Source organism: Ictidomys tridecemlineatus, chromosome 10 (assembly GCF_052094955.1).
Source record: "Ictidomys tridecemlineatus isolate mIctTri1 chromosome 10, mIctTri1.hap1, whole genome shotgun sequence".
In the NCBI taxonomy this organism is placed as follows: domain Eukaryota; kingdom Metazoa; phylum Chordata; class Mammalia; order Rodentia; family Sciuridae; genus Ictidomys; species Ictidomys tridecemlineatus.
The window spans coordinates 33,650,707-33,711,480 of NC_135486.1; the positions used below are offsets into that span (position 1 = coordinate 33,650,707).

Consider the following 60,774-nt stretch of genomic DNA (forward strand, 5'->3'; position numbering starts at 1 on the left):
CGTGGCCGCGCGACACCCCCTCAACCCTCAGGCCTTCCGATTGGCCGGATGCGGTTGTCACTCGCTCCTCGCCTCGCCTTCCAGCTCGCGGGCGGAGGCCGCAGGGCGGGGTAGGTTGCGCGCTCGCGGCGGGCTCTGGCCGCGGCCGCGGCTTTGCAGCAGGCTGCACGGCGGGCGGGGAGCGGGGCGCGCGGGCAGGGGAGGAGGCCGGGCGCGCTGCGGGCTCCGCGGCCGGCCCATGCGGGGCGAGGGCCGGCGGCAGGGCCGGGGGCCGCAGCCGGCGCAGGGGGAGGCCAAGGAGGACCTGCCCCGCCGGCTGCCCCGTGCCCTGCCTCGCCCAGCAGCCCCGCCAATGGTGAGGGGTGCGCTTTGCCGCCCGGATCCCCTGCGCCCTGCCCATGCCCTGAAGCAGAAAGTTTGGGGGTCGGGGACTGCCTTCCTCTTCCCCTGCAATGACTGCCCAAGGACTCCTGCTGCCCAGCTTGGACTGTGACCTGCCTTCGTTCCTCAGGTCGGAATGAACTCTTCCAAGGCTCCCCCCTCCTCGCCCCTCCCTCATCCTCCTTAAAAATTTTTTTATTTTCTAAATTCAAAAAAATCGTGATCTGCTGACTCCCCTCCATAATTTAGACCCCAGATCTTCATTTCTGAATGTAAGAGGGGGTGCGGTCTCCCCCAAGACGGCGCGCTGGAAGGACAGGTTCCCCTTGCCGACCCACATACACCATGAAGAGGTGCAAATCGGACGAGCTGCAGCAACAACCGGGTGAGGAGGATGGAGCTGGGCTGGAAGATGCAGCTTGCCACCTGCCAGGCGCGGAACTCCGGCCTGGGGAGGCCACGGGTGCTAACTCCGCTGGCGGGCCAACTTCAGATGCGGGCGCTGCGGCGGCGGCACCCAACCCGGGTCCCCGAACTAAGCCTCCTGATTTAAAGGTGAGCGCAGACCATCCCTTGGCAAGCCCAGCCCGCGACGTAGCTTTCCCCTCCCCTATCGAAGTGCTTTAACTGTACAAAAGTGATGGGGAAGCCAGGCAAAGGTCAACGAGGATGAGAGGATGTTCCGCTAGAATCCTAGAGGGGACATCAGGTACCATTTGAGCCTCAGTCTGTCAGCTCCATTTCAGGCCTATGTGTTTGTTCCCTTTTATTCAGCAGACGTTCTAGTGACTCACCCATCTGAGATTGCTTGAATAACGTGTGTGAAGTGCTATTCGCAGACAAAGGGCTGGAGAAATTCAAGATGCTACCTAAAAAGTTGATATCACTTTTCTCCTGTAGGATGGCAGGGGAAGAAGATTGCTGGGTGGGAGGCCAAGTAGGTGACCCTTAGTCTCTTTTGCCAGTTGCTCCTTGGGAATTTTTGAGCCCCTTCCCTGGGTGAAGCTCAGTTTGTCCATCTGTGAAAGGGGGGTGTGGATTTCTTGCCGTTAGGTGGAGCCAGAGGTTAAGCGAGTGCTTGGAGATCCCTGCCTGCCGAACCAACCCCCAGGGTGGAGAACTGACAGGTGGCGGAGCAGTGCTGGGGCTGGCTGGGGCCTCGGTTCAAGTTGCACACACGCTGAGCCGGCAGCTAGAACCAGAATCCACAAGAGCCTTTCACATGGAGCTGTTTATTTTCCAGCCTGAGGTTGTCTAGACAATTGGCGAGCTGCATTGAATCTATCTCTTTATCAATTAAAACAGCAGCAGAGATAAATAATGTACCTTTGCTGGAGCCGCCACAGAAACCGTGGGCTTAGGCTCTTCCAGCCAGTTCAGGAAGGAGCTGAGCGAGATGTCAGCCCCAGGAAGGAACTTAGATGCCTTGGAGATTGATGCCTCAGGGGATTTTCTGCAGAGACCGTGCAGGGTCTGGGCTAGGGGAGCGGAAAGGACTCCCATTAGGTAAATAGAGCCTGTGTCCTATGGCAGCGGGCACTAAGGAACTCACCAGAATAAGCCAATGACATTCCTCATTTGGCCTGAGCGGCTTGGAGTCAGGAAGTCAGAGCACAGGTGAGTGTCTGCTTTTACCTGGGTATGTTTGTGGTCTGTGTTCCTCTATTCCTTGGGGAGGGGGACAGCCAGCTCCTCATTGTGTGTCCTTTTAAAAATTTGTGGTAGTTATTCCCATGGGACTTCTGGTTCTGCCACTGCCCTTTTCAGAGGTCTGTGGCTAGCCTGGGGTCTGTAGATGGGCTCTGTTGGATAGGTTTTGTGCATGAAGCTTGCCCAAGTCCTTGGTGTCTGTCCCAGCTGTCACCTCTGAGTCTACCTTGTGTGATCAGCAGTTGTTTCCTGTTTTATGTGAGACGATGAAAGGAAAGGGGTGCCCTGGATGCCGTGGGGCGGGGGAGGCAAGTCAGAGGAGCTGCACTGGCCCAGATGGGACCCTCACTGTGAGGCCAAGAGAGGCAACCTTGGAGACACCCCCACTCTCCATTCTGTCCCCCTGATGCCTTCTTGAGAAGAGGGGCTGGCCTCAGTGTGGGGGCTGCAGCATCTTTCTCTGTCAACAGGCTGCCTTAACCTCGCTCCTTCCTACTGTCCTTTATCATCCCTTTTCTCTTTCTTTCTTTCTTCTTTTTTTTTCTTTCTTTCTTTCTGTGGCACCCTCCTTCTGGTTAGGGGCAGATACAACAATTCTGTACTTGATATTAACTACTGAAACTACTAAACTGCCCTGAACCAGAATTAAGATCAGGTATGAGAAGAGGACCCCCCTCCAAAAAATAAAAAAAAAACACCCCACAATGTGAGCCGAGCTGCCGCCTGCTCGTGGGAGCAGGGGAAACACAGGAGCTTTTCCTGTTTATCTCTGTCTGCATGTTTACTATAGCATAGCATGTTTACTATAGGAAGGAGGCTTCCCAACCAAAAATTGAGGGCCACCATAATTTGATTGGTTGTGTGATCTCAGGCGAATCACTCAACTTTTCTGAGGGAAGGGAGTAGACATATGCTCACATGTCCAAACTTGTTTTTCAGTGCTGGAAAAGTTGTTTTCTATGGCTAACAGTTTTCTAGTGATGGAAAAATTCCACCATTGGCGCTGGAACTGGGTAGAAGCTGACTTGTTCTGGATGAGATATTGATGCCCAAAAGGGGCAATTTTCATTTTTAACCCGTGTTTGGTTGAGGCTCATCAGCAGTTCTAGTTTGCTTTTGTTTTAAATTTGAACTTTGTATGAAATGGGAACTTTTAGTCCCTTAATCTTGCTTCTGTTTTCTTATGACAACCGAGGCTCAGAATAGATTAAGTGCATTAGAGAAAATCATCTTGAAAAAGGGACAAATAATCATAAGAGGCTATGTCTAAAATATCTCCATGGTAGGGGAGGAAGAAGAGAGAATTTTAGTCTTTGCCAAAGAGATGTGACTGACACTTCACTAACCAATGGTATCATAGACCTTTGGTCTCCCTCTGGTCCTTAGCACTGTAGAGTTTTGAACTGTGCACTGTACATTTCTCTTTTTTTTTCTCCCCCTGTAGTGCTGGGGATGGAACCCAGGGCTTCCTCCATGCTAAGCAAGCCACTGAGCCACACCTCCAGCCTGTAGGTTTCTTTTATGATGTCTGGGATCTGTGATTAAATGACAATCTTAAAACTGTAACTATAACAGAAAAATAACCTGAAAATGGGCATTTTGTCCCCCTGCCCCCAAAGCTTGTAAATACTTTGGGAGCCATCTCTACCACTCAAAACCTTGTGTGTCCTTGGGGGTAGTCTTAGAAGATAGTCATTCACTGGGAGCCTAACACATCAGTCATACTCCCCAGCTACTTGGTTGGAGTCCTGTTAAACCCCTTGAGCTGATATCTCTACTCACTTATTCTCATTATCCAGTCCTTTGCTGCCACCAGATTCCCTGCTGGTTGGGAGCAGATGCTGGGATATCTGGCCACAGAGTGTGCTCATGAAAAGCACAGCAGAATTCTCCAGCAAGGAGACCCAGCTCCAGTGAGAATGGGAGTAGAGAAGAATTTAGGGGAACCCTGCAGAAAGAGATCCTGTTAAAAATACAACTTGTAGCTTGGTGAGGTGGTGTACACCTGTAATCCCCAGTATTTTGGAGGCTGAAGCAGGAGGATCACAAGTTTGAGGCCAACTGGGGCAACTTTGTGAAAGTCTGTCTCAAAAATCAAAACAAAACAAAAAAAAAAGGGCTGGGGATGTAGGGCAGTGGTAGAGCACCTCTAGATTCGATCCCCAGTATCAAAAGCAAAACAACAACACCAAAAAACCCAGCATATAGAGATATCGAGGCCTGGGATGAGTGACTGAGCATAAGATTGTGCTGGTTCTGTCCTGAGAGACTGGAGAAGGCTGAAGTCAGGGGAGGACATTGCTCTCCTCACTTCTCCCTACCCAGAGGAATTGAGCCTTTCCTGAAAGGAAGGGTCAGGGGTGCTGGCTATGGGCCTTCCTGGATTCTCCTGAGGTTCTCTTTTCCCTCACAAAAGCCCCAGGAATAATTTCCCTGGGAATTTCTGAGCAGTATTAATGTCTTTCCCTGAGGACAAAAGGGTGCTGGAAATCCCATTGTTCCCCTTTGACTCAAGACTGATTGGAGTTCCAGCTCCTGTTCTTCTATTCATGTGCTACTCTGGTCTTCCTGCCTGCTGAGAAAGAGCAGGAAAAACAATTAGAAGCCAAATAGCTGTGGGGAAGAGGCAGATGTTCTATCCCTTCTCTCCCTGCTGGCCCAACCTTCGCTGGTGACCACAGGTGCTCAGTCCCATGACCAGCCCAAGTTCTTTCAACGTGCCTGTGAAGAGCTCACTGGAGAAGGCTTGGTTCTGTCAAAGCATATTGGACACCTTCAGCAGAAAAAGCACAGTTCTATTTTCATTTTCCTGTTTTTTACTTGTTTATTAATTTTAGCCGGGCTGGGAATAGAACCCAGGGCTTCGGCCCACTGCTCATCCCTGTGCTTCACCTCCAGCCCAAGGCACTGTTTAAAATAGTGAAGTAGGACATGCATATAAAAGTGCCTGAAAACAGATGTGCAGTTTAAGTGACAAAAGCAGAAGGGACACCTCATCTGCTCATTGTTCAAGTCAAGAAAAAGAGCATTGATGTCCCCAAGAAGCCACTGCTTGTTTTTCTTTGTTTCTTTGTTTCTTTTTTTTTTTCTGTTGTTGTTGTTTGCTTTACTTTTTTTTTTAAGCCCAGTGCTTTGTTAAAGTTTGTGGGACTCAGTTTCTCCCCTCCTCCTTTTTTTTAATATTTATTTTTTAGTTGTAGTTGAACACAATACCTTTATTTTATTTATTTATTTTTATGTGGTGCTAAGGATTGAACCCAGGGCCTCACACATACTAGGCAAGAGTTATACTGCTGAGCTACAATCCCAGCCGCCGCCCCCCACCCCCCCCCCCCGTTTTTTTAATGAGAAGGAAGACAAGCTACTTCATAGGAATACGGATGGGATAAAGGCATGTGTATCCTGGAGTTCCGGGAGTCCCCGGATGGTGGGGTCTGTCTGACCTTGCTGCAATTGAGGCTCCTAGTTCTGCTTTGCAAGTGACAGGTTCAGTTTTGAAAATTCCTGTAGTCCTGTGGCAGCTGGACCCCTGGGGGTGGATTTCATGGGTTGAATTCAGTAGATCTAAAAACAAGGAAGTGGGAAAGATGTTCTTTTGCAATGGGCACTGCCTTTGTCTCCAGGTGAGCTCCCAGGCCAAACAGGATAAAATACTTGCAGGAAAAAGTCGCCTTAGTTTAAGGGTGCTTCAAGCATCAGGCTGTGAATCAGAAACATAGGTTTAATCAGGAAAGGTAGAGAGGGGGAGGTGGGTTTAGAGCAAGCCATTAAAGAAAGGGCAAAACATTAATTACCAAATACGAAGAGAAAGGCTTTCTAACTGGAGAACGTGACATGGCAAGTGCCATTGGCCCCTTTGTGGGTCCATTGCTCTGTCCCCTCAGCTCTTGAAATAGTCTGGAACAGCAGAGGGTAGTGGGGAATGTGAAGGTGGCCAGTGCCCCCCTTCTTACACCTGCTGTGAGGTGGGCAGAGGGCCCTGAGGCCCAGGATTGCCCCATGCTGTCCCCTCCAGCCTTCCATGATATTCAGAGCAGCTCTTAGGCGGGCTCTGGAGGAACTGGTGACTGATGGGAACGCATGTGGCAAGGGAAGCTCTCTGTTCTCCTGCCACATGTTGGGTTCTAGATTCATTCCCAGCTGCCCTATTTGCAGATCAGTGTTTACAGAATGTGCTGCTTTTTTGAGTCTCAGCTGCCAATCCCATTAGCAAGAATGTAACCCTCAAGAAGGACTTGAAACATCTGATAGGACCCGGATTGGGGGCTTAGAAGAAAGCCCCGGGTGTCAGGGGCTGGGGAAACTCAGGCAGTTGGTCCCTGGTAGTCTTTGAGCCAACTCAGAACTCGGCTCAACTCTCAACTTTCCTCTGAGCAATGGCATCTCCCTTGGAAATCCCCGGGGACTAGGATGGTGCATTTTTGGAACGAGGCCATGGCTGGACAATGTCCACCTTTGTCAGCCAAACACTGAAGTCACTGTCCATGTTAAGGAGTTAGAACAGAACTGTTGGGGGAGAGAATAGCAGGTATGTTTTGTGATTATGTTAGAAAAATAATATTTGACTCTTCAAACCAAACCACGAAAGGCTTCCTTCTTCCAGCCAAGTTCACTGAAGGATGAACACCCCGTGTGTTAAGGGTGCAAGTTCACCGAACTCTTTGTGAAGACAGCGAACACATTCTGGCCCTTTGGTCTGTATTCATTTCCCCCCAAGCCAGCTCAATCTTGACACAAGGATGATAGTCTGAGTCAAGGGTGCAAGTGACAGCAGGAGGGATCTCAGACACAAGAAAAAGGTGCCATGGGCTAGAACTTGCCTCGCATGCGTGAAACACTGGGTTTGATCCTTAGCATCACACAAAAATAAATAAATAAAGATATTGTGTCCATCTACAACTAAAAAAAAAAAATATGTTAAAAAAAGAAAAAGCTGTTTGGGCATTCTTAATTTGGGGGAAAAATCAAGTCTATGGAAAAGGTATTTGCTTAAGATTTAAAAAATGGTTTTGTGGACTTGGAACAAATAGTTAAATAGCAGTCACCATGTTTGCATTGAGGTCTCTACAATGCAAAAGGACACAGAGATGTAGACACTAAGCCCCTGACCTCCACTCCCTGGAATTCTCATCAAGGATTCTGTCCATCAGTAGGTGAGAAGTTGGATCAGGTTAGAAAGAGCCCTGGAAGCCATGTCACATAGCGGGCTCACGATTAATTGCAAAATAGGTGGCACAGATAAAGAGCACGCAAGAGTTCAGAGCAGAAGATGATGGAAGCCGACTGGTGTGATCACAGAAAGCTTTATGGAGCGGGGAGATGGCAAAGGACAAGGAGGACTGGAAGAAGCAGAGAGGGTGCACCGTGGCGGTAACTAATAAAAATCTACTACAGGGCTGGGCGCTGTGGCGCACACTTATAATCCCAGTGGCTCGGGAGGTTGAGGCAGGAGGATCAAGAGTTCAAAGCCAGCCTCAGCAGTTTAGCGAGGCCTTAAGCATCTCAGTGAGACCCTATCTCTAAATAAAATATGAAAAAGGGCTGGGGATGTGGCTCAGTGGTTAAGTGCCCCGGGTTCAATCCCTGCTATATATATATATATATATATATATATATGTACTATGTTATGTTGGTGTATGTTGAATCAGTTCCATCCAAAGTCCTTGTGGTCGGGGTGACCTTTCTTGGCTTGCATGGGCTCCAGGCAGACCTCTCTAAGCAATAATAGAACAGGGAATGAAAATCATTTTGGGATGAGAAATCATTTGTCCTTGAGTTGAGATCCACTTTTTAATGTCAACTGTGATGCTGGGGAAGAGAAAATGATTTCAAAAATCTCTCATTGCTGTGTTTCTAATAGAAACCCCAAACAAGCCTGAGCCAGGCAGCTGCTCCCTCTCCTTCCTCACCTTGGTCACCAGCGGTTCCTGTCCTGCACCCCCACTCCCACCCCAGGCTGCCCATCCAGAGCTTCTCAAGGGCAACTGGAGACTTTCACAATCCACTCTGGATCCTGACAGTAGAACTCTGTGGGTTTTTACATGATTAGCTCTGTAATGCTGGCCCTGTTTCCATAGAGACCCTATAAATAGAGGGAACGTTGGCGACCTAGGCTTGCAAAGGCTCAGGGTGACCCAGTCACCCCGCCAAACCCTGGCAGCCATACCTTTGGTGGGGAAGAGGGAGCTTCAGACCCAGGTGGGAGGAAGGGCCATGCAGTCATCTGCCAGGCAGGATAATTATCTGTAGGTTAGTGTGACTTTCTAAGATCCTTTCAGCTTTTCTGGGATTTGTTGAGAACAAATTGGAAACTGCTTATGGCCATTTTTAACCAGATGGTGCCAAAGTCATTGTACCTCCAGGCATTTTCCTTTGGGCTTCAGGAAGCTGTGTTTGCAGAATTTGGAGCAAACTTCCCCTTTAGGGACCCACACCCAGGGAGGAAAACGGATGAAGCCTAACTGTTCAGAAACCACAGGCTTCTCTGGAAGGATCTCTCCAAAACGATCTAGTCCACCCAAAGACAGTTGAGGGAGGAGACATTGCACTTCCCTCACTGTCCTCCCGGGTGTCCACAGCTCAACCTGGGAAGCGCCCTTTTCTGGCTCCCTGCTGGGGACACTCTTCTTGCTCCCTTCCCAGGGCTGGTGAGAGCTCTGTTTGTGTTCCACTTCTAACTCGACAGCTCAGCTCTTTTCCTAATGCATGGCTTCGTTGGCCACCAAAATGGTTTTTTGGCAGCTGGAGAAAAGCAAAAGTCAGTGTGGAAAAGCAAGTGACATTTAGTAGCTGGAACCTGTTAGTCAGAGCAGGTGGTGCTTTCTGCTGCGTTGGCGGCTAAGTTCCCTCAAGCTAGTCACCATGGTTTTCCTCACTTTTGAAACTTGTGGCTGGTTATGTGTATGTGCTGAGTTTTTTCTTTCTTTTTTTTTTAAACACTTACCGTATTATGTCAAAACTCCTTAACCATCTCCTCCCTGACACCCACGTGCAGAGGCAGCCCAGCCCGTGTGTCGCCCTGCTGTTCTTGCCTCACACCTTGAACACGGGGGACCTCCCCCCGCCCATAACGTTCTTGGACTTTTTGTTGTGGTTGTTCTTTTCTCTCTTGCCTTCTGTGGACCTTAATATGAGTCCTCAGTGCTGCTGGAACAAGAGTCCTGTGGTCACCTGGTCACCATCCCTGGCTTGTTTTCACCTGCAGAATAGCTGAGGTGATGGGAGCTGGAGCCCTCGTGGTTGGAGGTCTCACCCAGGTCCTATAATGTGTCCACAAGTACAGTTCAGGGACGTGGAGCCTTCTGACCCAGGCGTTTTCATTCATTGTGGACCCTGCCTTGGACACTGTTCTGGGACACATGCAAACACTGTATCTGGTTTTGCCTTGCAGTCAGTAAGTGGGGCCAGCAAAGCTAAATTAAACTGGAAGTTGGGGGCTCGTCAGCGTGGCTTGGATGAACTGCTCAGCTGTGTTGTGCCTCAGTTTCTTTGCTTGCAAAATGGAGACACTGGTAGTATTACAGGCTTGGAGGGTTCTTGTACTCTCCATCACAAGGATCCGATTAAGGCTCAAATACCACCAGAAGACAACTCTTGTTTTTTTTTTTTTTTTTTTTTTTTTTGGTACCGGGATTGAACCACTGAGCCACTTCCCAGTCCTATTTTGTATTTTATTTAGAGATAGGGTCTCACTGAGTTGCTTAGTGCCTCGATTTGGCTGAGGCTGGCTTTGAACTCAAGAGCCTCCTGCCTCAGCCTCTGGAGCCACTGGGATTACAGGTGTGTGCCAATGAGCCCAGTGGGAACACAACTAACTTTTTTTTCTTTAATATTTTTTTAGGTGACAATGGACCTTTATTTTAATTATTTATATGTGGTGAGAATCGAATCCAGTGCCTCACACATGCTAGGCAAAGCACCCTACCACTGAGCCACACCCTCAGCCCCCAGGGAACACAACCCTTTATTGAGCTTTCTTGTTTGAGCTGAAGGGTGAGGCAGCACTGACCAAGAGGGAGTCACACTGGCTCTCTGGACAAAGGAAAGAGCTATTATTCTCTCTCAAAGGAGAGAGTTAGTTGCATTTGTGTGAAAGGGTGGTGGGCTAGAGTTTAGGAATCTAAGTTGGCATTGGGTGCCTTTTTTAAAAAACTTTTTTTTATGTGTTCTAATTAGTTATACATGAGAGCAGAATTCATTTTGATTCATTGTACACAAATGGAGCACAACTTTTCATTCTCTGGTTGTAACGATATAGAGTTGCACCACACACACGTGCAGTCATACATGCAGGGTAATGATGTTCATCTCATTCCACCATCTTCCTATCCCCCATGCCCCCATGCCCCCCTTCCTCCCTCCCCTTTGCCCAATCAGAGTTCCTCCATTCTCCTCATGCCCCGCCCCCATTATGGGTCAGCATCCACTTATCAGAAAGAACATTCGTCTTTTGGTTTGGGGGGATTGGCTGACTTTGCTTAGTATGATATTGGCATTGGTTGCATTTTAAAAGGTGTTTTTCTTTACTTGGATGAGAACTTAAATCTTGAGGGAGGGATAGTCAGCCAGTCATCTCTAACACCAAAGTGTTCCATCTCCCATATTGATGTCGTGTCCTGCATAAACATCTTTATCCTGTGATAAAATGATTTGCTGCAGCTGTTAAGAGAACATATAGAACTGGGCTCAGTGGTGCACGCCTATAACTCCAGGTACTAGGGAGGCTGAGGCAGGAGTTTGAGGCTAGCTTCAGCAATTTAGTGAGACCCTGTCTCAAAATTTTAAAAAAAGGGGCCAGGGATGAAGCTCAATGATGGAGCATTCTTGGGTTCAATCACTAGTATCGAGAGAGAGAGAGAGAGAGAGAGAGAGAGAGAGAGAGAGAGAGAGAGAGAACGAGAACACAGACAGGAAATGGAAGAGAACATACATGGCAAATAAAACGTTAAGGATCCTGGGAATTTGCTGTTTTGGTGACACAAGTAGTTTTATCCTTTGTGTTGTTTGTCCTGGGAGAGTCCTGGCGATAACACCCTAATGATGCACTTGGTCTCTGAAGCTGATAAGGTCCAGTGTGGATAAGGAAGCCACACACCTCGCTCTTAATAGCTGATAAGCTATGAGTTGGGTCCCTGGAGCCCATCTGCCCTTTTAGAGGGCAGGAGGGCTAACTGTCTGGTTCCTCCCTCAGAGGTTTTGCTCTCTTAAGGGGAGCTGTTTTTCATGGAGGTCTCAATACCAAGGTCTGTAACATTTCCAGCTCCTGAGATGAGGTCAGTGTCAGGCTAGAAGGGCAGCACAAGTTGGAAAACACTTTTGATAATTTATTTTATTTTTATTGGGCGAGTACTGGGGATTGAACTCAGGGGCACTCAACTACTAAGCCACATCCCCAGCCCTATTTTTTGTATTTTTATTTAGAGACAGGGCCTCACTGAGTTGCTTAGAGCCTCACTTTTGCTGAGCTGGCTTTGAACTCGTGATCCTCCTGCCTCAGCCTCCCAAGTCACTGGGATTACAGGTGTGCGCCACCATGCCCAAATGAAAATTTATTTATTTTTTATTGTATTTTATTTTTTTGGTACCTGAGATTGAACCCAGGGTGCTTAACCACTGAGCCACATCCCCAGTCTTAAAAAAATATATATATATATTAGTAGTTGAATGGACCTTTATTTTATTTAATATGTGGTGCTGAGAATTGAACCCCGTGCCTCACACATGCTAGGCAAGTGCTCTTCCACTCAGCCATAACCCCAGCCCCTCCCCAGACTTTTTTGTGTTTTATTTAGAGACAGGGTCTCACTGAATTGCTTAGGACCTCAATAAGTTGCTGAGGCTGACTTTGAACTCGAGATCCTCCTGCATCAGCCTCCCAAACTGTTGGGATTACAAGTGTGTACCACCACACCTGACTCTGATAATTTGTTTTAAAAATAAATTGGCCAAGGATTATAGGGTCGAAGGCAAATGGCAAACAGGGATGGCCCCAGCATTTCTCCCTGGGACCTCCACCAGATTCCCAGGATGAGGAAAAGGATGTGCCTGGGGGCCTTGCTTGTGAAGGGAAATGCTCTCCCTGAGAGAGAGAGCACAGCAGCCTCGGTGTTGGAGAAGCCAGTTTTGGAATGAGGACAGGAGAAAGGGATCGGCAATGAAATGCTAGAAAGACAGTTTGTAATATGTAATGTGACCATTTGGCAGAAGCAACTGGGCAAAGGCCAGAGCCAGCTGGCCCCATCTGGGATGCCTGGAGGGCGGCCTTGCATCAGCGTGGGCCTGAGAACCAGAGTGGTGCGCTAGCTCATCCCGGTCTGGACAGCACAGGATCTGGCCTATCCGAGCTCCTGGCAGTGTGTGCTCCACTGTCCACTCTACCTTGGGTGCCATGGTTCTGCCCAGACCAGATTCAGGCTGGCTGTGAGGGGATGGTGACTCCTATGGGAAACCTGGTACCATGCCACCTTCCATCTCCAGGACTGCCCCCAAACAGAGGTCTTCGAGAAGTAATAATGTTTCCATCTGTAGGTGGAAATGCTGCAGTTCGTTGCTTTTATTGGCATGTGGGGAAATCAAATGAAATCATGCTGGAGAAAAGGTACCTGGGACACAGCAGACCCTCAGCTCGTGGTGAGGTGGTGAGGTGGGAAGGGCGTAGCTGGCCTGTGAAATGGTGATGTCAGGGCCTCACCCACTTTGAAGATTGCAGGGAGATGCAATGAGAAGAAAAATGAAAACCGGACCCAGTTATTTGAATGAGAAGTAGGTGTGCTACTTCCACAAACTCAGCACTAAGGTGTAAAGTAATGAAAGAGTACCATCAGCTAATTCAGAAAACAGATAATTTTTTTTCTTTTGTAGTACTGAGGATTGATCTACCACTGAGCCACATCCTCAGCCCTTTCTGTTTTTTATTTTGAGATAGGTTCTTGTTAAATTGCTAAGGCTGTCCTCAAATGTGCGATCCTCCTGCCTCAACCTCCCTAGTAAATGGGATTACAGGTGTGTACCATTTTGCTCAGCATAAAATGACTTTTTTTCCTTGATTTCTGCATCATCTAAGTTTTCTGCTCTCTGAGTTTGTTTCTGGGAGCGGGGATAAGGGGAGAAGAAAAGAATAAAGGAAAGCTAATTTGTGTAATTTGGGGGGAATTTTTTATGAAGGATCGTGGCCTTGAGATGATGGTAGTTCCTCCAAGGTGAAAACCTACTCTGACTTAGTAAGCCCACGTGGCTGGTTCTGGGGTTCCCTCTTAGGAGTTAGGAGTGTGGGATCTCATCTCATCTCCTGAGTCCCACTCTTCTTCCTGCAGCTCTGAAGCTTTTGCAGAGGGCTTGGCCTTGCCTGGCCAGATAGGCAAGGAGTTGCTTAGGACCTCAATAAGTTGCTGAGGCTGATGACAATAATCAGCTGTCTGGAATTATACCACAGCTGCTGCACCCTGGGTCCATCCAGTGGCCCATCTCCCAGCAGTGCGGCCTGAGGGGCAGCTGGGGAATCTCAGCAGAACACTAGAATGGAGGGCTGGGCCAGGGCAGCACTGGACCCCAGGGCATCTTTGCTTTCCTCCAGTCTACAGGAAAAATCCTCATTTATTTGTCTAGCAGGTTTCTATGTGTATACTGAAGAATTGCTCACATTACTGGCTATGCTATATGATAGGCTCATAAAAGTAAAGTTTATTTCATTGCCAACTACATCAGGAATTAAATTGGCCACATATAGCAGAAACTGGAGCTAAAGACAAGTAGGAAAAGGTAAGTTTGTTTATTTCATATAAAAAGAATTTCAGGGTAGGCATTCATGACCCGTTTGGTGGCTCCACAGGCCACCAAGTCCCCAGATCCGTCTTTTGGGCTTCACCATTTGTGTATTAACCTTCATCACTAACTGTGTCACTTTGTGGTTGCAATATGATTGCTGCATCCCCAGATATTACCCCCCACATTCCAGATAGAACAAAGTAGGAAGGGCCCGTGCCTTTATCAGGAAAGCGGAAGTGTTTCCAGGAAACTTCACTCTGCTTTTCATTGGCCCAAACTGTGCCAGCTGCAAGGGAGTCAGATGAAGCAGAGGTTTTTAGTGAGGCACAGTAAGGCCTTGAAGTTTAGCTGGTAAGAAAGAAAGGGAAATTGGGTGGACAGTTAGCTCTGCCTGCTACAGCAGTATAACCTGCTTATATGACTCTGATTTTTCCAAGGAGTGTCACAATGAGACATCTTTGGAAATGGATGCTTGGTGATCTGAAAGAACCTCCTGCACTTGAAGCAGGATCTAACTTGGAAGGAGGGAGGCACTGGGGGGGGGGGGGATCGGCCTGGAGGAATGCAACTCTGGAGCCAAGTGCTACTTGTGTGTACCCATAAGCCTCAGAATGCAGCCCTAGAGCATCATTCATAAAAACCCTGAACCTATCCTGTGGGGCTGTTTCTTTGGGAATGAAAAAGTGGTTCAAGATTGCAACTTTGTGCAGGTGGCTTTTTAGGCAACTCCTGTAGGAGATACGCGGGTCTTCCAAGGGCAGAGCCTCCACCTTCATCGCCCACCGAATAGGCATTCAGGAGCTTTCCACTCACCAGGCTTCTTCATCTCTTTCCCCTTAAGAAAATCCAGCAGCTCTCCGAGGGCTCCATGTTTGGCCACGGACTGAAGCACTTGTTCCACAGCCGCCGCCGGTCGCGGGAGAGGGAGCATCAGGCGTCTCAGGATTCCCAGCAGCAGCCGCCACAGCAGGGCATGTCTGACCATGACTCCCCGGACGAGAAGGAGCGCTCCCCAGAGATGCACCGCGTCTCCTACGCCATGTCCCTGCACGACCTGCCCGCGCGGCCCACCGCCTTCAACCGCGTGCTGCAGCAGATCCGCTCGCGGCCCTCCATCAAGCGCGGTGCCAGCCTGCACAGCAGCGGAGGGGGCAGCAGCGGCGGGGGCAGCAGCCGGCGCACCAAGAGCAGCTCCCTGGAGCCCCAGCGGGGCAGCCCCCACCTGCTGCGCAAAGCCCCCCAGGACAGCAGCCTGGCCGCCATCCTGCACCAGCACCAGTGCCGTCCCCGCTCCTCCTCCACCACCGACACCGCCCTGCTGCTGGCAGATGGCAGCAATGTGTACCTCCTGGCGGAGGAAGCCGAGGGCATAGGGGACAAGGTAAGGTGGGGCAAGAGGAGCACCTCAGGGTGCGACTTAGGGACAAGAGCCACCTGCTGAGTGGCCTTGGGACCTGGGGGAGCCAGACGGGGCCATGCCTAGTGGTACTCACACAGGCTGCCATGCGTGCAGTTATCTGCCTTGATTGCAGGAGTCACAGGTATGCCAAAAGGAAGAGAGGATTCTCCAAGTGGCTAATTTTCGTTCGTTTGGGATTTGTTTTCAGAATGATATTTTGCCCAGGCTGATATTAATTTTGTTTTATTTTCCTTAAACATGCTCTCAAGAGGCAGTGATTGCTGTAGTTAAAAGCTCAGAGGCGTGCTGGGGTTGTGGCTCAGTGGTAGAGGGCTTGCCTTGCATGTATGAGGCACTGGGTTTGATACTCAGAACCACATTTAAAAAAAGAAAAATGAAGTTATTTAAAAAACAAAACAGAGGAGCCCTTGGATGTACACCTGTAATCCCTGCGGCTTGGGAGGCTGAGGAAGGAGAATCACGAGTTTAAAGCGAGCCTCAGCAAAAGTAAGGTGCTAAGCAATTCAATGAGACCCTGTCTCTAAATAAAACAAAATAGGGCTGGGGATGTGGCTCAGTGGTCCAGTGCTTCTGAGTTCAATCCTAGTACCCCCACCAAAAAAAAAAAAAAAAAGCACAGAGGAGAGCAAAGCCTGGTTCTGCCACTTTCTTAGCAGTATTTGTCACCAATAAAAAATGGAGATAATGAGAGTATAGGTTTTGGAGGATTAAATGAGTTAATATATGTAAAATACTTGAAATAGGACCTGGCATGATATCATATATATATATATATATATATATATATATATATATATATATATATATATTTTTTTTTTTTTTTTTGGTAGGGGGAGGTGTACCAGGGATTGAAGCCAAGGTCACTTAACCACTGAGCCACTCCCCAGCCCTTTTTTATATTTTATTTAGAGACAGGGTCTCATTAAGTTGCTCAGGGCCTTGCTAAGTTGCTGAAGCTGGCTTTGAACTCCAGATCCTCCTGCTTCATCCTCCCAAGCCACTGGGAGTAAGGCATGCTCCACTGCACACAGCTCATTTTTATAATTATTGCCAATCAAAGGAGATGGAGAAGAAATCCATGAAGCGTTGTTTGGCAAAGAGCTGGCCTTGCACTTCATGAATTTATATATTCATGCATTTATTCATGTAACAAATATTTATGGAATACTAATGAAGTGCTATCAGAATGAACCAGCTTTCCCCCTGCTTCTCACTGTCTAGGGGAGAGACAGATATGTGAGTGATGGGTGAACACAGTAGTGTGATGGACACCATGGAGCTTCTGGGGAGAGCCAAAAGTGAGAGGGAGGGGAGTTGGCCAAGACTTTCTGGAGGAAAAAATTATCTGAATCTTGAAGGAATACAGTTTAGCCAGGAACAGGACTGGGAGGGCACAGGTTGTACAGCAGTAAGCTGGGGCCAGCTACTGCATCCTGCACCTTTAGGGACGGACAGGTGGGCAGAGGCCAGATCATAAAAAGTCTCACCATGTTGAGTAAAGCGATCAAGGCTATTGGAAAACTGGAGAGAGGAGGTCCCTGAGGGGCTTAGTGTAGACAGCAGATTGGGAAGCGGGGACAGGACTGGAGTCAACCCATTTTGGATGCTTTTGCAGTCTAGATTGCAGCAGTAGAGATGAAAAGGAGGAGACCAATTCAGAAGACATTTAGGAGTTAGAATCGAAAGTGCTAGGTGGGAAAGTGGGTATGGAAAACAAAGGAAGGGAAGGAGTAGCCCATGCTCCAGGATGGAGCTGAACAGCTTTAGGAAGGGAGGCGTTCTCTGGTTGAGGAATCATAGGAGCAGGAGCCATTTCTGGAGGAAGGTAGTTCAGCTTTGGACTTGTTGAGTTGCAGGCGCCTTTGGGAGCTGTCCAAGAAGAGAGCCTATGGGCCATCTGGTCACTGGGGTAGAGGTCTGGGCTGGAGCTAGAGCCTGGGAGTCGAAATCCACACTGAGGTTGGATGTGGGTGAGATCCTTGAAGGGGCATGTGTCGAGTGAGAAGAAGGCCAAGGACAGATGGAGCTAAAATGGAAGGGACAAGTGGCCAGATCTGACCTGCCACTTCTGCCACTAAGTGTTTCCTCCTCCAAGCCCCTTCCTCATTTTTTTTTCCAGCGCCGTCTGTCTGCAAGTTATATCTGCACATCTGGCTGCTTCTTCTCAGACTCCAGGGGTTGTGGTTTGTTTTTCCTCCAGTGGTTCTCAGCAGCTGGAGGGTAAGAGCAGAGCTGAAATGTTGCTGGGACATCGCTGAAAGGTCAAGAGTGGCAGAGAAGTTAGGGGTTTGGGTCGCACAGCATTCAAAGGGCTGGAACGTGCCGGGCTCAGTGGTGCATGTCTTCGATGCCAGCAGCTTGGGAGGCTGAGGCTGGAGTATTGCAAGTTCAAAATCAGCCTCAGCAACTTAGCAAGGCCCTAAGCAACTTAGCAAGACCCTGACTCTAAATAAAAAAATTAAAAGGGCTGGGGATGTGGCTCAGTGGTTGAGCGCCCCTGGGTTCAATCCCTAGTACCAAAAAAATAGTGGAGGGCCTGGAACATGAAATCTTGGCTGATAGAGGAGATGGGGAATGAAAGAACTGATGATGTGGGGAAAGGAGGTGAGGGCTTGAGGGGGTGGGAGAGCAGGTGCATTGAGAGGGATACAGGGAGAGAAACAGATGCCATTGGGGTTTAAGATTGGGAAGTAGGGAAGACAAGGCTCAAAGTGTATTTATAGAGTGGCAGACAAGGAATGAATGGAGAGATATTTAATTTGACATGACAAGAGCTGAGAGGTTAGGTCATCACATGGCTGTCCCATGACATTGAAATCCCCCAAATGTCACAGCATTTGGTAGAGAAGATGCCTGGGGAACAAATACTTTGCTTTGGGGAGGATGAGTAGGGGAGTGGCCAGGAGGGAAGAAGCAGGGGAGGGTAGAGCAGGAAAGAGAACTATGGCAGGGACCTCAGGAGGGCAGGCCAATCCACAAGGGTGAAGGGGAAGGCAGCCGAATACAGTGGAATGCAGAGTGCACGAAACGTGGGAGAGAGTCATCTCAGTCAGAGAGGACCCAGGGGAAGTGGAGCTGTAATGAGGGCCCACTGATAGACCAGGCGCCGGCCTGTGGGCCATGGGAAGCTTGCCTGCCGTGGAAGAAGGGGTCCAGAGGATCCCTAGTGGAAAAGATGGCCAGAGTGCAAAGAAGGAAGAGGAGGAGAAACGATGGATGGTCCTGCACTGGGGGATGTGAGGCCCAGTGGGTTTTCTTTGGTCTTTTTTCTTTTATTTTTTTTGGTACCCAGGATTGAACTCAGAGGCGCTCAACCACTGAGCCACATCTCCAGCCCTTTTATATTTTATTTAGGGTCTCATTGAGTTGCTCAGGGCCTCACTAAGTTGCTGAGGCTGGCTTTGAACTCAAAATCCTCCTGTCTCAGCCTCCCAAGCTACTGGAATTACAGGTATGCCCCACTGTGCCCGGCCCAGTGGGTTTTCTTGCATCAAGGTTCTCAGGGACTCTCTGGCATAAGGCCACAGATTGTCACCAGTGCATATTCAGCTCCTCACATGTGATCTAGAACTATCCTCGAAGCCGCACTGGCTGTCCCTCTAGTTCTTGTGCCTCTCCACGTTTGAAAAATTTGGAAGCTCGTTCGCTCGGTAAACATCGCATGCCCGCTGCGTGCCTGGCACCGAACGGCAGCTCAGGTTTGCTTTTTGCACTTTTCCAAGTCGGGCTGTGCTTTTGCAGATGTCTTTTCATGAATTCATTAAATGGTCCTATGAGCTAGATAAGCCAGGTATAGCCCAAATTTTTAGGTAGGAAATAGATCCAAACAGGGGAGGTGACTTGCCCAGGAGCTCTGAAGTGACAGAGCTGGAGCTAGAATCTGGGTTACCTGACCCCACACCTAGTGCTCTCTCCTCCATGCCAGGCTGCCCCTGCACATGCTAGCCCTCAGCCACAGTCAGTGACGCGGCACAGCCTCCTCATGTTCCACCTGGGTTGGTCCTTTGAGGTCCTAGTCCCTCTTGTGGGGGACTTTCCCGCAGTCTCTGAACACCAACTATTGAGTCATATCATATATTTCACAAATGACCTTGGTTTTAGATTTCTTCAAGAAAAAAGGGACTTTGGAGGCTGGGGTGCAGCTCAGAGGTAGAGTGCTTGACTAGCAATGTGCAAGGCCCTGCGTTCAATCCCCAGCAAAAAAGAGGTGGGGGGAGGACTTTGCAGGTATTTTGGTGCATCTGCCGGTAGCAGAGCGTCACTGGTCAGCCACTGAGTCAGAGCTGTCCTCTTCCCTTCTTCAGCACCACAGTGTGCACTGTCACCAGGCACCTCCCTGCTTGCCCTGTATTCAGTGTATGTCCGCTAAGCACCATCTGCTTTGTGCCGGGCACTGTACAAGGCGTTAGGGATACTTAAGTGACTGGAGGCAAAGCCCCAGTCCTCAGGAGCTTGCATCCTGGTGAGCAGCGACAACTACATGACCTAGTGACTCTGTAATATATTTGGTGGTAAGGAGTGCTAGGAAGCAAAATAAAAAAGCAGAATAAGGTGGCAGAAGATGGTGGGGGTGGGCATGCTATGTTGACAGGCGGGTCAGAAAAAGTTTCTCTGATAACCAGAGGGAGTGTATCATGTGTATCTCTGGGGAAAGGCAATTCGGGGAGACAGATCAGTCAGTGCAAAGGCCTTGAGTTGGGAGCGTGCTTACATGTTCTGACTGGAGTGCAGTGAGCAAAGTGGAGCACATGGAAGAGCCTCAGAGAGGCCTGTCAAGGCTGAGGGCTGGGAGGGAACGGGGAGAACTGTGGATTGCACGAGGCCCAGTAGATCAGGAAAAATATTTGGGATTTTTTTTTTTTTTTGAGTGAGATGGGAAGTAATGACTTGGTATATATGAGTGACACCTTGAAAAAAATCACTCAGTGGCTGGGGTTGTGGCTCAGTGGCAGAGCGCTTGCCTAGCCTGGGTGAGGCACTGGGTTCAATTCTCAGCACCATGTATGAATAAATGAATAAATAAAATAAAGGTCCATCGACAATTTAAAAAATATTTTTTAAAAAAATCACTCAGGCTGTGTGAAGAATAGACTGTGACAGTGTGACAGGGCTGAGCAGGGCGTCTAGTTAGAAAGCCATTGGTATACTCCAGGGGCAAGGTGACAGTGGAAGTGGTTGTTAGGGGCGGAGAGGGACAGTGGGAGGAGTGGCAGGACTCTGGATTTGCTTCAGGGATCAAGCCCACAGGTTTCTGATGGATTGGACACAGGGCATGACAGAAAGGCTGGTTCGCAGGTTTTAGGCCAAGCAAATGGAAAGATGAAATTGCCATGAACTCAGTCACAGAGGAAGATGGAAGATGGAACAGATGCTCTGGGTGAGGGGCTTATGGGGGGCAGAAGCAGAGCTAGGTTTTGGATATGTTAAGTTTGGCATGGCTATGAACCGTCCGTGGGGAAATGCCAAATAAGCAGTCAGATGAACGAGTCTGGAGTCCCGGGGAGAGATCCAAGCTGAGGCATAAATTTGGTAGTTGTCAGCATATAGATAGTATTTAAAACGACGGGACTGCACCATTTGCAAGCCTCGCTTCCACTGGGAGAGGTGCCATCTAAGACTGAGCTCTGGGTGCGTCGGCCTGGTGGGAGTGTGGCCTGGTGAAATCAAGAGCTGGAGGTGAACCAGGCTGCTCAGCCCTTAATGAGCAAGAGCTATGTGCACAGCAGCCCGACCCACCTCTCCCGGGTGAGTCAGTGAATACACCTTTAAAAACCAAATTAGAAGGATCCTGTCAAGCCTGGGTCTCTAGTACTGCAGCTATTGAAGAGGAGGGAAAACTTGAGCTTTGTAGCCTCCGGTCATCTAGGGCTCCCAGGAAGGTCCCTGGCTGCTTGAGAAGACAGAGGGTGTGGGGGTGGGCAGGCAGCGGGCACCTTGGAACCTGGCAAGTGACTTTGATGTTTGCCGACAGGGAATGGGGGGTTCTGAACTGAGGCAGGCACAGTAGCTGATTCAGGCTTTACCACGTGGCTCCTGTTGGGTCTTTTACACGGTCTCTGAGATGCCTGGAGAGGAGGGAGGCCTCTGCTCTTGCTGTCACCCAGAGGCTCTTGGGTGATCTGGCTGGGGGTCGGATGTTTTTTCCTGTGACTATTCTATATCTTTCTTTGGAACTTTCAGCTTTGTTCCCTATCTTGCCTGGCTAATCTTAATGACATACTGTGAAGTTGGCGGAGCAAGTGGTATTATCTCCCATTTTACAGATGAATAGACTGAGGCCTAGAGGAAAGGAGAGCCTGCATGTTCAGGGAAGCCAGCTAGGTCTTGGCAGAGAGGAGACTAGATCCCGTGTTTCCAGTCTGTTCACAAGACCCAACTGAGATCTGAAGTTATTAAAATAGACAGGGACCATTTCATGCAACACCCCCAGGGAGCAAGGAGGATGACTTTGTCTCTTGGTTGCTATTTCTTCTTCATGGGCATGGCCCTGGGGGTCCTGAGGAGAGAGAGATATGCTTTCATGTCCCATGGGAAAGGAACCTTCCAGCTCTCGGTGAACCCTGAAGCCTTGTCTGCTGACTCCCCCAGACCCAGGGGCCATTGGTTGGTGTGAGAAGCTGCGGTCTCTGGGGCATGAATAGGAAGCATTCTTCTTTCTAGTAAACACAGCCCACATGCTCTCTGCAGACTCCCTGGCGATTACTAGCATCTATTTTTAATTCATAAGCCTCCCCCACTCCCCATACCCCTTGCCATTGTTCAGCGCTCACCAGCTGGCTTTGGGACCAGAGGCGCCCTGTCAGGGGTCGAGTTACCCAACCAGCCCGTCCCGGAGGCAGCCAGAGCAGAGTGCCCGGCCTGAGAGGCTGTCCCAGCCCCCACCCTGAAAAAGCAGGGGATCTTGAGCCTCCAGGGGAGCAGGGTGTGACAGGGCAGACAGGGGCTCACATCCAGAAAAGCAGCTCAGCCTTGGTCCTGATCATTTGGCCATCATTTGTTCCCTCCAGACCCGTTAGCTGCCTTTGAAGTTGGGCTGTCAATTGTTTCCTTATAAAAACAAACAAAAATTGTCCTTTCAGCCTCACCTTTCTGCTTTCTACTATGTGTGTGACACTGAAAAAGGTAACTACGCTCTCTGTCTTAAATATGCAAAGTGGGGTGGGGTGGGGTCGTTATTTGTTGGTGCCCTGGGACATTACAAGTGAGTAGAGCGTGCAGGTGACATTCTGTTACCCTATGTGCTGCCCTAACCTCTGAGAAACAGGCCCAGGAGGCTGGAGGAGGGACCGCTGGCTGGAGTTGGGCCACTTGGCTCTTCAGAAAACAGATGAGTCCCTGACATGGCGCCCCATTTTTTTTCTTGTCTTCTTTTTGTTCTGAACAGCAGCTCCTGGAAAATGAGGAATCAGAGGGCTTATAGTCCCCTTCTCCCTTCTCTTCTGTGTCTAGAACCTCTCCCCAGCTGTCCCCACAGTCCCCGCTCAGCCTTGCCCACTCAGGGCTTGTGCAGGATGTACCCAGGGGAGGGTGTCAAGAGGGGAATGGCACAGAGTGCTGGGGTCATGGCCAGCTCCTGACTGGGCCTCCTGTCCAGTGTGGCTGAGGAGGAGCAGCATGGGGCAGGGCCTGGTGGGCGTCTGAACAGCCTTAGCTCAGCGGCAGGAGGACTCTTCCCAACAGGCCGTCCTGCTGCCCTGGCTTTGTGGGCAGACAGGGTGCAGGGCACAGGTGAGAGTGTCTGCTGCTGAGCAGGGATGTGGTAAGAGTGGAGAGATGCTGTCTTGACTGGATGTTTGCCTGTGGCTGGCAGAGGTGTTATCTTTAGGTTCCAGATGGGGAAAGGGGCAGAGTACAGCTCATCACCTAACCCAGGGCAGATTGGACATCCTGTCCTTTCCGTACACTCCCTACCAGATTTAAACAACTGGATTTCTTCTCTGCCCCAGCATAAATAAGCACCCCTGTTTACAGGATGGAGAGCAAGGGGCCACCCTTCTTGGCTCTAGCCAAGAAGCCTGAGAGATTGGCATGCACCCAGAGGCCCTAGTTTATTTATGTCTGGGAGTCTGCTGGCTCATAGGTGGGTGTGGCCGGTCCTGCTGAGGGAGGTTTCCAAATGTGTTCCCTTGGTAATTGGGGACAGCAGACCACTGGGCCCCCAGGGCCGCTGCTGTGTCTGAGCTCATAGACAGAACTCAGACTTGGTTACCTGGGAGGCCACAGGGGCCTTGCTTCAGGGTTGCAGCCACCTCCTGACTCACCCGCCACTCACATATACCCATGGACATCTGGGAAGCTCAGCTGCCATCTCTGTCCCTCTCCTCTACCCCATCTTGTCTTCTTTTCCCTCTTCTCTTCCTCTCTGCATAGAAATGTCTCTTGGGCAAAAGGAGAGCCAGAAGCAGCTGCCCAACTCCCCAGAGGAGCCTTCTGAGACCATGCCACCAACCAGGGCTCTGGCGGGCTAAGCAAGTGGCTCTGTGATTTGCCATGTGCCATTGTTCCCCATCTCAGCAATGGTTTCCTGGGTGCTTGGGTCCCCATGCAGAAGTGGATGCTATGGTGCCTAAAGAGCTACTGTTTTCCTTTATCTGATTTTAATTTCTCTTGTTCAGGTGAAGCCCCTTGCTTTGTTGGGGTCCTATCCAATTAGAGAGGGGCCCCCAAATGAGGACTCTGCCCCCAATCTCTGACTCTGGAGATCCCAGGCAGCAGCATGCTTTTATCTTTTGGAACAGAATCTGGGCTCACTTGCTTCAGCAATGCACTGGTCTCCAAAATCAACCTGTGTTTATCTGTTTCCCACTGACACCTACTGACATTCCTTCTCAATGGAAGTATTCCATGTACTCTAGGTTAGCTCCGGCTCTGGAGCACAGAATTTCCCAAGATCCTGGGGATGAATTAGAAGTTTCCAAGTTACTACCAAGGGATTGCGGATGTACTCAGTGGTAGAGTGCTTGCTTAGCATGTGTGAGGCCCTGGGTTCAACCCTCAGTACTGTCAAACAAACAAACAAATATATATATATATATATATATATATATATATATATATATATATATATATATATATGTATGTATGTATGTATTATCCAAGATCCAAGGTCATACCTTCTTTTTCTTCTTTTTTGGTACTAGAAATTGAACCCAGGGGTGCTTAATCACTGAGCCACATCTCCAGCCATTTTCTATATTTTATTTTGAGACTGGCTCCGTACTGAGTTGCTTAGGGCCTTACTAAGTTGCTAAGGCTGGCTTTGAACTTGTGAACCTCCTGACTCAGCCTCCTGAGCCACGAGTGCCACTGTATCTGGCCCAAAGTCATGCCTTTTAAACCCTTTGTCACTAAACCCAGGCCACAACCTGCAGGAGAGGAATTCTGTCTTAGCCTCTGGGGGCTGAGGGGATGCTGGCCCCCATGCAGATGGGAGACACCAGCCAGGCTTTCACCCTCCTCCCTCAGCCTCAGCTGCCTCAGACACGCTTTGCGCTGCCTGCTGCCTACAGGAAGGTGTGCTCAAGGTTCAGGTGTCAGCCCCCACACCAGAGCCAGTAACAATCAGCAGCAAGAGGAGCTCTGTCATCGGGCTCCAGACGGTGTGGAGCCGGCGCTGGGGATGTGAGCATAGGTACTGGGAGTTGGCAGCACATTCTTCCCTGGATCTGCCACATCCCTGAGATGAGAAACGTGACCCTGGTCCCTCGGGGCTCCGTGAGGCAATGGAAATACAGTACCGTTAACCTGATCCCTGCTTCTACCTCTTCTCTCTTTTCGTAGGCAGTTTGGACTTTCTGTATTTACACCTACAGGGCAAAGGGCTCCGAAATAGAAGCAGAGATGAAGCAGAGATGAAGCACACTCGGCATTGCATTCCCCCGAGGGTCCTAGGGAATCAAGCCCCGCCCTGAACTGCAGTGTAATGCCCCTCCCACCTACTTTTCACTCCAGGGACAGGAGTCTGGGGTGCCGCAGGCAGGCAGCTTGGCAGACTGCTCTTGATGCCCCCAGTTCCTGTTTCCCAAATCCTTTAAAGGCCAGCTCAGTGGTCCTCCTGCTTCTTTTGACCACTTTGACTTTCCCCCAAGTCTGGTTCTAGAACATCTTTCCATCCTCTTTCCTTTCCTTTCCAGATACCCCACCCCCGAGACCCTGGAGCTGGGCTGGTATCCATAGCTAGTGAATAATTCAACATGCTCAGCAAAGCTCAGCCAGATCCATGGTGATACTGTGCCCAGGGGACCTCCTTGGGGCAGCTGGAAAGGCAAACCCTGCCCTGGAAAGACAAGTGCCCCGTAACATTAACTTCACGATATAAGGTTTCTTCACTGCCTGGGAAGGCAGCTTCAGACCCAAATATTATCTGGGCCTGTGCCTGTCTGCTGACTTTGTGGGGGGGCCCAGTGGCCATTGAGGTCATGCCCCCTAGGATGTGCCGGTTATGTCCCTTTGAAGGGCTTTCTGGCGTCCACAGTCCGTTGAACAGCTTGTCACAGCAAAGTGCTTTCATGCACATTTCTCATTTAATCACATCAGCCTGTGGTCAGCTCAGAGCCCTTGAGTCAGCAGGAGCCCACAGGAGTCTGTTTCAAATCCTCTCCTTTAGAAAGGAATCCTTCTCAATCGCTCTTGGCAAATAGGGTGGAGGAGAGAGCACTGTGCATCCTAAAAATTGCCCAGAAACGAGATGCGACTTTCTCTCTGAGTCACTTTATCCTGAGCCTGTTCTCAGTACACCCCTCTGGTGAAGCAGTAGCTATAAAGGCATGAAATCATCCTCTTTCTACCTGCCTGGCACACATTTTTCCTTGCCTAAAAGTGACCCAGGTCAGTGGTTCTCTCCACTGCCCAACATCTGGGCTTGTGTCCATGCCCAGAGAGGCCTCCCTAAACAGTCATCTCCACAGCATTGGACCAGCAAAGAACCTGCAGGGGAGGAGATAGTAGCCTCCTCCTTGGAGCAGCTGGAAGGTCGCGCGCGCGGCTCGTAGGGCTGATGCTATGCCACAGCTTCCTGCTTGTGGGGTCCTTCTTTTCCAACTCATGTTTCTGGGCCTCTCCGTGTGCACTTAGGAAACACACTCACCTTGCCTAGTTCATGCCGAAGAATATTGACCTTTCTCTGTCATCTCCCCAGAGGGAAAGCAGGGCCCTTTGTTAACCTGAGTTCCTAAGGTGCACCTTCTGGCCAGGCTTGAAATTGAGTGTGGGGGAGGGCATCTGAATAATGGCAGTCCCCATTTCCCAGAGGGACTGGTGAGCAGCGGGGCAGCTGTCCAAGGAGGAGTCCTCTCTGGAGACTTTCACAGCACAGGTGGGGCCTGAGATTTTCTAAAGCCTCACTTTGTATTTTAAGGCACTAAATTTAGCCGCTTTTTAGCATTAGTCTTTTGCTCCTAAAACCTATGACTTCTCAGGTTTCCCACCCTACAGAATGTGTGGATTGTGCTTTTTCAATTTTTGTTTATTTTTTGTGGTGTTGAAGATTGAACCCAGGGTTTCACACATGCGAGGCAGGTCTTCTATTGCTGAGCTAAACCCCCCAGCCCTATTTTTATTTTATTTGCTTTAAAGAGAAAGAGTTGTAGGTAGAAAGATTTTTTTTAAAGGCAAGGATAGGGGAAGGGGCTGAAGAATAATAAGGCAAAGATAAAAAATAAAAATATTTTTAAAGTGTTAAAGAGCTGAACACATGGCGCAAACCTAGAATCCCAGCTGCTCAGAAGACTGAGGCAGGAGGATTGCAAGTTCAAGGCCAGCCTGGGCAACTTAGTGAGTCCCTGTTTCAAAATAAAACATAAAAAGGGCTGGGGGTGTAGCTCAGTGGTAAAATGCTCCTGAGTTTAATCCCCGGTATTACAAAAACAAATTTAAAAAATAAAAAGTTAAAGAAAGAAGGGGCATGGTGTTAAAATTATGGGAAGAGGAAAAAGGATATGGGGAGGGCGGGGGCAGATAAGGGGAACCGGCAAAAGAAAGAACTGAGCCTGCCGTCTGTGCAGGGAATGGTTTGTGCTCAGAACCGAGGCTTCCCTCCAGCCTCCTCTTCCAGCATGACAGGAGCCCATCTGTTACCCCCAGACTCTGTCTCCACTTGGAAGGGTAGAGAGAGTGAGGCCAGAAGCCCCCAGCCACAGCCCAGCTGCCTGGTCCTGTGGACTGAGGTGACCACCCTGCCTCTCCTGAGATGCAGCCTTCATCTGAGCCAGGCCAGGGAGGAAGTGGCTGAGGGGGACAGCCAAGACTTACTAGGAAGTGCACCCAGTAACATTTACCCAGCAGCATTTTTTCTTTGCAAAAGGAAAGTTACTTTGCAGCTGGTGGTTTTGTTGTTGTTTGTTTGTTTGTTTATTTAGGGTCGGGGTGGGGTGGGGTGTGGATGAGTACCTGGGATTGAACCCAGGGACGCTTAACCACTGAGCCACATCCCCAACCATTTTTTTGTGTTTTATTTAAAGACAGGTCTCAATGAATTGCTTAGGGTCTTGATAAATTGCTGAGACTGGTCTTGAACTCATGATCCTTCTGCCTCAGCCTCATGAGCTACTGGGATTTCAGGCATGCACCATGGCACCTGGTAGCAGCTGGTGTCTTTTAAGAGCCCATTATTTTAATGCCTGTGGCAGCTCTCCCGTGTCTACCTTTGCTACATCTAGCAGCTACTTTTCTGGCTTTTTATGTCCCAGTCCAAATCTTCAGGTACTATGTGGAATACTATGCTGTGTGTGTGTGTGTGTGTGTGTGTGTGTGTGCGCGCGTGCATGCACATGTGCACATTCACCTGTGGCGAAGGGCCTCAGGATCAGTCATCTATTTCAATGAGACCTACCATGTATTGGGCTTCTCACTGTGGCCCTGGGTGGCAATGATTATATGTACCCTTGGTACTCAGGCTAAGCTGCAGGGAGGGTCTCAAGGCTCAGCTCATTCACCATTTCTGGATGCCTTGGTCTCATTCCCCTGAGCCTCATCCAGGCCACTCTGTGGTTGGCCATTGTGGTTATAAAGCGTGGACAGTGCCTGCTGGGATGCCTAGCTAGCAGGTGGCAGGATAAAGATTTATACCAGATGCTTTTCTGACACCAAGCACTCTGGCTGGAAGTGTCCCCTGACCTTATAGATCAGAGTGGCCCCAGAAATTGAGAACTGTGTAATGTGCTTTGCCAGACTTCTGTCCTCACAAACCCCAAGTCATGGGCCAATGCACATGTTTGTACAGTTTCCTTGAGCCTGGGGTGTGGGGACTCCTGGTCTCAGTGATTTTGGCTGCAGGCGTTGTTGACACTGGTCCCCAGTGATAGCACTGGGCCCTTCTTATCTCTTCACACCTTCTTGAACTGCCTGCCCTATCAGCATGATTCATGTCGGTCCTCTGTATTTAAGGCCTGAGTGCCTCTCCAGGCTCAAGTGGGTGCAGAATCCACGTCTTTGAATGGAGATTCTGCCTGGGGAAGCTGCCACTAGAGACTCCCCAGGATTCTGCTAGCCACCCCATCTCTACCCTCACTGCCTGCTCTCCTCAAGTGTGGACCTCTGGCCCCCTCTGCTGGCAACAGGATTTCCTACTGGAATTGTACAGATGAAGTCCAAGGAGAAAGAGACTGCTGTGAGTTTGCCTCTGTGTTTAATCTTGGGTGTTTTGGCCTGGGTGTTGCTGGGGGTCAGAGAGCAGGGAGTGGGAGGCAGAAGCTTATAGAGAAGTAGCCACGTGGTGTCCAGCGCAGTGCGTTTCTGGGACAGAATCTCAGGGCAGAGGAATCCCCCTGGTGAGGCTGGCTGCTGTCTCCTTCAGGTGATTATTAGGGTAGGCAGGTTGTCCCAGGAGCACAGTGGGGTAGGGACAGGGCAGCAGGCGGAGAGGGAGAGGACGCAGGGTGGAGCTGGTTCTGTTTAGATCTGCCAGGCAGGTCTTTCTAACTTTGGAGAGCTCTCTGCATTCTGGAAGCCTGGCCAGGAAGGAGACCCTCTTCTGTTCAGAGCTGAAGCAGGGAGTGGGAGAGGCTGTGTTCTGAGAGGTCTTCTGACCCTGGGAAGCATTTCTGGACATGTGAGATGGGCGGGGCAGGGTGCCTGTCTGAGTGTACAAGTCTTATGTTCCCAATGCTTCCCCACCCCCTCCCCTGATCAAGGCGTCACACCTGGGCATCTTCACATACTTGGAACTCACAGTGGCAACAGCTGGACCAGGGAGAGGCTCCTCAGAGCTTGGTCCTCCTAGCCCAGCTCTGTGATCCTGCCAGATGGGAAGGAGCAGCTGTGAGCCCCAGGGGAGGGGGAAATCCAGAGCAATCCGCCCCTAATCCCCGGCTGGGCCTCAGACTGGAGATGGCGGCTGCAGAGCCTGGGAGCTCCGGCACACCTGCTCGCAGACCCCGGCTTCCCACAGCCGGCCCAGTGCAGCCTAGGGATTGTGACCCTGGCATCCTGGCACAGTCCTCTGAGAGCTGGGGCCTTAGAGCACCTGGTACCTCATCGCCAGCACGGCTTTGGGAAACTGTGCCCACACAGGTGAGGCCTGTGAGACGGGGTGGCTAGCGGAATCCTGTCGGTGGAAGGAGAAAAGTTCATCTGGTGGGGGGTCCGGGGAGGGGGAAGGGCATTTCTGGAGTTTGCCAGAGGGCTGTGCTTACTCTGTGGGAGCAGCACCCCCTCACCTCCAATTACAGAGAACTCTGGATGCAGAGAAGCTGGCATCAAATTAAGTGGAAGGGGTCTTTCCAGTTGTGGTCACTTGTCTATGGAGAAACAGTGACAGGAAGGAGAGGCCCCAGGAGGTCCCACACCCTGGTGGACCAGGGGAGACTCCTGGTGGACCATGGGAGAGTCCAGGAACAGAGGGTGTGGCTTCTGGAAAATTTGGAGGATGGAGAATGGAGGAGACCCCAAAGTAAGAGGGCAGCTCTGGGGGATTCTCCAGGGGCCTGCAGGTGTGAGGACACAGGAGGAGAGTATAGGACATTTATGTGGACAATATGGCTTTGTTCTCAGGGCAGGAACTTAGAGGTAGGATGTAGTTCTGACCACAACCTAGGGGTGTCCCCAATGGGCCGGAAACCAAGGGTTAGATGAGGGAGTACCTCTCTGCCAGGAAGACAGTGGCCCTTAGGGTTAAGGACAACTTACTGCAGGAGGAGGAGGGTTGATGACAGCTGCCTTGAGATGGGGGTTCTTCTGGACGCACCAGTGAGCGTAGTCTGCCTGTAGTCTGCACCCTGGAATCCTCTGGTAGAAATGTGACATGCTTGTGAGGCCACTGAGGCCATGCCTTGCCCCTTGCCTTCCCTGCATGGGGCCTGGGCACAGTAGTGTTTTTGCTGTGCTTCCAGAGGGGGACATACCACCCTGCATGCACCCCGTTAAGTGTCTAATGATTTTCCTCCCTGCCCTCTGAGGGGCATCTTAGGCCTGCAGGCACCAGACCAGGCCCTCAGCAGGCTATTTCCCACCCCTCGCCCACTCTGGCTTGCTTGGGTCTGTAGTAGTAAAGCCTCCAGAGGAGACTGAACAGCTTCGTGTGGCCTACATGTCCCCACCAGGAAGAGAGCCACCAGCCAAACAGGGCGGTGCCTGCCGAGGTGAAGGATGGGAGCTGGACTCCTGACTCCAGCCTGGTCTAGCAGAATGCCAGCTCCCTGCCCCCAGCCTGGCCATGGGCTCAAGCTACCTCTTTGAGCTGAAGGATCTTAGCTGGCCCAGGCTTTCCTCTCCACCCCAGTCTAGGTTGCATACCTCTCTCTCTAGGGTCTAGTAGAAAAGAGGGGATCTGAGGGTTTTCATCCTGGAGGGCTGCTAAAGTCAGCGTCAACAGGTCTGAGCAACTCTGCTGAGTCACCAGGCCTGACGGTCCCCAGGCCACATGAGCCTGCTGGGCTCTGACCCCCTGGAAGGTTAGACAACACCCTCAGGAGCAGCATCCTGCATGGGCCCATCTGCTTGGCCAGACACAGGGACAGGTCAGGGCTGACCCCTCACCTGACTCCATTGTTCCTCGGATGGCAGGGTTGCCCTGGCTTCCTGAAGGGAAGCATGGGAGCCCCAAAAGACCTGTTTCGTTTTCTCTCCCTTCTCCTCCTCCTCCTTCTAAGAGTGACCTCAGCGTTGTCTTTCCACTTAGGATATGAAGGCCCTTCTTCTGTGTCAGCCTGCTCTGGGACCCTCATAGGAACTCTTTGTGAATCCAGGAAGGGGTTGCCTGCCCCCAGGTGGGGATACGGGAGGCCACAGGTACACCTTGCATCCTGGAGAATGTCTCATGCATTTTTGTCTCTAAGAAAAGAAAACCTCTATTCCCATCTCATAATGTATGCAGCCAGGACCCTCCTCTGTCCTTCCAAAGCTCCACTAAGCCTGTACTTTCTGTGCCTCCTGGATTTCAGGGATCCAGGCTGCTGGGCCAATGTACAATGAAGACAGCAGGCGTCCCCTGTTGGGGTTAACACGAAGACACTGAGCTCAGGTCTCCAGGAGAAGGTGGGAGCCCCCAGAGGGTCACAGGGGTCAGGACTTGGCAGCCTTGATCCAGCAGCTCCTATAATCTGGTGTTGCACCTAATCCAGCTTTGCTTAGTGTTGCTGGAAGGGGGCAGGGAGTGAGTTTGTGGTGCTGCTGAGGGCAGGGGATGTCCCAGGATTTGTGGGTAGGCCTCATCAGAGCCAGGAAGGGGATAGAGAAAGTTGGCCCTTAGATACTCAACAGAAGGACCCTCGCCGGCACTTCTTGGATCTCTGTCTTTATATCCAATGAGGTCTATGGCTCCAGCCCTGCTGGTGCCTCCCGCCTCCTTCCAGCAGAGGCAGGACCTGACCTCCCCAAGTGCCTGGCTTAGGCAGGAATCTTAGGAAAAGCATAATCTTCCTGCTAGTTCTCTTCTTAAATCCTCCCCAGCCTGTTCACAAGGAGTTAGCAGGGGTCAGTACCTGCAGAATGACAATCTCAAGTAGGAAATGGGATGAGGGGACAGGACTCCAGATGTGGTGCTGGCAATTGTGCATGTTCAGAAAATGTGTTGGCCTGAGCTAAGTGAGGCTCTGCAGCCACTTGGAGAGAAGAACAGCACTCCTGGGTAGCCCCCGTCCCCTACTCCAGGCTGGGGGCCCTGGGAGCTTCCACCCGCAAATGACTGGGGTTGAGGAATCTGTGTCACTCCTCTTTCTAGACACCTAGCCCAGGATAGGGGTGCTCTGGGAAGAGCTTCTGCTCTCTTAAACATGAGATAGTGGAAGGAAGACCCAGATACCCTCCTGCAGACCTGCTGTGAAATGGGGCACTGGTTTGGGGCTCAGCCCAGACCATTGGAGGACGTGGCCTTCCACACCATGTGGTGCAGCCGTCACTTCCTTCTAGTTCCAGAACACATTCAACATCCCCAAGGAAACCCTGTCCCCATTAGGTACTCAATGCATTCCTCCCACTCCCCAGTCCCTAGCAACCCGCTCACCTGCTATCTCTGGGGATTTCACTGCTCTGGAGGTTTCCTATACTGGGATCATTTGATATGCAGCCTTTTTTGTGTGACTTCTCTCACTTAGCACACTGTTTTCAAGATTTGACCATTTTCTAGCATTATCATAACTTTATTCCCTTTTATGGCCAAATAATATCCCATCATGAAGGACATCACATTGTGTGGACCCATTCATTCACACACACACACACACACACACACACACACACACACATTTTAGTTGTAGATGAACACAACACCTTTGTTTTATTTTTATATGGTACTGGGGATCGAACCCAGTGCCTCACGCATGCTAGGCAAGCGCTCTACCTCTGGGCCACAACCCCAACCCCTGTGTGGACCCATTCTTTGGTTTAAAATGACCATCTTGAGTTGCATCCACCCTTTGGCTCTTGGAAAGAGGGATGCTGTGAACCTTGTATACACATATTTGCTTGAATACCCATTCCCAGTTCTTTGGGCTCTATACCTGGCAGTGGAATTGCTGGGTCACATGATTATTCTGTTTAAGTTTTTGAGGAGCTACCACACTGCTTGTCACAGTGGTGTCGCCATTTTACATTCCTACCAGCAATGCAGGAGGATTCCAATTTCTGCACATGCTCACCAACACATTGACTTTAAAAAATTCATCGTTGCCATTTTAATGGGTACGCAGTGACTGGCTTTGTGTTTGCTTTGGGGCACCTGCGTCCACCCTTTACTCCATGTCTCCTTTCATTCTCCTGATACTCCTGTGAGGAAGGCAGGATTACTGTCCCTGCTTTCAGATAGGAAAAGGAGTCTCAGAAGGGCACACAGACAGAGGCAGGGGTCTAAGTCAATGTCAAAGGCAGATTTGGGACTTTCCCATTGCCCTGCTCTGCCCATTCGCTGTCCTGTTGCTGTTCTTTTCTGGAAGCCTCTCCCCTCTTCATATTCCCCTGTTCCATCTTCTCAACAGGCTTCTCATCTTGTCATCCAATTTTCTTCCCTTTGTTAAAGCAGAATCTTTCTCTGAACCTCTGCCTGTCTGTCTGCCAGTTCCTCTGTGCTCTTTGCCATGGTCACTCTGTGCCCCTGTTGCGTGGCACATGTGTGTGGAGAAGGCAGAGCATAACGCCCGCATTCCTCACACATGTCACCTTCCTCCTTGGGCAGCAGAGCCAAGTGCAGATGCTCTGTGACTGGAGACAGCCCAGGCACCCAAAATCTCCATAGAGGAGCAGAGAGGAGCTGGTATCTTGCTGCAGGACTCCCAGATGGCCTGACAGTATAAAAAAGGAGGCCACAAGGGGACCAGGACCCAGTGCCCCTCTGGCCCAGCCATCCTGGGAGTGTCTGCTGTCCTCTTCTTCACAGGGTCCCACCGCCAGGTTCAGTTCTGCTTTTCCATGTATCACCAGACAGCGCAGCCTGTCAGGGGCCTTGGAGGACCAGGGGTCTCCTCAGAGTAGAATCACCATCAGAGACCCTGGAGCGGAGAGGTGGGGGGGATGTCTGGTATTTCCTGTTAGTGTGCAGGACGTTCCTTGTCCTGCAAACCCTAGAAGAACCTTGTATGTGCGGAGGGAGAGCAGAGCTGAGGTACACGTAGGGTCTGCACCAGCGGAGGCCAGGTGTTTCCATCTGAGCAGCCTCTCAGTCCAGACTGAGGCTCCAGGTGAGCTCTGCCTTCACTGGTGGGTCCCTTCCTGCCCCCTTGATGGGAAGTGTGGGGACTGTGGGGGTCTAAGGAGGAGACTAGTGACAAGAACAGCCCTGAGGTACTTTCCTGTGGCTGGATCCAGGCCAGAAGCAAGGTGAGCAGTCTCTGAGTCAGGAGCCCTGGTGGTCAGACAGATTGAAGGACTGACTGAAGATGGAAAAGGCTATCTCTCCATCGCCAATTGGCCAGGGCATTCTCCAAGGAAGGCCATTCAGATCCAAGTGGTAGCTGGGGTGTCTCAGTGTTGAGAGCAAAAACCACAAGAGGATCTCAGTATTTCCCACAAGGTGTCCCTGGGGTCCCCACCACACACACCCTTCATCTCTCCCTCTCATCTCACCCAAGTGCTCACAGTCATACCTAAGCTCTAGAGGGGGCCCGGTGCTGGGGTGGGTGAGTGAAATTCTTATGGAGCCCAGCAAGATGAGGCATTGGCACCAATGAGGGAAGCTGGAGAGGTCACAGTGAAGTCTCAGAGGTGATGTCACATGCTGCAGCCACTCTGGATATTTCCAAGCATTTGCACCTGGTCACGGAGATCTCAGGCAGGATGGGTTGGGAGGAAACGCCTTTCTTTGCTCACTTAGGGATAAAAAGCCCACAGTTTAAATGCTCCAGGGTGAGGCCAGGTCTTGGCTGAGGATCACTGGTAGAGGACCAGTCTCCCAATGTGGGACAGCTGAGGCAAAGCTGCCTAGAGCTGCAGAGCTACCCAGGTCTCCAAGATGGGATCAGGCTTGGAGCAGGACAAGATTGGAATCCTAGACCTTTGCTCACTGGTGAAGTCCTGGGCAAGGTCCTCAGCATCTGTGGGCCTCAGTTCCTCTACTGTAGAATGGGAATGACTATACTGCTGCCTCCCGGCTTTACACATAATTCATCTGTGTAAAGCACTTGGGGCTCATGAGCCCTTGGAGAGCAGTGGTAGGAATTGTTATCTTTATTCTTTAGTCAAGGCATGTAGGACAGTCATCCAAAGGAAAGAGAAGAGCTCAGGGATTGAAGGGACAAAGGGAAAAGATGCTAAGAATCCTCCCTCAGAGAAAGCACAGTGGGGCTATCCTCTGATGCCCGAACCAACATCATGGTAGATCCTGTGTCACCAAGGGGGTCTCCAGGAAGAAGGGACAAGAAAAAGCTGATGTCCTGTGGCAGGGCAGGACCCCAGGCTCCAATCTGGACCAATGGGTAGAGATGAGGTATGGGCGAGGGGAACAGAACCCTAGCCCCAGGCCACCCCACCACCAGGCCCCAGCAGCGTCTTCCCATTCATGGGGATTCCACAGCCAGCTTTAATGCTGCTTTTAATTTTTAAGCCAGACAGATGCCAAACGGAAAGAGGAAAGAGCCAAACTGCCAGGGAGGGATTTGCTCTTTTCCACTTGGATGGAGTCCTCGGGCACCTTCCTTTTCCATAGCACTTTTGCATCCATTTCTCATCAGGAGGTGGATCAAGTCTGTTCCCTTTCCAGTTACAGAGCAAATGGCGGTAATGCAGCCAGATTAAAAACCTGTTTCCTGGAGGCCAGGCACAGTGGTACATGCCTGTCATTCCAGTGACTGGGGAGCCTAAGGCAGGAGGATCACAAGTTCAAAGCCGGCCTCAGCAACTTAGCAAGGGCCTAGCAACTTAGTGAGACCCTGTCTCTAAATAAAACATTAAAAAAGGGGCTGGGGATGTGGCTCATGGTTAAGCACTCCTGGGTTCAATCCCTGGTACAAAAAAACAAAAACAAAAATGAAACCTGTTTACTGGAGAGTCTTTTCCCCAGGAAGGGAGGAAGAGGTTTGGGCATCTGTAATTAGGACAAGGCCAAGTTCTTTAGTAGTCAAGGCCACATGTTTAATAAAGAACTGTATTTTGGAGGCAGGGCTGTAGTTCAGTGGTAGAGCTCTTGTCTAGTGTATAGGAAGCCCTGGATTCAATCCTTAACACCGAACAATAAACAGAACTTAATTTTGTCAATACTTGAATAAGTTTATTGGTATAATCTTTTAAATAAATTTAGGCCACAGGCACCCACACACACACATACCAGGATACAAAAGGATTATACTGCCTAGATCCAGACTCAGCCTTTCATGAGTGCCTTCTGTGTGTTCTACACTTTGCTAAGTGCTGCAGGACATCATCTCTACTGTATTTCACTACAACAGCATCACCACTGCATTAATAATTGTTTTTGGGTATTCTATGCATTCTAATATTGCACCAAAGACATTTACTAATAATAATTTTAAGCAATATTAGCACCATTTTTTTAAAAGCTTCACATAGGACTGGGGTTGTGGCTCAGTGGTAGAATGTTTGCCTAGCACGTGTGAAGCACTGGGTTCAATCCTTAGCACCACAAAAAAACAAAATAAAGGCATTGTGTCCATCCATAACTAAATTTTGTTTTTTTAAAGAGCTTCACATCGGAAGGCTAGGGATGTAGCTCAGTCAGTAGAGTGCTTGCCTTGCATGCACAAGGCCTTGGTTCAATCCCCAGCACCACACACACACACAAAAAAGCTTCACATGGGGGTGGGGGGTTGTGGCTCATCGGTAGAGTGCTCGCCTAGCACACTCGAGGCCCTAGGTTTAGTCCTCAGCACCACATAAAAATAAATTAAAATAAAGGTATTTTAAAAAAAGTTTCACATATTGGTCACACATTTTTTTTGTTTTTGAAAAAAAAAATTGGCACAAAATCTGTACATGGGGTTACCTATATGCAGTGAACTACAGGTAACCCTCCAGAAGACTTTAGAGTAGATTTTTAAAATATATATATATATATATATATATATATATATATATATATATATATAATTTTTAGTTGCAGGTGGACACAATACCTTTATTTTATCTTTATGTGGTGCTGAGGATCGAACTCAGTGCCTCATGGGTGCTAGGCAAGCACCCTACCACTGAGTCACAATCCTCATCCCTAAGAGTGGATATGATTTTGCCCATTTTACAGGTGAGAATATTGAGGGTCAGGAAAATTGAGATGAGCAGTTTGCCATCACCACAGGGAGCCATCCGGAGCATGGGTTTTTAAGTCAGACTGGGGAGACATGTTTGACCTTGGGATATCACTGAAGAGAGGCTGTGGAGGGGGCCTCTTAAGTGTGATAGGTCAGACACTGCGAGGAGCAGAGGCCTGAAGGTGCAGACACCTGACAGGAGGGCCAGAGGACATGAGCAGAGACCCAAAGCAAACCAAGGGGAAATTCCTGACTTCAGGAGAGATTGGGAAGGGGGACGGTCCTCGTTGTCAGTATCCTTGGAGAACCTGTGACCTACAAAAGCCCCAGAGGAAGCCCACAGGGAAGCCACCCTCCCGTGGCTCCTGGGTTTTGCAGAGCTATTGTTTTCAATAGTGTTTTCCAATAACTTTGCGTCTTGGCAGATATGGAGCAAGTGACTTATGCCTGTAGTTGGCAAGGACTGTTTCCGGTCCCAGTGCATGTGACTGGGCCACTTTCTTTGTGTTTAACTCCTTCCTCCACAAACAGTCACCCACCCCTGTCCCCCTAATGATCTGACCCAGTCTTACGTGCTGTGTGTAAAAATATATGGGGTTGAGTCGTTTCCTGCTGCTTCTGTTTCATGGTGATAAGGCGCTGGGGCTCTGCTGTGGACAGAGATGATCCAGGAGGCCTGGGGGCAGCAGTCCCTGAGCACCCGCTCCAGGCCTGCCTGCACATCCAGCCTGGCATTCTGTCTTTCCTATCTCCTGTGACCTTTCCTTCTTTTCTATCCTCCCCCTCATCCTTTCTCAGTCCCTCTACTTTGCCTCTCCAAATTCTATGCCACCCTAATGTGCTGGGGAAGCTCGCCTGCCTGATGGGGAGGAGGGGCAGCTGAGCGGCAGGTACCCTCAGACCCCAGACTGCTCCCAGCATCCTTTGGCCTGTGAGTTACCTCTGGGACCTGAGTCCTCCGGGACCTGGCTAGCAGGGCGGGTGGGTGTATGCTTCTCTCCCAGTTCTGGGAGACAGGTCAGGGCAGAGTGCGCCCTGCATCATGAAGCGGAAAAGGTTGCTGGTGACTCCAGAGAGCTGGAAGGTAACAGGGGGGTCTGGGAGAAGTGTCAGCAGGGGCAGGTGACCTGCTCTCTGCTGGGTTCCTGAGGACAAGGTGGGAGGGCAGGGAGTCTTGGGGCTAGAGTGCAAGCTTTGGTCAGCTCAGAGGGGGACCTGCTCAAGGCAGGAGCTTTCTGGGGGGGGCGGTGATCTCATCCCCAAGAAATCAACCACACAACTTTCCAGTCTCACCTGCTTGGTCCCTGTGCTGGGGCAGGTAGAGAAATCAAGTTCCAGAGGTCTCCATGGCCACAGGAGAGAATCCTGCCAGCCCCTCCTGTGGGCTTGTGATTTATCCCTGCTTCCTCTGCTTGCCTCCTTCCCTAGGGCGACAAGGGAGACCTGGTGTCCCTGAGCCTTCCCTCCGGCTCCGGCCATGGTGACACTGATGGTCCCATCAGCCTGGACGTGCCAGATGGGGCACCAGACCCCCAGCGGACCAAGGCCGCCATCGACCACCTGCATCAGAAGATCTTGAAGATCACCGAGCAGATCAAGATCGAGCAGGAGGCGCGGGACGACAACGTGGCCGAGTACCTGAAGCTGGCCAACAACGCGGACAAGCAGCAGGTGTCCCGCATCAAGCAGGTGTTCGAGAAGAAGAACCAGAAGTCAGCCCAGACCATCGCGCAGCTGCACAAGAAGCTGGAGCACTACCGCCGGCGCCTCAAGGAGATCGAGCAGAACGGACCCTCGCGGCAGCCCAAGGACGTGCTGCGGGACATGCAGCAGGGGCTGAAGGACGTGGGGGCCAACGTGCGCGCGGGCATCAGCGGCTTCGGGGGCGGCGTGGTGGAGGGCGTCAAGGGCAGCCTGTCCGGCCTCTCGCAGGCCACCCACAGCGCGGTGGTGTCCAAGCCCCGGGAGTTCGCCAGCCTCATCCGCAACAAGTTCGGCAGCGCCGACAACATTGCCCACCTGAAGGACCCCCTGGAAGACGGGCCCCCAGAGGAGGCGTCCCGGGCCCTGAGTGGCAGCGCTACCCTGGTGTCCAGCCCCAAGTACGGCAGCGATGACGAGTGCTCCAGCGCCAGCGCCAGCTCCGCAGGGGCGGGCAGCAACTCCGGGGCGGGGCCTGGGGGCGCGCTGGGAAGCCCCAAGTCCACTACGCTGTTCGGAGCCCCCGGAAACCTGGACTCTCTGCTAGAGGAGCTGCGGGAGATCAAGGACGGACAGTCGCACCTGGAGGACTCCATGGAGGACATGAAGACTCAGCTGCAGAGGGACTATACCTACATGACCCAGTGCCTACAGGAGGAGCGCTACAGGTAGGTGTCTCCACGGCTCTGCTTCTGCCCAGCGGACCGCGTGAGCCAGGGTGTGGAGGCTGAAGGAGAAGCATCTAGAAGGATCCTGGCTGCTGGGAGGGACAGAGAAAGGATCCAAGGAGCTTCCCCCAGACTGATCAGGGCAGGAGGCAGATAGACTCCTGGGGATTCTGTCTACCTCAAGATGCTTTAGGTATCTCTGCCTGAGTTGCTATGGGGTTAGTGCACAGGAAAGGAGACTGAGGCAGGGTCCTGTCCCCGGGAGGGACTCTGGAGCCAGCCACCCAAGTTCAAATCCCTGCTCTTTTATTTACTGTGCACCTTGAGCAAGGCAATCAACACTGTGCATGTGGGTTCCCTGTCCTCACAGTGAGGATAATGTTCATCCTGACCTCAGAGGATCACTGTGAACCCTGAATGTCCAAATTGTAAGTTTGAAGTGTGTAAATATGTGACACAGAAAGTTTAAACATCCAGTGGAAGCTCCTAAGGTCAGCCTGCAATTGAGCAGGAGTCTGGGTCCTCCCTCCTCCCTCCCCTTGGCCTGCTTTGCTCTTTGCTCTGTGCCTATAGTCTCTGGCACCTGCCACTTCCTCCTTGGGATTTGAGGGAATCTCTTCTATAGTTAGCACTTTTTCTTCTATGTATGTGAAGAAGGAAATTGAGAGGGAATCCCATCTAAAAACCAACCACTGCCACTTAGCAGTCATCTTTTGATATTTTGTGCCTTTCAGAGCAGGGATCATGTCCTCTACATGCAGGTGTCCCTGTCACCCAGAGCCCAGGTTAAAGTCTGTCAATCCTTAACTCCTCCATGTGTGAGCTGTGTGATCCTAGGCAGGTTATTTAACCTCTCTGTTTTAGTCCTCCTATCTCTCAAGTGGGGATGACCCCAGTACTGTCTCATGGGGTTGTGGTGAGGATCTTATGCAGTGATGTGGGCAAATTGCTTAGCTCAGTGCCTGCATGTGGAAGTATACGCATTATGGCTTCTGTCGTGGGGTTAAAGTTAGAACAGGACTGGACACATGCGTGAGTTCAGTCATTGTTTGCTGAGAGATTGAATGAGCCAATCCTGGGGACAGAAGGATGGCTTGGGAGCCGGGACTGGTGTCATTGCTTCTCCCGCTGCCAGGTACGAGCGGCTAGAGGAGCAGCTCAATGACCTCACCGAGCTTCACCAGAACGAGATGACCAACCTGAAGCAGGAGCTGGCCAGCATGGAGGAGAAGGTGGCCTACCAGTCCTACGAGAGGGCTCGGGACATCCAGGTACGGCCAGAGTCACCCCAACGAGGTCCCAGATGTGCCAGAGCAGAAGCCAGAGGGCTGGGATAGAGAGGGCAGCATGGGGGTGGAGATAAGGGCAGGACGGGCCTGAGGCCAAGAGGGTGCACTGTGCAGAGGCAAGGGCCTCCCATGCCCCCCACCTCTTTGATGGCAGCCTTACAAATGAGTAATTGGCATTTCCAGGTATCTGCCTGCCTCAGAGGGAGCTGGGATTGGGCCAGCTTCTCACCTTCCCATTTCCTAGCATCCTCCCCCCTCCCCCAAAATTCATCCATAAAGGGCTCTCCCCCAGCTGCAACTGATCACTCTGCACCCCTCCTAGATCCTGGGGTGGTATGTATTGGTCGGTTTTATGTTGCTGCCATAAGGTGCCCGAGGCTGGGTAGTTTGTAAAGAAAAGAGGTTTATTTAGCTCAAGATCTGGAGGTCCAAGAATATATTACTGGCTCTGATGAGAGCCTGGTGGCATCCCAATGTGGGGGGCTGTGTAGAAAAGATGACATGGTGAGGCAGGAAGGCAGAGAGATTCAGGCTCACGTTTGTTCTTTTGTAATAATCCACACTCTCAGGAACTCACTCTAAGAAACTCACTCTAGTCTCTACCAAGGGCAGCACCCCAGGGACCCAGTTGCCTTGCACTAGTCCCTCTAACATGGCCACATTGGGCCCCAAGCTTCCAAACCCTGAGCCCCAGGAGGGCACATTCAAACCCTATCCAGCAGGTGGGTGGGGCCCCCCCTCGAGGTCCCACCCGTGCTGAGCTCCCCTGCACCCCTGCAGGAGGCCGTGGAGTCCTGCCTGACCCGAGTCACCAAGCTGGAGCTGCAGCAGCAGCAGCAGCAGGTGGTGCAGCTGGAGGGCGTGGAGAACGCCAACGCGCGGGCGCTGCTGGGCAAGTTCATCAACGTGATCCTGGCGCTCATGGCTGTGCTGCTGGTTTTCGTGTCCACTGTTGCCAACTTCATCACGCCCCTCATGAAGACACGCCTGCGCATCACCAGCACCGCCCTCCTGGTCCTCGTCCTCTTCCTCCTCTGGAAGCACTGGGACTCCCTCACCTACCTCCTGGAGCACGTGCTGCTGCCCAGCTGAGCGGCCAGCCTGCCCCTGCTCCATGCTTTCTGGCCCCCAGGGGCCACACAGCTCCAGGAGGGACTCTGGGACTCCTGAGTCCCTCGGACTTTTTTGTGTGTCTGGTTTGGCCTCCTGCCCAAACTGTCCATTCCAACGGCTCCTGCCCCTTCTCCATACTTCCTTCTGTCCGACACCCTCTCCCTCCTGTCCTGAAGGGGGCTGAGAGTATGACCCTGGCTGGAGACTGCGGGGACACTTGTGGCCAAGTGGAGCCGAGGTGGACACTGGGACTGGATTGTTTTGGTGACCTACAGTCAAACAGGACTTCTCCCAGCTGACCTCAGGATGCCCCAGCTCAGGAAGGCCACAAAGAACAGGAGAAGGCAAAGGCTCTGCCTCGACTTTCCTAGGGAAGAGCTCACCCTGGAGACAGCCACAGTTCCAAGTAAGAGAGGGAGGAGGCTATGCTGGTCCCAGAGGAAGAGGCTGTGCTGGTCCCTGCTGTCACAGGAAGGGGAGGGTCCATGGCCTTTGGTATCTCTAGGGCCAGAGAGCAAGCTCAGAGTGGCTACTCAGGAGTTGAGCCCACCCCTTCCTGCCAGAGCTGATTTGAGGCTGGCCTCTGGCCCTTCAGGATCTGCAGGAGGCTGGCTCTGGAGGCTGGGCGGGGTGTGGCTTTGGATTTGTTTTCTCTGCTAGTCTTTCTGCCTGCCTGTCACTGCTATTTTCAGGGAAACGGGGCCCCAGAGGCCCTGAGTCTCAGTCCAAGCCCTTTGGCCTTTGGGAACACATTGGGTCCTATTTATTTATTTATTTGTTCCTTTAGAACCTTACCCCCACATCTGTCCCACTGAGCTCCAGGGAGAGGACCGCCCTGCCCTCCCTCTGAAGCCAGGGCTTATTCTCAGCTCATCGGCACCTCCATGCCATATAGCCTCTGCATAATCCTGGGAGAAGTGGGGGGCAGCCACCCAGCCCCACTCTCCCCCGCAGTCCTGGCTGGGTGGGAGAAGCGTGGCCTCTCTTTTATATGTCTATTTATTTTGTACGTGTGTATTTGTGGGGAGGAGGTTGTGTGTTGCTTTATTTTTTTAAGGCTCTGGAGTGTTGTGTATGGTTTCTGTCCCCATCCCAGCCTCCCCACGGCACTTCCAAGCACAGAGGGGATTTCTCGGAACAAGAGCGAGGAATCCCCTGGAGCAGGGAAAAGCAGTGCCTGCCAGCTGTTGTGGACCTTCCCAAGAAATAAATATCCTCTAAATTTTCAAACCATCCTGTCTGGTGTTGATTGATTTAAGTGGTCTCCATGGGAACTTCTGAGTCTCTCCCTCACCCCAAAGCACTCTGGGTAGCACAGGCTGAGCGATTCTTGCTGGCCCCAGCCTTTTTCCTTCAGGATCCAACATTGGTGACAAGGCATCATCTATCTGCCCTTCCCACCTTGATTTGTGCAGCCAACACTCTGGCCTAAGTGATAGGACACCCACCCAGTCCAGCCCTCCTGGAGCGCCTTTCCAGGGGGAGGGAAATTGGGAGATTCCTCTAGCTTGGTGCAGATGAACAGCAGGAGGCCTGAATGACAGCAGTCATGCCCAAGTGTGGCCAGGAGAGGGCAGCAGAGTTCTTACTCCAAACCCTTTCTCAAGGTTCAGCTCCAAGTGGGCACCTGCTGAGGGTAGCTTAGCCTTGCTAATGCCACTTAGCTGGGGCATAGAGCACCTGCTGTCCAAGTGGACCATGGTCTTTTGCATAGAGGCCAGGCCCTCAGTTTCTGTTCTGTGGCTGCAGCACTCACTCCTGGCAGTTCCCACAGAAGGGCAGCCCAGAAGGCACTAGATTCCCAGCAGGAACCCCCATGGGAGTCTGGAAGAGGCCACCAAGTCTCCTTCCTGAGAGGGGGAGATGCTCATCTCTAGCATCATGAGAGGGGTGTGTGTGGGAAAAGCACCCAGCCCAGAGCGCAGGACCCTGAGTCCTGGCCTATAATTAGTGCATGTGAAGCCAACTTGCCCCACCAGGGGTCCTCAGTGTCCACATCTGTAAAACAGCAGGGATGCAGTCCCTGCTACCTTTGAAGATCCCTGACATGCTGTGGTTCTGTGCATTGGACAAGTCAAAAGAGAAACTATCTGTGCCCTCCAGGAGAGGTCAGGAGTCAAGGACAGCGCCCTAACTGGATTGGAGAAGCGCAGGGAGGGCCATGATGACTGTTGGACTTCACCCTCTTCACCATGCAGGGATTTCACCAGGTGACCTTTCCAGGCCCTCAGACAAAGTCCTTCCTGGACCCCGCTTCCCTACTTCTCTTTCAACCACCAATGCACACACTTCCCTTGGGGGCCCCAGGTGGCCCAGAGCCCACATTCCTGGGCCCCAGGTGGGGGGTGGCCCCTTCAGGCTTCAGACATTTCCCACATTCTTCCCCAAGGTCAGGTGCCTTCCCCTGAATTGGCTCTTAAATGTCACCACCAGGCACAGTCCCCATTGAAAGGGAGGAGGGAAGGGAGGAGGCCATTCTTGGCTGATCCTGGGGCGGGGGGAGCTGGTCAGCCCCAGCTAAATTTTCTCCATCCAGTAGGAGACAACACTAGCTTGTGTTGACCTCATCATGACAAGGGGGTTTCTAGTGAAGCCCTGCCACACAAGACTTTGTTCCTCCAACGGCCACTAATTCTTCCTTGTTTATTTAGTCTTCACTCCCTATGTAAAAATGGGATTACCTGCCCAGACTCAGGCCCTGTCACCTGCTGTCACCCAGGGTTCATGGAGTAGACACTGCATCAGAGTTGCCCCTCTGTGGGACCAATAGGTAGGACCCTGAGATGGCGTGGGGGAGGAGGGGAGGCTGGGACCTGTCCCAGCACATCCAGACCTGTTGGCAAGTCTTGAGTCACCCAGGGCTCAGCCGACAGGCACACTTCATGCAGCCAGGTCCCCTGACTTGGGGGCAGCTGAGACTGCATCTCTGCCTGGGGCCCCGTGGCTCCAGCAGCACTGAACTGGCCTGGCGGGGACATGTCCACTGTGCCTGTGCAGAGCTGATCTACCCTGCAGCCTTGTGGACCAGGGGCATGCCAGCAGGTGCCACCCTGGCAAACACCGAAGCCAGAAGACAGCGCAGGCTAGCAGGAGGGGACCTACACGCCAGTCCGGGTTCCTCCCAGTGGTTCTGGGCTGCAGAAGGGAAGGAGGGGAGGAGATGTTGGGGTCACAAAGGAGTATAGGAAGGGAGCTGGGCCAGGACACCGGGAGCCAACTCTGTGGCAGGCTTAATTTTCCTTAGTAGCCAGCACCTTAAGTGAAGATAGGACCCAATATTTAAAAAAAAATTTTTTTTAATTTGTTCTAATTAATTATACATGAGGATCCCAATATTAAGGGACCTGGGATCAAAGTCTTTACTCACCTTTGATGAGGTTCCAGCTGATCTCAGATCAGAAAACTTCATTTGCTGATCACAATGGGACAACACTGGCTCACAGATTTGGGCTCAGGAGACATGACATTGCATGTCAAGACTGGCGCAGTGCCTGGAATGTCGTGGGATAACCCCGGGCAGTTATTACTACTCCTCACCCTTGAACCCATGGATGTTAAGGCACAGAACTTGTTGGAGAAGTCCAGGGCTGACCCCATAGAAACATAATGAGTCTCAGCCTATGACCCCTGAAGGCTCAGTAGAGGCCCTCACAGTTCCTCTTCCCTGGGGGCTAAGAGCTGTTTACTCCCAGAGGCCTTTCCCCTCGTGGCCAATGCTGGCCCAGCTTGACTGGACTGGATGAGGCCTGCCTGGTCCAGGCCAACTGCCATGACCCCAGCCTCACAAGGTTATCAGTGTGTGGGGCCTCCCTCTTCTAGACCTGTTCCTAAACCTGAGGTCTAGGAAAGAGAGCAGGAACTGGCATCCAGAAGCCTGGGCGTCACCTGCTGGAGTGGTGCACGGCTGTAATCCCAGTGACTTGGAAGGCCCAGGCAGGAGGATCAAAAGTTCAAGGCCAGCCTTGGCCGCTTGGTGAGATCCTGTCTCAAAATAAAAAATAGAAAGGGCTGAGGATGTGGCTCAGTGGCAGAGCGCCCTGGCTTCAATGGCTGAGCTAACCACCGAGTAGCACAATGGTGAGGCTCAGTGTCCCCAGTGCCCCCAGACCTTCCCCTAGGGAAGCCATCTAGGGCTCCCAGGAAGGGGTCTAAGCTGCCTGGGACCAGAACTTGGTGGGGCTTGGGTAAGTAAGTGCCAGCAGCAAACCCTTGGCCAGAAGGCTTGCAGTCAGCCCTCAGACAGACAGGAGGAGGAGACAGCCCCATCATGCCTGCTGGGATGGCGTAGGGAGGAGGAGAGGCTGGGACCTGTCCCAGCACATCCAGACCTGTTGGCAAGTCTTGAGTCACCCAGACAGCCAGAAGGGCAATCTGGGTGGGGAAGAGCAGAGGGCTCCCTCCCTGTCAACCCAACCCTGGCTTCAGTCCCCTCCCCTGCAAGGCTGACTGCCCAGATGAAGTGTCCTGGGCCCAGCAAGTGCACTCTGCCTCCAAAAGCACCCAGTGGAGATTCCACAAGCTCCCTCCGGGTGCCCAGGCTCTTCACCCTGACAACCTCCCAGCCTGAAGATTCCTTTGTTGCCTTACCTTGATTATTTTTGTAGCAATTTCATCTTACTGAAGAAACACTTAGAGCAAACCCTTTAGAAAGATCTGGGTGTCTCTGGCTCTCTGGTCTCTGGAGGTGGAAAGACAGGGGTTTCCATTGGTCATTAAATGAACTCATAGGGAGGGGCAGGGAGGGGCAGGCAGGGTCAAGGATGGGAACATTCAAGAGATGGCAACATGGCAGCCAAAGAGAAGGGACGGCAGAGGGGTCTCTGTTCCTTCTTCTCCATTCCTTTCCTCTGTGGGGGACTGTCATCGAGGTTTGACATCCTGGAGTCCAGGTATGTGACCCTGAATCACCTATCTACCCTCAGGCTCAATCCAATTTAAGATACACACACACACACACACACACACACACACACACACACGTGATTGAACCCAGGGCCTGTGCATACAAGGCAAGCACTCCACCCACTGAGCTATATCCCCAGTTCAAGAAACACGGTTTTGAGCACCAGCATGCAAGCAGCTCCCTCCCACCAAGCAAACAGGAGTCAAGTGGCAACAGGGCCTAGAATCCAGAGGCCCTGGAGCAGAGAGCATCATACTTTCGTTTGTTTTTTTCTTATTCTTTTTGGTACCAGGGGCGGGCGCTTAACCACTGAGACACATCCCAGCCCTTTTTTGTATTTTATTTAGAAATAGGGTCTCACTGAGTTGCTTAGAGCCTCACTAATTTACTGAGGCTGGCAATCCTCCTGCCTCAGCCTTCAGAGCAGCTGGGATTACAGGCATGTGCTGTAATCCCAGCTGCTTTGGCTGGAGAGCTTCATTCTGATGGGGAACTGTGGAGAGCTTTCTTGGAACATTGGGGCTTGCACAAGAGGCAAAATGAGTGTGTCCTGCAGCAGAAGGGCTGTGGAGTTGGAGGGAGAGTAGGGATGAGTGTCCACACCATGTTTCCGACATCAGCACTGGCCAGCCTGCATTTGTCACTATGAGAAGGACAGCTGTCAGAGTGAAGGAAATTCAACCCCAGCACTTCTGGGATGTGGAAGTGTCAAAGGGGTTGTTCGTGCTTGAAAGGAGAGGGAGCTTTGGAACAGAAGGGAGAGGAAAAGAGCAGTCCCCTCAGGAAGAGCTGGGGCCACCTCTGGGGACTGGGGAGCTGACATTCAGGTGTGTGTGAGACACTGAGCAGGTCACATCATCTCTTTGAAGCCCCATCATCGCCCAAATGGAGAACTGGAGATGGGTGAACTGGAGATGGAGAGATTGGCGGGGGCTAATGAGTCACGGGGCCCTGGGGGTCTCTGGGAAGATGGAGAAGGGGTTTCTTTGTGAAGGCAAACAGAGGGCAGGGGGTGGAGCTAAAGATGAAAGAGGCCTCAGGGCTCCCTTCCCGTGGGGTGGCTTTAAGATTTGAAAGGAGGTGGCTTTCCTGTCTACTGTGCTGTGATTGGAGGGCTCGTGAAGGCCCATCCTGGCCTCAAGTCGTGGTAATATGATTCCCTTTTCCTGTCCAGGTCCCCACAGCTATCAGATGCTTTTTGGATGCATTGATTCATTTCATCCTCACAACTACCCTGGGAGTGGCCAGGGAGGTGCCATCAGATTCCATTTTACAGATGACTGAGCTGGGTCTCAGAAAGAGGAGGGGAACTCACTCCTGCCACTCAACTGCTGAGCGCCTGACCCAGAACAAACCCTGGGTTGCTGATAATGCCACTGCCTCTAAGTGGTGACAGCCCCTAAGCAGGTGCAACCAGAGCCAGTCAGTTACATCTTAGTATGAGTTGGTTTATCCCATTGAACCCTTGCCTTGCTCTGTAGGAGAAAGAGAAGGATGGAGTTTGGGAAGTAGGGGGCAATTTTTTTTTCAGAGGCAGAAAAGGAAGACAAAACTTCCACAAATTCCATTGACTTTCTACTTTTTCCCAGACTGGGTTCTTTAGCCACTAAATTTATCTCCAGTCCCAGAGGAAAAAGGCTGGGGATCCTAAGGAACCATTCATTTATCTGCTCATCAAACCAGTAGGAACATTCTGCTTGGTGGAAGAGATGGAGGATTCAGAGTCTAGACAGACCTGCCTTGATTATCCCCAAAAATCTATCCCAAAGACTGCGATAAAAGATAGGTGAATGACAGAAGAAATAAAATTGATCAACAAACATATGAAAAAATGTTCAACATCTCTAGCAATTAAGAAATGCAAATCAAAACTACACTGAGATTCCATCTCACTCCAATCAGAAGGGCAATCATCAAGAATACAGGCAACCATAAATGTTGGCGAGGATGTGGGGGGAAAGGTATACTCATTCATTGCTGGTGGGACTGCAAGTTGGTGCAACCACTATGGAAAGCAGTATGGAGATTCCTAAGAAAACTTGGAATGGAACCGCCATTTGACCCAGTCATCCCACTCCTAGGTTTATACCTGAAGGACTTAAAATCAGCATATTACAATGATGCATATACATCAGTGTTTATAGCAGCTCAATTCACAATAGCTAAACTATGGAACCAGCCTAGGTGCCCTTCAACAGATGAATGGATAAAGAAACTGTGGTAGATATACACGATGGAATATTACTCAGCCTCAAAGAAGAATGAAATTATGGCATTTTCTGGTAAATGGATGGAACTGGAGAATATTATGCTAAGAGAAATAAGCCTATCCCAAAGAACCAAAGGCCAAATGTTTTCCCTGATCTGCAGATGCTAATTCACAATGGGCGGTGCGGGGAGAGAATAGTGATATTTTGGACTAAATAGAGGGGAGTGGAGGGAGAGGAGGGGCATAGGAGTAGGAAGGATAGTAGAACGTGCATATATGATTACATGACCTGTGTAACTCTACATCATGTACAACCAGATGAACGAGAAATTATATTTCATTTATGTATGATGTGTCAAAATGCAGTCTACTGTCATGTATAACTAATTAGAATATTAGAAAAAAAAAGAGGTGAATGAGCACATAACTTGGCAGCTGCTAGGGTGGAATGACTATCTAAGGCAGAGCGCAGAGCAGCTAACCCCCAGGGGAGTTGGGGAGCCACCTTCTCCTCACTCCATGACACATCCTTCCTCACACACTTTCCACCCAGCTCAGCACCTCATTAGCCTTCCAGCCAGAAAGTCCTTTAAGTTACCTGCCTGAAATCCCCCTTGTCCAGCAGTGCCTACTCTGCCTGACCATGCCCAATGACCCCACCGGTGACCACAGCAACTAGATGAAGAAGGGCAGTGGGGGCTTCATGGAATTTCTGGTCAATTTCCCATTCAACAGATGAGGAAACCAAGACCCAAAAGGATGGTGACTTGCCCCAGGTCATCACAGTGATGTCAGCTCACCTGGACCCTCACCTGCAGGGGCTGCTCCTGCCGAGAATCACACACATCTGAGTATGGTTGCCGAACAGGTGGGTAGACAGGGCCCTGACAGCATCCTGAACAGAGGATGGTCTGAAGCAGGGAGCAGGGCAGGACAGAGTGCTCATCAGGAGGGGTTGAGATGGTGGCAGGGCAGGAAGCCCGTGCCGCAGACCCTGCTTCTCCATTCAGTCTGTCTCATCAGATCTCTCAAAGCAGGGCTGTATAAATTTCAATCAATCACAGTTAAATAAAATTCAAATCCCGTTTTTCAGCAGCACTAGCCACATTTCAAGTACTCAGTAGCCATATGTGGCTAGTGTCCACCATATAGGATGCAGCGGTAGAGAACATTCCATTGAAGCAGAACGTCCTCTTCAGACAGAGCTGCTCTTGTTCCTTCATATAGGTAATCTCATTTAAAAATATTTTCCCAAGCTGGGCACAGTGGCGCATGCCTGTAATCCCAGAAACTTGAGAGGCTGAGAAAGGAGGGTCATGAGTTCAAAGCCAGACTCAGCAATTTAGCAAGGCCTTAAGCAACTTAGTGAGACCTGTTTCTTTCTTTCTTTTTTTTTTTTAAATATTTATTTTTTAGGTGTAGTTGGACACAATGCCTTATTATTTTTTTTTCCTTATTTTTATGTGGTGCTGAGGATCAAACCCAGGGCCTCGCACGTGCTAGGCGAGCGTTCTATCACTCAGCCCCAGCCCCAGCCTCGAGACCTGTTTCTTTTTTTTAGGTTTTAAGTGGACACAATATCTTTATTTTACACTTGTGTGGTGCTGAGGATCGAACCCGGAGCCCCATGCATGCTAGGCAAGCGCTCTACCACTGAGCCACAAACTCAGCCCCTGAAACCTGTTTCTTAATAAAAAATATGAAAAAAAAGGGCTGGGGATGTGGCTCAGTGGTTAAGTGCCCTTGGATTTAATCCCTGGTATGTATATGTATGTGTATGTGTGTGTGTGAGTGTGTATTTCCAGTTTCTTTGATACATGTTTGTTGTCTAAAGTTGAACAAGGAAATTCAAATCTCAGGTTGTTCCCTTTACCCACGATTAGCATTTGACAGATGTTTCCAGTTTTTATTCTTCCTTTAGAAGAAAATTCAAATAAGGCCTAGACATTGTATTAAAAAGAAAAGCAAACACTATAGAGACATTGAGCGTTAAAATGTCCCTCAACACCTCTTTCCAAAGGAAAGCCGGTCAGCATCTTGGCACATTTTTGTCCCGAGTCTGAGCCCAGGGCCCCCAGCCCGTGGTCACTGAGGGGCCCCTTTAACCACAGGAACTCCCATTTACTGACATTTGCCCACACCTGTTGCTCAAGACTTCCGGTCCCTCCCCTTGAACTCACCCAAAACTGTCAGCCCAGCTGGGAATCCCTCCCAGCCACTTCTCCTTTGGACCTTCATTTTTTAGGGTTCCAGAAGCCTCTCTCCCTGGGCCACCCAGCCCCACTCCCTGCTCCATGCAGCACACATCAGGGCCCAGGGACAGGCACTGTGACCTCTTCATCTCACCCACCTCTTCATTTCTCACAGCTGTGTCTAGACAGTGGCATCAGCAAAGGCCTCAAGAGCCGACCCAAGAGTCACTCACCAGTTACATCCCGGCTCCACAGCTGACTAGTCATCGTGGGATCCCACACAATGTGCTCAACCTCTGGAGACCTCGTCTTTCTCACCTGAAAAATGGATCTAAAACTGTCTACCTCAAGGTGTTGCTGTGAGAGTCTCAGGAAAGGGGACCGCCCTCCTCTTAAGGTGTTTGGCTGGGACTGAGAATCAAGTTGACACCAGACATCAGATCGGCAGGAGAAACAGCACACAGATTTTGCTTTTGATGTGCAAGGAAGTCTCCCCAAGAAAACAAGAACCCAAAGAAGTGGCAAGACGTAAATGCCAAAGAATGGCAAGTGTGGAAAAGAAACTAAAATGCATAGAGGCTAAGACAAGCCTATTTTAACAAGGTCTGTTTATACAGATGTTTCTCAGGCTCAACTCCCTGTCTGTTATAAAAGAATATTTCTTTTTTTTTTTTTTCCTAATAGAGAGCGTATCCCTTTTGTATTTGCAGGTTTTCAAGTGTCTTTATTCAAAATAATCCCATGTTAAATTGCTGAGGCTGGCTTTGAACTCTTTTTTTTTATTTTTTATTTTTAGTTCTACATGGGCCTAATATTTTTGTTTATTTATGTTTATGTGGTGCTGAGGATCAAACCCAGTGCCTCAGAGTAACTCTGCCATCCTTCAGAGTTAAATGAGACAGTGTATGTAAAACATCTAGCATTGTGTAAGAGTTATTGTGTTTCATTTTTCAGATGGAAAAACAGGCTCAGAGAGACCTCAGCACCTCTCAAGGTCCTGCCAGCAGGACCTGGAGAAAACCAGGGTCTAACTCATGTCCACCTGTCTCCAAAGCCCAGGCTGCTGCCCACATGGGGCAAGTGCTTTTTGACCTCAGCCTGCGAGCTCCAAACACCTGCCTTCAGTCCAAAGAGAAAGGAAGAAGCACGGGAGGCAGCAGAAGGAAAGCTTTACGGTGGTGCCAAACCCTGACTGTCCCCAGATTGGTCACCTGCCAGAGCCTGGGAGGGCAACTCTCCCCTCCCACAGAGTCCTTCCTCCCAATCTGCCCACTGCAGATTAGGGCATCTCTGCTGCAGTTCTGACCTCCGTGGACTCAGTTTCCCCACATATATGATTACCCTGTCAATGACATTCTGCGCTTCCGTGACCCTCCATCCCAGGGGACATCAGGGGACACGGCTCAGGCTTGACTCGGGGCAGGATGAAAGATTCACCACTCAGACCAGGCCCTGGTAGGAGCTGGATAGCACCCACATGCCCCAACCTGGATTTACCCCTGCTCTCTCTCCAGGCTCCCCTGGGGCCCTGAGAGAGGGTGTGGTGTCAACAGGCCTGCTGGGCCGGAGCAGGTTTGGAAAGAGGATGAGGAAGGACAGGGCGTGGTGGGGAGAGTGCGCCTCTCCGGCTTAGGGGTGATGACTAGAAAGGGGGCACTCCTGCCAGCCTCCTGTGCAATGCAGATGGGGCAGGGCAACTTCTCCCACAGGCCAGGCCTCGGGGCTGACTGCGTGACCGACTGCGTGACCACCACAAGCCCTATGGAGGTGGGAGCTCAGTGTGGACAGACACTCTCCCCTCAGCATCCAGCCAAGGTCAGCTCCCCAGCCCTGCCCTGCTGGGTGGTAGCAAGGAGAGCAAGATAGCCAAGCCCCAATTGTCCCCAGAGCTGTAAGCCCAAGAGCTGGGAACCTGTCCTCACAGGCCCAGCTGGCCAAAGGCTTTTGTCCCCTAGCCACCCTCCCCCAGAGGGAGCAGAGGCAGATAGACAATAGCCATGGTGACTCATCAATGAGCCATCTTCCCATCCCCACCCCTCTGGCCCGGCCCAGCCCAGCAGAGCCCAGCTTGTCCTCCACCAGAGCTGAAGGCCCATGTTCCATGGTGGCTCAGCCTTCTCCTCTCCTCACCCACCCCTGCTGCTTCAGGGGCCGTGGAGCACTGGAGAGAGGAGTCTGGCCCCAGCAGAACTCCATGGAGCAGGGATTCAGAGACTGCCCATTCTCTCTGCCCCACAAGGCATTACTCACGCTCCCCAGCCCAGGGAAGTGTTGTGATCATTTCCTTTTTCTTTTTCTTTTTTTTTTTTGGTACTGGGGATTGAACCCAGATGCACTCAACCACTGAGCCACATCCTCAATCCTTTTTTGTATTTTATTTAGAGACAGAGTTTTTCTGAGTTGCTCAGGACCTCGTAATATTGCTGAGGATGGCTTTGAACTTTTTTTTAAAATTTATTTTAGTTCTACATGGGCACAATATCTTTATTTTGTTTATTTATTTTTATGTGTGCTGGGAATCAAACCCAGTGCCTCACATATGCAAGGCAAGCGCTCTGTCACTGAACCACAACCCCAGCCCTTGGCTTTGAACTCTTGATCCTCCTGCCTCAGCCTCCGGAGCTGTTGGGATTATAGGCGTGCGCCACTGCACCCAGCTGTGGCCATTTCTTCACATGCACTTGCCTAGCATGGGCAGGCCCTGGGCTCATCCCCAGCATCACTTCTTAGATAGAGTTTTTGCTCTTGCCTGCAATTATTTTCTCCTGAAACGCTAATTAGGTGGGCAGTGAAGAGTTCCTTTTCACTCCATGTGGGACAGAGCTCAGGGTTAGAAAGTTACTGTCCTCCTGTAGAATCCACTAGTCAGCACTTCAAGAATATAATGTGCACTCCTGCTGGGCACAGTGGCCTAGCCCTGTAATTCCAGCAAGGAGGAGGCTGAGACAGGAGGATGGTACGTTCAAGGCCAACCTCAGCAACTTAGCCAGGCCCTAAGCAACTTAGCAAGATGCTGTCTCTAAATAAAAAATATAGTAAAAAGACTAGGGATGTGGCTCAGTGGGTAAGCCCCTCTTGACTCAATCCCTGGTACTAAAAAAAAAAAAAAAAAAAAGAATGTAACTTCCAGTGCCCACATACCCTAGATTCTTTACTCCAAACCAAATCCCTTGAGTTCTTTCAGTTATTCCTCCTAAGACCCAGTGTCAAGACCTCTGACAGCCCGGGGTGTAGCTCAGTCATAGAATAGAGCATTTGCCTAGCACCGGCAGGCCCTGGGCTCATCCCCAGCACCAAAAAAAAAAAAAAAAAGAATAGCTTGGCCTGTGTTCTCTGGACACTTTCCACTTACTGGTTCTTCTTATAACAGTGACTAGAGTAGAGCCTAAATGGCAGGGTCAGAAAGAGAGGCGTAGACACCTCTCTTTCTAACCCTGCCATTTGCACGACATGAACTCTGTTATTCTACAGCCTGGACTGAACTCAGGTGGTGGAAATCTGTCCACCTTCCACAAGTGTACTCAGGTCACCTGGGAGCATGAGCAACTCGAGGATTTCAGCCCCCTCTGCCTGCCTGGGAGCTGTTCCTGGCAAATGATCCCATGGAGGAGGCCCCAGGGCTCCTAACAGTATTGAGACTCAGACTTCCTCAGAGGTCAGATGAAAACTCCATATCCATTACCTTCTCAGAAAAAAAAAAAAATGCATCTACTCAAACTTTGTGTGTGACATCAGGGTCCCTGCAGACCATCAGTGGGCCGCAGGAGAAGAATTTCTATCTGGAAGCAGCTCTCTGAACCTGTGCCTGTTTAAACCCGGTCTCAGGGCAAGTTCAAAATCACCGCCTCGTGCCAGGGCAGGGCTCAGCAGCTCACAGTTCATGTTCACAGGCATGACCACAGACAGGCCCTAGCTACAGAGTATAGGGGAACAAACAGGAGGCTGAGGCCCAGAGAAGTCTAGCAACCTGCCCAAAGTCATCCAGCCAGTCTGGGCGGTCACACAGGCTCTCCTCTCCCCGAGGGTCCTCAGAGTTTGTCCACCATTGGGGACAGGATAATGAATAGGCTGCCCTTGGCTGCAGGGGAGGTTGGTCCCATGTGCCCTGCAGGCTCCTGCAGCTGTAGGTTTCAGCAGGAGCAGTGGTTTTAGCAGTCTCCGCCCCCAGCCCCAGATCCCATGGCCTTAGAAGGAGCCAGGTGGCCAGCTGTGGCCTGTGAGAGAAGAAGGACAAGGGGAGGGGTGGGCAGCAACTAAGCCTGGAGTTTGAACCCCAGGAACTCAGGGGACAGAGAAAGAGTCCCTGGCCCTGACTTGTCCCCAAGAGTGCAGACACAGAACTTGGTAGGAGCCTAAACCCAGGAGAATGACCTGTGGCTCAGGGGAAAAGGGGAACAAGGAATAGAGCACGTTGGTGTGTGTGAAGTTCACACCACAGGTGCCAGGTCAATTTTTAAGTTTCTAATGAATTCCTTCTCCCTAAAAACTCCTCAACTTGACCCAGGAAACTCTTCGGCCTGCAGTGCCTGACTTCCTCCTTCCATAGAATTCTCCCCCCAGCCCCTGGCTGAGCACCTGCTCCCTCCTCCCAGCCCTGTGTTCAGGTCCTACTGGACCCTGGGATTCCCTGGACTCTGAGGACGATGCCCCTGGCAGCCTGGACCCCTGGCAAGAAGGGTCCAGATGAGGTTTGTTCCGTAAGCTCCACGCTCCAGGTCCCTGGAGGGTGTCAAACCATGAGGCGGTGAGGTCATCAGTCTTTTGCCTCTACTTGGTCTGTGACTTCACACCAAGTCCAAAACCTCTGTGGCCAAGGGAAGGCCTACCCGCCCAGCCTCGGCCACCGCAGCCACCACGGCCATGGCTGCTCCCTGTTAGATGGAAGCCAACGCTGGCTCTTAGAAACCACAGGAGCAGCATCTGACAGCACTTCCCAGGCTGCAGTGGGCAAGGGAGAAGGTTCAGGAATGAAAAGTGTTATTTTTATGTCTTTCCCCAAACCAGATCATTTCCCTTTGCTCTCAACAGCTGGTGAACTGTCAGGTGGGTGATTCTCCAGCCTGCTTCAGCGCACACCCTGGGCTCTCAGGCATTACCTCTTACACAGGGCTTCGTGAATTTTCATTCTGGTTTTATGCATGTCTTCTTCAGAGGACTTCCAGGCTCTGGAGGGCAGGGACCACATTCTATTCAGGACCTGGGCCCATACCAAGTATGCAGTAAATGCTCGATAAATGTTAAGAAAAAAGACCTGCACCATGACAGCCCAGCGGACTGATTTCTAGTATGGCAGCCTGATTTCTAGGGCACTGGCTCTGACTGGAGAGAGGTACTCAGAACCCACCATTCCCGCCCCCCCCCCAAAGGGACCAGCATCAGCCCCTCCTCCTTCCTTTCCCCTCTGGACTGCTCCTGAGGTCACCTATTTGCCTCTCTGTTTACTTTTAGGCCCAAATATGCCTCTTAGGCCTTCCTGCCACCTGGCCTGCAGCCCCCACCTCCCCAGCTGTCCTGCTCAGCTCCACCCAGGCCTCTCGGGGTTGGTCACACCCCTGATGTAACCACAGCTATTTTTAGCAGAGCATGAGGGGAGACAGATGACCTCACCACCTCATGGTTTGACATCCTCCAGGGACCTCAGGCCTCCCTACACGGCCCTACACCCACCCAGTGTCACTTCCTCCCTTTAATAACAACACTAATGTTCTGTTTTGGTTTTTAACCACTTCCTGTGTTTTTTTGCTCATCCTCCTGTCCCCTGGGTTTCCTGGAGTGTGGATAAGTCCTGAGTCCAGCTCAGGGGAGATCATCACCTTCATGCAAACTCTAGTCCTCAGGATTTAGAGGCCTGCCCTCCAAACTTCCCTGGGTCAGAAATCCAATGTCTGATCCAGGTTCTTCCTATTGTCTAATCTAAATCTTTCTCACTAATAGGGTTGCCAAATTTAGCAAATAAAAATACAGGATACCATTTAATTTTGAATTTCATATAAACAATGCTTTTTTAGTTAAGCTTACCCTATGTAATATTATCATATATAGTTATTCATTGTTTTTCTGAAACTCAGATTTAACTGAGAATATTCTAGTTTGTATGGCAATCCTACACATTTCTTCTCATAAGAGCAGCATTTTCAGCTTAAGATTCATCCACACTTTTTTCTTTCTTTTCTTTCTTTTTTGTGGTGCTGGGGATTGAACCCAGAGCCTTGTGCATGCAAGGCAAGTACTCTACCAACTGAGCTACATCCCCAGCCCCCATCTTTGCGCTCTTAATGATTGAGGATACCAATGCTGGGTGCAATCCCTGTAACCCCAGGAGTCTGAGGCAGGAGGATCACAAATTTGAGTCCAGCCTAGGCAATTTAGCAAGACCTTGTCTCAGCTGGTCATGGTGATGCATGCCAGTAATCTTAGCTACTCAGGAGCTGAAACAGGAGGATTACAAATTTGAGGACACGCTAGGAAACCTAAGGAGACTCCGTCTCACAATAAAAAACTAAACAGATAGGGCTGGGGATTTGTTTCGGTGGTAACGCACCCCTGGTTCAACCTCCAAAACAACAAACAAAAATAAAAAACAAAAAGAAACCTGTCTTAAAATGAGATAAAGTATAGGTCATGGTAAAGTGCTTGCCTAGCATGCTGTAGGCCCTGGGTTTGATCCCCAAACCACAAAAAAGAAAAAAAGAAGTTAAAACAAAATTTTAAAATGTTTATTAATTTCTTTTAAAATAACAGTAATAATTCCGTGTATTTTTATATAAATAAAATATTTAAAAATATTTTTTAGTTGTCAATGAACCTTTACTTTATTTATGTATATGTGGTGCTGAGGATTGAACCCAGTGCCTCACACATGCTAGGCAAGTGCTCTACCACTGAGTCACAATCCCAGTGCTAAATAAAACATTTTAATGAAAAAATAACCATATTTCAAAAAAAAATAGTGAAAAGAGTGGCATTGTCCTAGCTTGTGTGTGTGTGGGGGGGGTGGGGACTAAGGATGAAGGATGAAGCTATCCTAAGGACTTAGGATAGCTCATTACCCTTGTGTTGGTAAGGGAGCACTCTACCCTTGAGGCTTCCTCTCAGCCCTTTATAGTTTTTGTTTTGAGACAGGGTCTTGCTAAATTGCCTAGGCTGGCCTCCAACAAGTGTCCCTCCTGCCTCAGCTTCCAAGTAGCTGGGATTACAGGTGTGTGCCACCATGCCTGACTTCGTTTTCTTTTTTGCAATTTTTCTTTTTTTTGGCTCAGGGGATCAAACTCAGGGCTTAGTACATGCTAGGTGTGCACTTTACCACTGAGCTTCTAGACTTTTTTAGATTTTTAACTTTTTAATTGTGGTAAAAATACATATACCGTAATTTACCATCTTAACATTTTTAAGTTAAGATAGTTCAGTAGTGTTACATATTATGCATAATGTTGTGCATTCAACCTGTTGTAATATCACACACTGTGAAACTTCTGGAAAATTCCATGGTACACTCAGAATGAGAGTGGAAAAGGCAAGTGTTTTCATACTATCAGTAAAATTGTTTTGAGCATGTGTACCCTCTGAATAGGTTTATGGAAAACCCCTCAGAGCTTCTGAGACACACTTTGAGAACTGGTACTAAAAAACAATGCCAGAGATTTCCACTGTGATCAGTATCATTTGCATATATATATAATATTTGTATATATATATGTTTTAGACAGGGTCTTGCTAAGTTGCTTGGGGCCTCGCTAAATTGCTGAAGCTGGCTTCAAACTTTCCATCCTCCTGCCTCAGCCTCCCGAGTTGCTGGAATTACAGACATGTGCCACTGTGCCCAGTCATTGATAATTTAATGCCATTCTCAAGTAGTAGGGTCAGGGCATTTGAGGTTGAATCTTGCTTAGAGATGGAGAAATGGATCTAGAAAGACGGTCCCAAAGGGACTTGAGTTGTGATGTGGACTCTGTTGACTCAGTCGATCAAGAGAGAGGGGCAGTTCTGCCTGTCCTGGAAGATTTAAGACAAGTAAAGAAAGCCAATTCCAGCCCGGCGTGGTGGCGCACGCCTTTAATCCTAGCTCCTGCCAAGACCAAAGCAAACAGATTGTAAATTCCAGACCAATAGGGCAATTTAGTGAGATCCTGTCTCAGTATAAAAAATGTAAAGGCCTGGGGATGTAGCTCGATGGTAGAGGGCCCCTGTGTTCAATCCCCAATACCACAAAAGAAAGCAAGCAGGCCAAGACCTACAGGCAGCAAGAGTAGAATGGAACAAGAGAGCAGGAGGCAGGAACCCTGCTCCTTGGGAACCAGGGTCAAGGAGCCGGCTGCTTGCTGCCCTCTCCCCACCCATCCTGGCAAGTGAGGAGTTGATCGACTCTACCTGTGACCTAATGGCATAGGCCTCTACTCATGCTGACCCTCAGAGGCATGTCCTACAATGGCTTGGGGCAGGACGGCCACCACTGAAGGATGCTGGAGTCCTCTGAGTCTCACCAGATGGGTGTCAAGTAAGATGCTGCCGCAGGCCTGAGGCATCCAGGGCCCTGCAGTTAGGATAGCTCATTCCTTGACTGAGCCATTCAGTGCCCAGAGAGTAGGGACGGCTAACAGCCAGTGGTCTAGCCCACACCTGCACAACGACCCCATTACTACCATCTCAGTGGGCCTGGAGCATCAGGTCAGGCTCTGTCCTGACCCACACCCTCAGCACATTCACTTCTGTGCTGTTAACGACCATCCTGTAGGTGTTAGTTTATAGCTCCGGCTTTATTATACACAAATTCCTTGAGGGAGGGGACCCTGCCTTAATTGCTTTTGTATTTTCTATGGCACTTAGAACAATGCTGAGGTCTCAGTCAATGGGATGCGTTTATTAGGGGATGGGCTTTCACTGGCTTGGCTCTCAGATCCCCCTTTATAAGGGTCTGGGGGAGGGAAGCAGGTGGAGGCTCTTCATTAAACATTTATTGAGTCCCTGTTCTCGGTGATGTTTTGCTGACAAAGCCTCTTGGTGGGTTGCCTCAGTCAATTCCTGCAGCAACCCGAAGGGTGTGAGTGGACTGTGAAAGTGACTCTCTTAAGTGCTTCCTGGGAGAAAGAATGTGCTCACCCAGGGAGGTTGTCCTTGTGGCATTACAGGTGTGTGGGCCAGGAGTGGTGGCACACTCCAATAATCCCAGGGACTCAGGGAGGCTGAGATAGGAGGAACCAAAATTCCAGCTCCGTCTCTGCAACTTAGTAAGACCCTGCTTCACAATGAAGAAGGGCCGAGGATGTAGCTCAGTCATAGAGCACCCCTGGGTTCCATCCTCAGTATAGGGAAAAAAAAAAGTGTGTGGGGTATTTTCAGAGCTGGACTGGAGAAAGGTGTTCTG

General features: G+C 50.6%; 1 protein-coding gene and 1 non-coding gene across 7 annotated transcripts; one reads left to right on the top strand and one right to left on the bottom strand.

Moving 5' to 3' along the window:
- Positions 1 to 214: 214 nt before the first annotated feature.
- On the top strand, positions 215 to 43,342 carry Tmcc2 (transmembrane and coiled-coil domain family 2). Of its 6 annotated transcripts, XM_021729242.2 has the most exons (6): positions 215 to 511; positions 631 to 936; positions 14,636 to 15,175; positions 38,767 to 39,707; positions 40,843 to 40,978; positions 41,777 to 43,342. In XM_021729242.2, the coding sequence occupies exons 2-6, from the start codon at positions 727 to 729 to the stop codon at positions 42,086 to 42,088; spliced, it is 2,139 nt and encodes a 712-aa protein (XP_021584917.2). In that variant the 5' UTR covers positions 215 to 511; positions 631 to 726; the 3' UTR covers positions 42,089 to 43,342. The 6 variants fall into 6 exon arrangements, with proteins under 6 accessions (XP_021584917.2, XP_021584918.2, XP_013215860.1 ...); XM_021729243.3 differs by lacking the exons at positions 215 to 511; positions 631 to 936 and adding an exon at positions 1,523 to 1,998; XM_013360406.4 differs by lacking the exons at positions 215 to 511; positions 631 to 936; positions 14,636 to 15,175 and adding an exon at positions 28,612 to 28,820.
- Positions 43,343 to 57,593: 14,251 nt separating this feature from the next.
- On the bottom strand, positions 57,594 to 57,667 carry Trnaa-ugc (transfer RNA alanine (anticodon UGC)). Its single transcript has one exon. It is a non-coding gene; the product is annotated as a tRNA-Ala (tRNA).
- Between the last annotated feature and the right edge of the window lie 3,107 nt (positions 57,668 to 60,774).

What these genes read in the sequence shown, in the direction of transcription:
- Tmcc2 (XM_021729242.2), top strand. Translation starts at nt 727, where the DNA reads ATGAAGAGGTGCAAATCGGACGAGCTGCAGCAACAACCGGGTGAGGAG. An exon ending in CTACAGGAGGAGCGCTACAG is followed by an intron (nt 39,708 to 40,842) that starts GTAGGTGTCTCC and finishes TCCCGCTGCCAG; the next exon opens with GTACGAGCGGCTAGAGGAGC. An exon ending in AGAGGGCTCGGGACATCCAG is followed by an intron (nt 40,979 to 41,776) that starts GTACGGCCAGAG and finishes GCACCCCTGCAG; the next exon opens with GAGGCCGTGGAGTCCTGCCT.